Source organism: Heterocephalus glaber, unplaced genomic scaffold (genome assembly GCF_053883595.1).
Source record: "Heterocephalus glaber isolate CG9 unplaced genomic scaffold, H.glaber_assembly_v1.0 deba00001444, whole genome shotgun sequence".
Classification (NCBI taxonomy): Eukaryota; Metazoa; Chordata; class Mammalia; order Rodentia; family Bathyergidae; genus Heterocephalus; species Heterocephalus glaber.
In genome coordinates, this window is record NW_028258297.1 from 25,943,917 (window position 1) to 26,010,430 (window position 66,514).

The window sequence follows — 66,514 nt, forward strand, 5'->3', positions numbered from 1 at the left end:
CTCCAGTGTACTGAATTCCCACAATGAATAGCCACGCCTGTGTTTCACATTGTTTTCCAGAGTTCTCTACTGCCTTGTTGTTGGATGTGTCCGCCTTTGTTTCTGTGGAAGATGCTTGTAAGGCCACAGGTTCAGAGTCCTTCCTTAAAACACGTATCAGTTTTTCCATTTCTTTTCTTTTTTTCATTATATCTCCTTGCTTAGGAAAGACTTATTGTAGTGAATAATATTTGGGGAAACTGTTGCGGTTCTGTTCTTTGGGTTAAGTCAAAATTTTTGCAAAAGGAGTTTGAAAAATGAGAGAAATGTAAGCATTTCACAGAGCATTAGCAACAGTTGGAATTTGTTGACTACCTGCATGGCTCATTTCTGACATCTGTATCATCTTTCCTGGCAATCAGTCTCTGGGCTGCTGTTTGGGCAAGAACTCTTTGGTGTCTTGGTGAGGTTGTTGGGTATGGTGAGGAGATGGAGTTAATCACTTCCTTTTCTTTTCCTGATTTGTGTGTCAGCTTTTAATGTAATACTTTTGATAATTGTTAAAGTAATTAGTATTGGGACTGAACAGAAGGAAATAGGATTTAAAAGCTTTTTGAGTGGAGCATTGGTCCTATCTGATCACGCTCTGCCTCAACCCCCATAATTCTTCATTTTTCTCTGACCCTTATTGAAGGGATCCTAAGACTTAAATTTCTTTCTCTTTCACAACAAAAATCCTATAATTTGAGGGATGTTTGAGATTTTTGCTAAGGGAAGGGCCTTGGGCCATACCCTCAAAAGCAGGTTCTCAGCCATCTGATTATATCTACATGTAATAGCTAAGCTGTATATATTCTAACACTGCTGCAGATGTATTGGAGAATTGCAGGTAGCAGTTGGAGGAATCTAGAAGTTGTACTTTATTGAAGGGTGAAGGACCGGTTTAACTGGCTGGGATTGCCTGGCTTTACATTAAGTTTGAGTAAAGGAGCTGTATTTCAGGGTTCTGCCCTCTAGTGGTTGTTTATAAATAACCGCTGTCCCACACATACTCTGTCCTGGATCTTGGCATGTCAGGAATATGTCCTACTTGACTATAAGACCAAGAAGCAGCCTCACAGTGCAGATCCATGGTCATTTCTGGAGATGGCCGCCACCCGTTTCCACCTCTGCCTATCAGGAAATGATTTTTGACTATGGCGATTACCAGCAAACCTAGATGGTTCTGTTTTTAGTAGGAAGAGAAATCCAGGAGCTTTTAATGTCTTAAAGTAATGCATTTATGTCATTATTTCCAGCACATGTCATTCCTTTTGATGAGCTGAAGAGTAACAGATAAGGCTAAAGATCTTTGCTTTTTCTTCTATTCTGGGACTTTGAGGGGCTTTCTGTGGAAGCCTTACAGACAGACTAGAGACGTGGTACTTTGGTACACTGCCCATTTTACATCCTTCTCACCCCCGCACAGTGTTCAATTAACTAAATATACCCTTGGAGAGCAAGGAATCTGGTAGGAGCTCAAGAACAAATTTCAGTTCAACTGTTTCCATCCGGAACTTCTTTGTGTGAACGGAGACCAAAGCTTTCACCAAATCCCCCTGAGTGCATTTGCATTGTAGTCCCTGATAGGACTTTAGCCCTGCCACAGTACCTTAGAGGCTAGGAGCAGGAAGCATGTTGCCCCAGGTCCACTCATTGTAGTCCTATGTTTACTAAAACTACCTGAGGCTGCTGACATAATGCCGGACACACTGTAGGTGATACTTCCAGGAAGTGAGTGGAAACATTTCTTTACTTACTTGCAGTAGAGACCAGCACTGCCAGAGGGCCCAGGTTGTCCACTGCAAAGCACGATGGTAAGTTTCTCCTCTCTTACCCATGTTGTCTTTCTTGAGATTTGATACCCTTGGGATGCTGTTTTTTTTTCTTTTTTTCTTTTTCTTTTTTGAGGCATTGGTGATTGACCCTTGGCGTTTTCAGTGAACTCCGTCCACAGGTGTCACCCTTCCTCTCATTTTTAAAATTTGAGAGAAGGGGCCGGGGATTTAGCTCAGTGGTTTCGCTGCCTGCTGCGCAAGCGCAAGGACCCGAGTTCGATCTCCAGTACCAAAAAAAAAAAAAAAAAATTTGAGAGAAGATCTGGCTAAGTCACTGTATTGCCCATTTTGGGCTTAAAACTGTGATCCTCCTGCTTCAGCCTCCCAGAGTGCTGGGATGATAGGCATGTGCCCCCATTTCTCGCCTGATCCTGGCTTTAATTCCTGGAAAGTATACCGTTCCTAGGTGCTGAGATCAGCTATAAAATCTAATAGGGAGGGTAAAGCAACTCCTACCTCTCTGAGATCTTCCGTGTCCAGGGTCTGAAACATTAGCAACCAAATAGATGATAAATGAAGCCTCTCCCTGATTTTTGCAAGATTCTGTCTTTGTTTTCTTTTGAAGATGCCAGTTCCAATGTAGTCCATGGAATCGTTGGTGAAAGGCTGAAAAAAAGCCATCAGGTTTTCTGAACATGCTGTATTCTCCCACTTGGAAGGCTGAGGCAGGAGGCTGGCCTGGGGTATATGAGACCCTGACTCAAAAAACTTAACATCATTCTTGGATTTTTAAAAAACTCTTAAAGTGGTTTCTTTATGGCATAAAATGATTATCAGTGATGTGTAAATGTTTAATTTAAGGCATTAAATTAAATGCCATGCCCAGTGGGAAATGACAAAAAAACGAGCCTGGTGTTTGAGGCACTTGGTTCTCTTGGTAACTCTTGTTTTGTTTTTAATTTAGAAAAAGAAACAAAGTCTGCAGCAGCCGAGGCTACCCATCTGTCATCCTCCACTTCTGAGAAGACTCAAATGTTTACAGAAACTTATCACATACTGTGAGAGAATGCATAACTGTAGAAAAGTAGTAAAAAATTAGACGTACTCAGCTGAGGAGAAACATCAAGGGATTGATCTTGGATGAGTGTTGTATGTTGTAGATGCATAAGAGATGCATTAGCTCCATCCCATTTAAAATGGGCTTAATAAATCTCCACTGAAGTGCATTTTGAGAGTTTTCATTTTGGAAGGGAAGAGAGTGCTTAGTTGCAATCTCTTGTGTTATATCCATAATAATTTTATTCCTCTAAGATGCTTTAAACAGGATCCAACCCTTCTCAGGGTCCAGAGGAGAACAAGGAATAAACCTGTAGGAAGTACATTAATTTTCCTATTGCTGCTATTATACATTATCATGCACTTAGGAACTTAAAGCAACATGACTTCTTATCACACAGTGTTGTAGCTCAGAAGTCTGAAATGGGTCTCCCTGGGTTGAATCCATGTGTCAGGGCTGAGTCCTCTTCTGGAGGCTCTAGGGAATAATCCTGCTTTCTGCCTCTCATTGTTCCATTTTCAGAGCCAGCAGAGGCCAGTTCATTCTTCCATCCCAGCATATCACCCTGTTACACACTCCTCCGCCTCCTCTTTGCACATTTAAAGAAATTGTAATTACATTAGACCACTTGCATAATCCAGAGTGATCTCTTACTTTAATGTCACATGATTAAGATCCTTAATCCTCCTTTGCATGGAATGTATCATGGTCTCTGGTTCTGGGAAATAAGAAGTGCACATCTTTGGGAAGCCACTGTTGTCACATTACATACAGGACCAACCTCTTACTCCTTGCCACTGTGTTTGGGTCAGAGGGAGGCAGAGTCAATAGGCTGCTTTTATGACGACACAAAATTTTTGCAAAAAGATACATAGGAATTTATATAAATTTAGTACCCATTCAGCTTGTAATACTTCCTTTATGGTATTTTTTAGTGTATTTCTTTGGACAGATTTTTAAAAATTCTTTTATTGGTACATTTTAGATATACAACACATTTACATTTCTCATTGGGAACTTGTACCTTGACATGATGCATCTTGGTTCTTATTTTTTCCCCATTCCCTGTCCTCCCATCACCCCCTCCACCCTTCCCTATTTACAAGGACTTCGTTTCCATTTTTTCCATTTCTCAGCATTTTCCCTTTCCCTTCTTTCCTTTCCCCTGCCCCTCCCACTACCCCTACCCCTTTGGACCTTTTCTTCCTATTTCGCATTGTCAATTACTCATTCTAATTATTGGTACATTTTAGGTATACAATATAATGACATTCATCATTGAAAATTTGCACCTTTACATAATCTCTCTTGGTTCTTATTTTTTCCCCCTTCCCCTGCCCTCCCTTCAACCCCTCCATCCCTCCCTATTTACAAAGATTTTCTTTCCATTTTTCATTTTCTCATATTAATTCCATTCCCTTCTTTCCTTTCCCCTACCCCTCCCACTTCCCCTTCCTCTTTGCTCCTTTTCTTCCTATTTCACATTATCCATTATACCTTTTAGTCCTTATTTACACTTTCAGTTTCTCACACTAGAGAAACTATTTGGTATTTATACATGTGTGTTCTATTTATTTCACTTAAGAGTATCGCCTCAATGTGCATCCATTTAGCTATAAATGTCTCTAATTTCTCATTTTTGAAGGCTGAGTAGTACTCTGTTTTATAAAAAAAAAAAAACACCATGTTTTCTTGATCCAGTCTCCAGTTGATGGGCATTTGGGCTGTTCCCAAGTTTTAGCTATTACAAACTGTGCTGCTATGAACATGGGTGCACATATATCATTGTGGTATGATTCTTTTAATTCTTTGGGGAAGATCCCCAGCAGTGGAATAGCGGGGTCAAATGAGACTTCCAGTCCTAGTTCTTGGAGGTATCTCCATACTGATTTCCACAGTGGTTGGCCCAGTCTACACTCCCACCAGCAGTGGAACAGGGTTCCTCTTTCCCCACAGCCCTGCCAGGATTTGTTATTGGTTGATTTCATGACAGCAGCCATTCTTTTTGGAGTGAGGTGAAATCTCAGTGTTGTTTTCATTTGCATCTCTCGAATGACCAGTGATGTTGAACATATTTTCATGTATTTATTTGCTATTTCTACTTCTTTGTCTGAGAAATGTCTGTTCATTTCAGATTCCCATTTTTGGATTGGGTCTTTAAATTTGGGAGGTCTGATCTTTTTAAGTTCTTTATAGATTTGAAATAGTAGACCTTTGTCTGAGGAATAGCAGGTGAAGATTTTTTCCCATATTGTGGTTGCCTCTTCACACTGCTGGTGATTTCTCTTGCTGTGCAGAAGCTTTTTAATAAGAAGATATCCCACTTGTTGATTGTTTGTGCTAGTTCATGGGCAACTGAGGTTTTGTTCATAAAATCTTTTCCTACACCGATGTCTTCAAGGGTTCTACCTAACCTCTGTAGCAGCCAGTTCGGTGTTTCTATTTTGATATTTAGATCTTTAATCCATTTCAATTTTAGTTTAGTGTATGGTGAGAGATATAGGTCTAGTTTTAATCTTTGGCAAGTTGAAGGCCAATTTTTCCAGCACCATTTATGAAAGAGGCTATCTTTCCTCCAGTGAGGGTGTTTGGCTCCTTTATTTGATAATCTTTGGATGAGATGGTTGAGTGTGTCTGACATTGTTTCTGCATCTTCTAGTCTGTTCCACTGGTCCTCAGATCTGTTTCTTTGCCAATACCATGCTGTTTTTATCACAGTAGCTTTGTAGTATAGTTTCAAGTTGGAGGTTGCAATACCCCTTGCCGTGTCTCTGTTACCTAGAATTGCTTTTGCTATTCTGGGTTTCTTCTTGTTCCAAATGAATTTTTGGATTGTTTTCTCAAGGTCCGTGAAGTATGCTGCTGGGATCTCAATTGGAATTGCGTTGAATTTATGTAGCAGTTTTGGAAGTATGACCATTTTCACTATATTGATCCTTCCTACCCAGGAGCAGGGGGTATCTGTCCATTTTCTGATATCCTCTTCAATCTCTCTTTTCAGAGTGCTATAGTTTTCAGAGAAGAGATCTTTGATTTCTTTTGTTAGGATGATTCCTAGGTATTTCAGTTTTTTGGGTGCTATTGTGAAAGGAATTATTTGCCCTATTTCTCTCTCAGAGAGTCTGTTGTTCATGTAGAGGAAAGCTATTGATTTTGTATGTTGAACTTGTATGTTGTAATTTCACCCTTTTCATTCCTAATTGCATGGATTTGGGCCTTTTCTTTCCTTTTTCTGACAAGGTTGGCTAAAAGTTTGTCAATTTTGTTGATTCTTTCGAAGAATCAACTCTTGGCTTCATTGATTTTTTTGTATCATTCTCTTAGTTTCCATTGCATTGATTTCTCTTCTGATCTTTATAATTTCCTCCCTTATATGAGCTTTGGGGTTGTCCTGCTCTTCTTTTTCTAGAAGCTTCAGGTTCAGCATCAGGTTGTTTAATTGGGCTGGCTCTGTTTTCCTAATATGCATATTCACCGCTATGAATTTCCCTCATAAGACTGCTTTCATTGTGTCCCATAGATTCTGATATGTTGTATTGTTATTGTCATTTAATTGAAGGAACTGTCTGATTTCTTCTTTAATTTCCTCTGTGACCCATTGGTTATTCAGAAGTGTGTTGTTCAATTTCCACGTGTTTATGAAATTTTTTGAGTTTCTTTTGCTATGGATCTCCAATTTCATCGCACTATGTTCTGATACTATACAGGGGATAACTTCAATTCCTTTGCACTTACTTGAACATGTTCTATGTGTGAGTATGTGGTCTATTTTGGAGCATAAGCCTTGTGCAACTGAGAAGAATGTATATTCTGATTTTGTGGGGTGGAAAACTCTATAAACATCTGTTAAGTTCATTTGTTCAAGAGTTCGATTGAGTTCTAGTATTTCATTACTTATTTTTAGTCTAGTTGATCTATTTATTTGTGACAGTGGGGTATTGAGGTCCCCCACTACAATTGTATTAGTGCATATATGACTTTTCATGTCTGTTAGTATTTGTTTTATATAGTTGGTCACACTAGTGTTTGTGGCATAAATATTTATGATTGTCATGTCTTCCTCTTGGATTGTTCCCTTTACAAGCATGTAGTGTCCTTTTTCATCTCTCTTAATCAGTGTTGGTTTGAAATCTACTTGATCTGCAAAGAGGATAGCTACTCCTGCTTTTTTTTGGGTTCCCATTGCATTGAGTATTGTTTTCCACCCTTTAACTTTCAGTCTATGAGTTTCCTTTTGAATTAAGTGCATTTCTTGTATGCAGCATATTGTTGGATTTTGCTTCTTGACCCATTCTACCAGTCTGTTTCTTTTGATTGCTGAGTTGAGACCATTAATGTTGATGGTTATAACTGAAACCTGTTGACTTGTCATTGTCATGACTTTTTCTTTTTGATGGGTTCTCCCCCTTTACATTTAATTTCTTGTCATGCCAGATGGGTTCATTCTGCTTTGCTTCCTGGGGTTGTGATCCTCAATGTCTGTTCCTAGGATATTGTATAAAATTCTTTGGAGTGCTGGTTTGGTATTCACGAAGTTCCTAAGGTGCTCTTTGTCATGAAAGTATCTTATTTCTCCATCCATTTTGAAAGATAGTTTTGCAGGGTACATCAATCTGGGTTGAAGGCTGTTTTCTTTTAGGGCTTGGAATATGTCACTCCAAGCTCTTCTTGCCTTGATGGTTTGTGTTGAGAAGTCTGCTGTGATTTTGATGGGATTTCCTTTGTATGTGATTTGTTTTTTTTCTCTAACTTCTTGTAGAACTTTGTTCTTCTGTTGGGTTTCTGGAATGTTAACAATTATATGCCTATGTGTAGATTTTTTTTGATCAAGGCTATTTGGAGTCCTATATGCCTCACTTATCTGTATGTCAAGTTCTTTCCCCCTGCTTGGGAAGTTTTCTGCCATTACTTCTGTGAAGAGTTTTTTTAATGTCATCTGCACTCTCTCCTGTTTCTTCATTGAGCCCAATCAGTCTTATGTTATTCTTCTTTGCATCATCTAGCAGCTGCTGGATTGATTTCTCATGGTCCTTTCTAATTTTGCAGCAATTTTTCCTTTCCTGGTCACTGATTACAGTCTTATCTTTTATATCTGAAATTCTGTCCTCACATTGGCTCATTCTGCTGTGTAGACTTTCAATGGAGTTTTTGATCTCCTGGAAATCTATTTGCATCTGTTTTATGGATTCCATTTGTTTCGTATGTTGGGATTCCATCATGTTCCTCAGCTTCTCTATTTTTTTTTTATCTGTATCCTCTGTAGATTTATTAATCATGTCTCGCACTAGGATCACAATCTCTGCTGTAATCTGTGAAATTATTTCTGATTTCATTTTTTCCAGATTCTCTTTTTTTGCCAATTCAGGGAGTCCACGTGGTTGAGTATCAGAGTGTTCCTTCTCATTTCCCCTTGGGGTTGCTTTCGTTGATTTGGAAGTCTGGTTTTGAGACTTGTTTATGTGTCTTCTTATTTTTACCCGAGAGGATGCGGGTGCTGTTGACATCCACATGGGTCACCTCCTTTGAGCTGGGAGTGGTAGGACTGCGGCTCAGAAGCCCCTTCCTCTGGACCAGGAGTGGTGGGAAGGATGGTGGCCCAGAAGCCCCTACCTCTGGGCCGGGAGGGGTGGGATGGACAGTGGGCCAGAAGCCCCTTCCTCTGAGCTGGGAGCAGTGGACGGTGGCTCAGAAACCCCTTCCTCTGGGCCAGGAGGGGTGGGACGGATGGCAGTCCAGAAGCCTCTTCCTCTGGGCCAGGAGCAGAGGGACTGGACAGATTTTTTAATGGATGCTGCAGGTTTTACATTACAGATGTATAAACTTATATTTATATACCTTATAAATTATGGAACGTAACTTTAGCTTAAAGTCTAAAGCAGTTCTGTCTCAGGTGTAATCAGTGTTTAATGGTTAATGAATGTTTCCTGCATTCAGTCGTCTGGGGTATGAAAGAATGTTAGAGGATGTGAGAGGAATCATGCTTCGTGGAGAGTTAATGACAAAATAAGGTATGTAGACTACCATAATAATTATATTACCAGAATTTTTATGAAAGCATAGGCAAAGTTTAAGTGCCAAAGATAAATGTGTTTATTTGCTAATTATATCATCAGAATGCTTAGTCAATCCAGTACCATAACTCTTCCAATTTACACAATCTTCACCTTACACCAGAGGGACCCAATACAATTTACTCACTGGCAGCACAGGTTTTCCCTCCCCATCAATATTCATCTTCTCTAGAAAACCTTACTTTAGCATTTCACACAGACCAAAGCATAAAGAAGTTGAGAAGATTCCATATTTTCTCACATTCAGAGAGCTCACCACTCTTCAAGAAAAAGAGGGACAGGTGGTTTTTGGGGTACCTAGGTATGCAATTTATTTCTTATTACAGGAGCAATTAGAAAATCTTAGAGAATTTCAAGCAAAAAATGTAGTACAGTCTTTATTTTGAAATGACCACTTTGGCCATTGTGAGGAAAGTCATAAGGCCCTTGGTAGAAGGGAACGATCCCACCAGGACTGGTGGGAAGCTATTAAAGTACTCAGAGAGAGAAAATCTTACTGAACTTGAGTCTTGGAGTAGACATTAGGCAAGCAGGCACCTTTTGATATATTCTGAAAGTAGAGTCAACTGGATTTGCTAATGGATGTTGCCTGAAGTGAGTGAGAAGTCAAAACTGACCTCTTTCAATATATTTTTTTAATAGAACTGGGTGAAACAATTGGCCTTGAGTGAGAAAAAATTGGGAGGGTTTATGGGCTATTTTGTGCCTAGAATATGACTACAGATGGAGACAGGAACTTTAATAGGTAATTAAATTGAACCATGGTTGTTAGGGAAGCCAGAATCTAGTGTGACTGGTATACTTACAAAAGGATCTTTGGACACAGAAAGACAGAAGGGATTCATGTGCACAGAGGAGGAGACTCCATGTCTGGATACAGCAAGGAGGTGACATTCTGGAAGCCATGGAGCCTCTGAAGACAGTGAACCTGGTGCCACCTTAACCTTGGACTTCTCATTTGCAAATATGTGTTACAGTAAATTTGTTATTTATGCCACAGAGTCTGGGAATCTGTTCTTTTCCTTTCTTGTTTCTTCCCTTTTTGTAGCCACTGGAGACTAGTACTGGGGACAGCAGGTTTGAGGGTGTAGAGATCAAGAGAACTATTTGAGGCAGGTTAACTGTGAAATACCTATCAGAAGACAAGTGTACTGTCAGAGGTGATGCTCTCACCCAAAGGTGCTCCAGCTGCCTGCCACAGGCTTCTCATCGCTTCATCCCCATTCCCCCTAACTGATTGTCTTCTCAGCTCCTCTGTTACCCATGTTTTGATTGCATATGGGGAGTTCACAGGTGATATTTTTCTTTCATGATACATTAATCTCTTCACTCATTGCAGACATAAAGGGCTTGAGCTGAGTGACCTTAGTCAGAATCACTCACTCCATTCAAGGACTATTAAGCCAAGGACAAGGCTGAATTCCCCAGGACAGCTGCTTCTGCAGCTGCCCACACAACAAGAGCCAGTCTGCCTGGCACTTTCCTCTGGACCTTCTCTCTCAAATTCCCTTTCTACTTGAAGGTTTACCATAAGCCACCTGGTTAAGACACTCATTGGCAGGTCCCCTTCTCATGGGGTGTCTACAAAAATGATAAACAAGTACGGAAATAAATACAGTGACATGTGAAGACCAATCCATTGTTCCTGTCTTCCATAAAGCCCCAGAGCACAACCAGAACTCTTTACTGTTCAAATCACCAGAGAAGAATTGCCAGTTGCTAATGTTTTCTCCTTTCAGAATACACTGGTCAGCAAAGCATGGTGGTGCCCACCTGTAATCCCAGCACTGGGGACGCTGAGGGAGAAAGATCATGAGTATAAGGCCAGCTTGAGCTACATAGTCACACACTGCTTAAAACAAAGAAGAACACATTCTTATTTGTACCAGGGTAAAAAAAAAATGAACCTGATCATCCTGCAAGAGTTGCATTATCTGTAGCAAACCCCAGTGCTTAGGAGGCTTCCAGGAATAGATTTTGGACCCCTGTAGAAAGGCCCAGAGACACACAGCACAGAACCCAGGGGTCCACACTGGAAAAGAGACTTGGCTCTAGGGTGTCTGAGCAATGGCCCTGATGCCACACCTCCAAGCAAACTACCCTCAAGTTATCTACAGCCTGTATAAAATCAAGTTACATGAGGCTAGTGCATGGTCTGAAGTGAAAAGAGGCAGCTAGTTATACCAACTCATCTACATTGTCCATGAAAAGGATAAGCAGGTAACAACTAGCAGCTGTAGGAGAGTGAACAGCAGTTGAAAAGAGAGCTTTAAAAAATAAGTATAACGTTTAAAAAAATGTTTTAAAAATAAATATAGCATGTTATTTAAAAATAAGGCCAGCCTGGGCTACAGAGTGAGGTCAAGGCCAGTAAGACCCTGTCTCAAAATAAAATAAAATAAAATAAATAAAACAAAATAAAATAAAATAAATTAAATTAAAAAACATTCCAAAGCTTGCAGCTTAGCTGCATGGTGGATGCAAGACAGATGAAGGAGACAAACACACATCAAGGTTGTTTCAGAGATGGAGACTCAGATAACAGATTTGGCTCTCTCTGCACAGACATGCAGAGATATCAGGGGCTGAGGTGATCATTTGTGCACCACCCACTCTCGGGGTTTCAATGTGCCACGTGAGCAGAATGGGCACAATTGCATCCAAACATCTGCTCATGGCTTGCCCTCTCAAGAAGATGAGTTAAGATACAGTTTTTAATTTCTAAGGAAAGGTGAAAGAACACTAAAATGTGACACTGAAATACTCAGAACACTTAACATAAAAGAGCAGTAAAGCATGAGGAATTCTAGGAAGGACAAATTGAGTTGAAGACTGACACTCAGCACAACATCCCTGGCATCCTCATGAAGCTCTCCGGCAGCTACTAGGGAGATGTTCAACAGCATCACAGGGAAAGGCTGAGAACTTCAGTGAAGGGAATGTGCAGGCTGGAGGTGGACGTCCCCTTTCCCCATAGGACACTTGTCAACCTTGAAAAGCTGGTGGCTAACTTTGCACTTTAGTTTTTGCTTTATTTCCCAGAGGTCATCTAGGACCATTCTTCCACCATGATAGCAGGTAAGGCTATCATTCTCAGTCAACTTTCACTTCCCACTTTTCCTTGGGAATTCTTCAGTTCTCCATCATCATTACATCATTGACTTTTACTTGGAATGAGTGAATGTTAGGTTCCTGAAAGTCACAGGAAAACTTCACCAGCTTGATTCAGGGGTCACCAGCTTGACCAGCAGTGCCACCAGCTTGAATAACAGGCAAGCCTGACTTCGGCGACAAAATGAGTAGTATGTCTGCTCCCCCTTGCAGAAGCAATGTGCACAGGGGACCCACAAATTGAAAGTGTACTGATTCTGTCACCTCCATGATACTGACAGTTGCTCAAAAGCTTCATTATTACCAATTGTCTTCTCTAGAATTATAAGGCTTCAGGGTGAAATGCACCATAGTATGTGTCTCTGGCCCTTTCTTTTTCATGTTTTTGACTACTCAGCTCTGTCCCAAGAGCTGAGAAAAAGTTGTCAAATTCAGTGAATCCTGTGTGGCCATCCCTTTCTCTTTCTCTTCTCTCTCTTAGAATTTCTCTTCATGGGTCTAGGGCTCCCACCAACTAGATCTAGTTTCAACATAGGGTTTAGGAGTCCTGACTTGGCTTCGCAGGTAGCAAGATTTCATGATGTTCTGCTTTATAACTGGCAATAACACTGACATTTGCAATCCCTTTGGATTGCTTCTCTTCTGTCTTTAGAGATAGCCTAGGAAATTGTAAGGCATTCAAGACCTTCTTTTCTGGCACATTTAAGAACAGATACTTGCCCTGGATCCTAGGAATGAGACATTCCATGTAATGAGTGTATGGGTTCACAGGAGTTCTTCATGAGTAGACAGAAGACAGGAGGATGGAAAGCTGAAAAGGATCAAATGTGCGTGTACAAAATTGCTTAAATGAAAATCATGAATCTGTACAATGAATATGCATAAACCACACAAAAAAATGAGAGGAAACAGGAGGTAGAAGGGAGGTTGGCAAGTGAGAGGCAAGTTCTGGGAGAAAAGGACTGTGTGATAAGATCAGTGAGGGAAAGGGTAAGAAGAGGCTCATCAGAAAGCTAATCTGTTCTTATGACTTCCCCATGGAGATGTGGAGGAACAAAGTCAGATCAATGATCAGCAGGCTGAAAGACCACCTCCTGGAGGATTGTCACCTAGACCACCTGCTGATGATGAGGATGAAGATGAAGATGAAGACCAAGATGAACATGATGGCTCACAGGATGAACCATCACAAGGAGGCCAGCAGCAGCAGTGTCCTCACCTGCCTCATTCTGGGCACTAGCAGGGTCCACCCCAACAAGGAGGCCAGCACCAGTAGACCAATAGCCCTCCATGTCCTGGAAACCAGCAAGGTCCATCCCCACCTTCCCAAGGGGGCAGACTACAAGGACCTCCCTAAAACCAATCACTACAGTAATCTGGAATTCAATGGCAGATATGATCCAAATTTATTCTCCAGCATATATACTAATTCCTACATTTTTCCAAATTTAGTGTGAAAACAAGTCAACTGGAAACTTGTGAAAATTACACAGTTACTATGAGATTACATAGATCCCATTTCTGAAAACTTCTCAGATATTCAGGGCTAGAATGGAAGTCATTTGACTTTTAGTAAGCTCTCTGTGGTAATTCTACTTTTGAGGATCACTTCCCACAATTTCCATTTTCCAAATGATTACCTGTGTGAAGGTGGGTTGGTTTGTGGCAAGAGATAGGTGTCTTCCCTTTGGTCTTCTGTGTCCTTGCTCAGATATAATGATTTTCCATCTCAAGTCTCCCTCAACCACTCTGCCGATTTCTGCCTTCCATCAGGTCTCTCAGATCCAGTGTTCCTGTTAAAAATAACCCCTTTGTCACAGATGAACTCATCCTTACATGAAGATCTTTATGTTACTCTGCAAATAACTTATTTCTTAGAAAACTTCCACATCAGCCTATTGATATATGGATCTCTTTGAATGTTCTTGTGTGTGTGTGTATATATATATATATACACACACATATATATATGTATGTATGTATGTATTTATTTATTTATTTGGTACCAGGGATTGAACTCCGGACCTTGCGCTTGTGAGGCAGGTGGTGGAACCACTCTTGTTTTTATTTTTGTTGATTCATGTTCTGTTGGTTTCTTTTCTTCTTTACTTTTTACAATGGTATACTACTCCCCTTGTGTGGCTCTGCATAATTTCTTTTCTTTTTTTTATAGCAGCGAGAAGAGAACTATTTATTATGTATAAATCTAAGTTTACAGTATACCAAAAACTAGAAAACATTGGCTTAAGACCTAAATAAATGGAAAGATATAATATTGTTGAGACAATTCTAATTGACAAACAGACGCAACATAATCTCAAATTTCAGCATAGCCACAAAGATGAATGGAATAGAACAGAGTCCAGAAATAGAACCATAAGAACATTGTCTGTAACGGATTTTTTTTTACAAAAATGTAAAATAATGGAGAAAGGATATCCTTTGTCAACAAATAATGCTGGAGCTGTATATTCAGACAAAACAATACATTTTGAGCAATTCTTTATTCCTAATAAAAAATTAAGTCAAATGGATCACAAACCTTTATAAAGCTCTAAAATTTCTACAGAAAACATTGGAGCAAATCTTTGTGACTGAGGCAGATTTTTTTTTAAAGAATCATGTCAAATTAATATTTTTTAAGTGAACACTACAGGTACTTAATCCAGAGATTTACAAGTGATTTACTGAAAAACACATTATATTTATACTTTAGGATATCTCCACCTGGGAATGTATTTTCTGGAAAATTTGAGGAAATAATTGACAGACTTCTCATATTACTTATTTGTACTGTTCTCCACTACATGAGAAACTGTCACAGGATTTTCAAGATATGCTTACTTACATATATAGGATTTCTCCCCAGTGTGACTTCTTTCATGTATTTGATAATGACTGTGCCTTCTGAATGCTTTCCCACATTGCTAACATACAAATGGTTTCTGACCAGTGTGAGTTCTTTTATGTCTGCCAAATGAAACGTTAGAAGCAAAACCTTTCCCATACTGTTTATATACATAGGGCTTCTTCCCAGTGTGAATTCTTTCATGTATTTGACAGTAACTGTGTGTAGTGAAGGCTTTCCCACATTGCTTGCATACATAAGGTTTATCCCCAGTGTGATTTCTTTCATGTCTTTGACAATGACTCTCTCCTGAAGGCTTTCTCACATTGCTTACATATATAGGGTTTCTCCCCAGTGTGAGTTCTTTCATCCTCTTGACAACCAATGTGTGTACCAAAAGCTTTCCCAATTGCTTACATAATTGCTTACATATTGATTCCCCCCACTGTGATTTCTTTCATGGATTTGAACATCACTGGGTTTGGTGGAGGCTTTCACACTTTTCTTAAATACAATGGTCTTCTCCCCAGGGTGAGTTCTTTCACTAAAATCAGAGTAGGTTTTCCCACACTGTTCATATTGACAGGGTTTTTCTCCTGCAGTAGTCCTTACATGCTTCTGAAAGGACTGGAAATCACTGAAAGTTCTTCCATCTTCATTACATTTATGCAGCATCTCTTCAAATCTCAAATACTCATATGGCTTCAGTCTGGTGTGAGCCCTGATGGGCCCATTTAGTGATAAATGATGGAGGCAAGGAGCTTCCTTCCGGGTGCTAGGACTGGCTCACCTTCTCTGCCCTAGGAGCTTGGGATGGCGGCCTTGTCATGCTGTATTTGGAGTTGAGCCAATCTCATTCACTGCAAGACCCTGTTGCAGTGATCACTGAACATATCATAGTGGTCCTAAATTGAGTCATCCTTATCATGCTTTAACAATGATCATTGAATTTTCTTTAAAAAGGAATATGCAAAGCTTGGTTTGGAATATATGCTGAGCTCTCTGTATACACAGGAGTATTTACTGATTAAAGATTCAATGATTAGAGTGATGGAGGAAAAATTTATGGATACAAATAACAGGCAAATGTATTAATTATAACAAATTATTGGTAAATAATCAGATTCAAACTCAAGTGGGTCCTCTCTGGAGCTAGGGCAAGGGGAGTGGAGAATACTGTATCTTCATGACATGGTGGAATTCACAGCAGGATTTTTCAGAGAATGAGTTGACTGAACTTCTAAACATAACTAAGTCAAGAACTAGATTTATTTGATTTATTTTGTCTTCAGTAGCTTGGTCATATCAGAACACTTTGGTTATAAATATTGCTAATGGGCTTACAATGATTATGAACCCACATATAGATGCTAGTAGTAACCTAATTAAAATTATTAAAATTCTTGTCATCTTCATATTACTTTCAAAGATTCAAGCACTGTATCTAGTTTGCCTCATGTCTCAGTATTTCCTATTTGATTACAGTGGCACTTTTCTGCCATACTATTTTCCTTTGGTTGGAGTGGGGAATTAGTAGGGCTGTATTCATCTTCTTAGTGCTATGTGTTTCTCTACATAGTCATCATTTCAGTGACTGAAAGATCAAATTATTTCTAGATCAGCATTGATAGAAAGCATAAATGGAAGTTTAGTTGGAAGGCCAGTGTGAATGAAACTCAATTTTTTGTTGATCAGGTTCTCATTAACCTGAAATTTTTATTCATTTTCTGTTTCTTGAATCTCATATTTCTTGTGAATTATCTCTCTGTGGAGAAACATTGACAGCTATAGCTCCAAGAATCTGGGTACATAGACCCTAAACAGAGGACCACGTGAAAGTCATGAACACCATGATTACTTTCTTTTTCTTCTTACTTTATTATTTGCAACTTCCCTGTGTCTTTATGCTACATTACACCAAGAGGAAAATAACTGTGTAAGGGGGCCATCTATTTCTTAGGTCACACATTTGTCCTGATTGTAGGATGAGATTAAGACAGGCTTTTTAATGTTACCTTGACAATTTAAAATGTTTCAAAGTAGTAAAAAGAGGAAAATCATAGATCCACAGACATATGTAAAAATTTTCACTTTATTTATTTAATCTTTGAGTATCAGTGGAGTTTCAAAAATTTTTAGAACTCTATTACATGTAATCATAGGCAGATTTTAGCCTATGATCAACAAATAAAATTTGTTTCTTGTTGGTTTAAGATAACTTGCAACTAGATCATATTGGGAGTATGCTTGGGGCCATCTGGAAGTCTGGTACTGACCAACTTAAGCATAAGGAATGGTAAGTGGTAATTTATAATGTTCTCTTTAAGTTTGAATCTTACGGCAGACAGGCAGGTCTTCCCATGTCCTACAGAGGTCCCGAGTGGCATGGAACACGCCAAATCAGCCCGCTGCAGACAGGCAGGTCTGTGAACGCCCTACCGAGGTCCTGAGTCATGCAGAAGATGCTGAATCACCCTGCTGCAGACAGGCAGACACCTGGTTCCATACTACAAAGATGCAGAGGACACCAGACCACCAGACCAAGGTACTGAGTCCCACTGCTCCTGGTCCAGAGGAAAGGGCTTTTGGGTCACCATCCCTACCACTGCTCCTGGGCCCTGTCCCACCTCTCCCAGCTCAGAGGAGGTAATCCATGCAGGTGCTAACAGTCCCCCACCCAAGTCGAAATGAGAAAACATGTAAATAAGTCTCAAAACCAGACTTCCAGATCACCTATAGCAACCCTAAAGGGAAATGAGATGGAACACTGTGATACTCAACCACATGGACCCACTGAACTGGCAACAAAAGGGGATCTGGAAAAAATGAAATCAGAAATAATTTCTCAGATAACAGGAGAAATTGTGCTCCTAGTGCAAGACATGATTAATAAATCTAGAGAGGAGCTGAGGAACATGATGGAATCCCAACATAAGAAACAAATGGAATCCATAAAACAGATGCAAATAGATTTCCAGGAGATCAAAAACTCCATTGAAGTCTACACAGCAGAATGAGCCAATGTGAGGACAGAATTTCAGATATAGAAGATAAGATTGCAATTAGTGACCAGGAAAAGAAAAATTGCTTCAAAATTATAAGGGAACATGAGAAATCAATCCAGCAGCTGCTAGATGATGCAAAGAAGAATAACATAAGACTGATTGGGCTCAATGAAGAAACAGGAGAGAGTGGAGATGACATAAAAAATCTCTTCAGAGAAGTAATGGCAGAAAACTTCCCAAACAGGGGAAAAGAGCTTGACATACAGATAAGTGAAGCATATAGGACTCCAAATAGCCTTGATCAAAAAATCTACACATAGGCATATAATTGTTAAGATTCCAGAAACACAACAGAAGAACAAAGTTCTACAAGCAGTCAAAGAAAAGAAACAAATCACATACAAAGGAAAGCCCATCAGAATCACAACAGACTTTTCAACACAAACCATCAAGGCAAGAAGAGCTTGGAGTGACATATTCTAAGCCCTAAAAGAAAACAGCTTCCAACCCAGATTGATGTACCGTGCAAAACTATCTTTCAAAATGGATGGAGAAATAAGATACTTTCATGACAAAGAGCACCTTAGGAACTTCGTGAATACCAAACCAGCACTCCAAAGAATTTTATACAATATCCTAGGAACAGACATTGAGGATCACAACCCCAGGAAGCAAAGCAGAATGAACCCATCTGGCATGACAAGAAATTAAATGTAAAGGGGGAGAACCCAACAACAAAAAAAGTCATGATAATGACAAGTCAATATGTTTCAGTTATAACCATCAATGTTAATGGTCTCAATTCACCAATCAAAAGAAATAGACTGGCAGAATGGGTCAAGAAGCAAAATTCAACAATATGCTGCATACAAGAAACACACTTAATTCAAAAGGAAATTCACAGACTGAAAGTTAAAGGGTGGAAAACAATATTCCATGAGACCAGAACCTGAAAAAAAGCAGGAGTAGCTATCCTCTTTGCAGATCAAGTAGATTTCAAACCAACACTGATGAAGAGAGATGAAGAAGGACACTACATCCTTGTAAAGGGAATAATCCACGAGGAAGAGATGACAATCATAAATATCTATGCACCAAACACTAGTGCACCCAACTATATAAAACAAATACTAACGGACATGAAAAGTCATATATGCACTAATACAATTGAAGTGGGGGAACTCAACACCCCACTGTCACAAATAGCTAGATCAACTAGACTAAAAATCAGTAATGAAATACAAGAACTCAATGGAACTCTTGAACAAATGAACTTAACAGATGTTTACAGAGTCTTCCACCCCACAAAATCAGAATACACATTCTTCTCAGCTGCACATGGCTCATGCTCCAAAATAGACCACATACTCACACATAGAACATGTTTAAGTAAGTGCAAAGGAATTGAAGTTATCCCCTGTATAGTATCAGACCATAGTGTGATGAAATTGGAGATCCATAGCAAAAGAAACTCAAAAAACTTCATAAACACGTGGAAATTGAACAACACACTTCTGAATAACCAATGGGTCACAGAGGAAATTAAAGAAGAAATCAGACAGTTCCTTCAATTAAATGACAATAACAATACAACATATCGGAATCTATGGGACACAATGAAAGCAGTCTTATGAGGGAAATTCATAGCAGTGAATATGCATATTAGGAAAACAGAACGAGCCCAATTAAACAACCTGATGCTGAACCTGAAGTTTCTAGAAAAAGAAGAGCAGGACAACCCCAAAGCTCATATAAGGGAGGAAATTATAAAGATCAGGGCAGAAATCAATGCAATGGAAACTAAGAGAATGATACAAAAAATCAATGAAGCCAAGAGTTGGTTCTTCAAAAGAATCAACAAAATTGACAAACCTTTAGCCAACCTTGTCAGATAAAGGAAAGAAAAAGCCCAAATCCATGCAATTAGGAATGAAAAGGGTGAAATTATAACAGACCCAGCAGAAATCCAGAGGATCATCAATACCTACTTCCAGAACCTATATGCCAATAAGATGGACAACACAGAAGAAATGGACAGATTTCTAGACACATATGAATTACCAAAGTTGAACGAAGAAGACCTAAAAACTCTGAACAACCCAATATCAACCAATGAAATTGATAATGTCATTAAAAACTTATCAACTAAGAAAAGCCCGGGCCCTGATGGCTTCACTGCTGAATTCTATAAGACATTTAGAGAGGAACTGCTGCTGCTACTGTTTAAACTCTTCAATGAAATTGAAAAGGAAGCAATACTCCCAAATTCATTCCTGGAAGCAAGCATCACCTTGATCCCCAAAGCAGAGAAAGACCCAACTGAAAAAGAGAACTATAGGCCAATCTCACTAATGAACATAGATGCAAAAATCCTTAATAAGATAATGGCAAACAAAATGCAGAAGATCATCAGGAAGATCATATACCCTGATCAAGTGGGATTCATCCCAGGGATGCAGGGATGGTTCAATATATGAAAATCAATGAATGTAATACACTATATCAATAGAGCCAAGGACAAAAAACCATATGATTATCTCCACAGATGCAGAAAAAGCATTTGACAAAATCCAACATGCATTTATGATAAAAACCCTATAAAAATTGGAATAGATGGTCTCTACCTCAAACTGATAGAAGCCATCTATGAAAAACCAACAGCCAATATCATACTAAATGGTCAAAAACTGAAATCCTTCACACTAAAATCAGGAAGAGACAAGGATGTTCACTATCACCACTCTTGTTCAATATAGTTCTGGAAACATTAGCCACGGCAATTAGACAAGAGAAAGAAATAAAAGGAATAAAGATAGGTAATGAAGAAGTCAAATTGTCATTATTTGCAGATGACATGATACTCTATAGAGAAGACCCCAAGAACTCCACCAAAAGTCTTCTAGACTTAATAACCAAATTCAATCAAGTAGCTGGTTACAAGGTCAACACACCAAAATCAATAGCTTTCCTCTACACAAATGACAGACTCACTGAGAAAGAAAAAGGGCAAATAATTCCTTTCACAATAGCATCCAAAAAACTGAAATACCTAGGAATAATCCTAACAAAAGAAATCAAAGATCTCTTCTCTGAAAACTATGGCACTCTGAAAAGAGAGATTGAAGAGGATATCAGAAAATGGACAGACATCCCCTGCTCCTGGGTAGGAAGGATTAATATAGTGAAAATGGCCATACTTCCAAAACCACTATATAGATTTAATGCAATTCCAATTGAGATCCCAGCAGCATACTTCATGGACCTTGAGAAAACAATCCAAAAATTCATTTGGAATAAGAAGAGACGCAGAATAGCAAAAGCAATTCTAGGTAAGAGAGACATGGCAGGGGGTATCACAATCCCCAACTTGAAACTCTACTACAAAGCTACTGTGATAAAAACAGCATGGTACTGGCAAAGAAACAGACTTGAGGACCAGTGGAACAGATTAGAAGATGCAGAAACAATGCCAGACACACTCAGTCATCTCATCTTTGATAAAGGAGCCAAACACCCTCACTGGAGGAAAGATAGCCTCTTTAATCAGTGGTGCTGGAGAAATTGGGCTTCAACTTGCCAAAGGTTAAAACTAGACCTGTATCTCTCACCATGCACTAAACTAAAATCAAAATGGATTAAAGATCTAAATATTAAAATAGAAACTCTGAACCAGTTGGAACAGAGGTTAGGTAGAACCCTTGAAGACATTGGTGTAGGAAAAGATTTTATGAACAAAACCTCAGTTGCCTGTGAACTAGCACAAACAATCAACAAGTGGGATCTCTTCTCATTAAAAAGCTTCTGCACAGCAAGAGAAACCACCAGCAGTGTGAAGAGACAACCCACAATGTGGGAAAAAATCTTCACCTGCTCTTCCTCAGACAAAGGTCTACTATCTCAAATCTATAAAGAACTTAAAAAGATCAGACCTCCCAAATTTAAAGACCCAATCCAAAAGTGGGCATCTGAAATGAACAGATATTTCTCAGACAAAGAAGTAGAAGTAGCAAATAAATATATGGAAAAATGCTCAACATCACTGGTCATTCAAGACATCCAAATGAAAACATCACTGAGATTCCACTTCACTCCAGAAAGAATGGCTGCTATCATGAAATCAACCAATAACAAATGCTGGCAGGGCTGTGGGGAAAGAGGAACCCTGTTCCACTGCTGGTGGGAGTGTAGACTGGTGCAAGCACTGTGGAAATCAGTATGGAGATACCTCAAAGAACTAGGACTGGAAGTCCCACTTGACCCTGCTATTCCCCTGCTGGGGATCTTCCCCAAAGAATTAAAAGAATCATACCACAGTGATACATGTGTGTCCACATTCATAGCAGCACAGTTTGTAATAGCTAAAACTTGGAAACAGCCCAAATGCCCATCAACTGGAGACTGGATAAAGAAAATGTGGTTTTTTTATAAAATGGAGTACTACTCAGCCATAAAGAATGAGAAATTAGAGTCATTTATAGCTAAGTGGATGCACATTGAGGCAATACTCTTAAGTGAAATAAATAGGACACACATGTGTAAATACCGAATAGTTTCTCTGGTGTGAGAAACTGAAAGTGTAAATAAGGACTAAATGTATAATAGGTCATGTGAAATAGGAAGAAAAGGGGCAAAGGGGAAGGAAGTGGGAGGGCTAGGGGAAAGGATAGAAGGGAATGGGAGTAATATGACAAAATGGAAAAATAGGACCAAAATATTTGTAAATAGGGAGAAATGGAAGGTTTGAAGGGAGGGCTGGGCAAGGGTGAAAAATAAGAACCAAGAGAGACTATGTAAAGGTGCAAATTTCCAATGATGAATGTCATTATATTGTATACCTAAAACCTACCAATGATTAGAATGAGTAATTGACAATGTGAAATAGGAAGAAAAGGTCCAAAGGGGTAGGAGTAGTGAGATGGGCAGGGGAAAGGAAAGAAGGGAAAGGAAAAATGCTGAGAAATGGAAAAAATGGAAATAAATTCTTTGTAAATAGGGAAGGGTGGAGGGAGTGAAGGGAGGGCTAGGAATGGGGAAACAATAAGAACCAAGATGCATTATGTAAAGGTACAATTCCCAATGAGAAATGTAATTGTGTTGTATACCTACAATGTACCAATAAAAGAATTAAAAAAAAAAAAAGTTTGAATCTTACTTCCTGGCGTTCTGTACCAGGTCATATACGTTGTCTAGTAGGAGTGTAGAATTTGATGATTTTCATCTACATTAACTCCTTAAACAGCCTGGCTTTAAGCTATATGATTGTGAAGTATAAAAGATCCTTCAATAAACTTGCTCCTGAGCTTCCTGATACTAAACTACCTTGCAAATATCTTGGTGGTTCATGATTTGAAGAAGAAGTGTGCCCTAGTTCCTGAAGATCCTGGTGGGCTGACTTGCAAAGTTTTGGATTCATCTCTCATTGCTTACACTTCTTTTCTACACTCTAATAATCTTTAGCTTTGTTAAAGCTTTTGGTGCATATAATCTGTGGAGTGTTGTGAGTCTTTTTTACTTATATGACCTCTTTAATCAATTCATAATTGAGAAAAAAATGAATAAAAGAGAATTACAAAAGTTAAAAAATAGTCAACCATTCTGGTTGTTTAATACTGTAAAAGTATATTGTTATCGTCCCATTATAGTCACTGGACAAGGACCTGAAAAGAATTTTGAAAATCTGCATTAAAATTGAATTGCAAGTCCTTTGGTTTCAAGACAATGGACTGATTATATCTGTTGTCTCCTCTCTTTCACATATACTGCTGAAGTGATCCAGGAAATAATTGAGAAAAACCGAGTATGCAAAAGAGTAGCTCAACAAACAGCCTCTGATAAAATGCAGTGAAGGAAGGAAATAGGAAAGAAGAAACTCAGAATACTCGATATCCTCAGGGTGGTGTGTATATTGTGTTGAAAAGACAAGAAGAATATTAAACTAAAAAATACAACTTCTGAAAATTTAAAAATGTAACAGCTTAGAGATAACACAATGCCTCAGAGGAACTTAGATTACTCGAAGTTTCTGAGAATACAGAGAAAAATATTATACACAAGCAAGTGAAAATTATGAGCAAAAAGATATAAAGTGGAGAGGAAAGAGCTAGGTTATCCTATAATCACATGAAAGAAATGATGAAGTAAATCTTCTATAAATAGAGGACAAATAATCAAAGAAATAGAAAGAATGTTCTAAATGGAACAAAAAGTGAATTTCTACTCAAAATGACCATTGAGCACTGGACAGGATTAGTGAAAACAGACATACATTTCTATGTACCTTAATAAACTTAGCATGTTCCAAAGACAAAAAGAAAATCATACATATTTCTAGACAAAAACATATGTTTCATGTCTCCAGCTAGAAGACAATAAGGTAGTATTTACAGATGTCTGAAGAGAAATGGATGAGAATCTTATATGGTCAGCCATTCTATCATTTGAGTGTGAGGTAAAGTTAAGCTCTTTATAAACATTCTAGGAATGAGAAACGCCACATCTTTCTTGAAAAAAAACTAGTACGAAGACAAAAAAAAAAAGAGAAAAAGAAGAGACAACTTATATAATAAACAGCAGTCATGAACACTCAAGTCAATGAAAATCTATTTAAACAATTATTTTTGTACACTTTTAAAACTTTATTTAATCATATAAGCAAATAAATTTAATGACTAATAATATAAAGAACAATGAGCACTGGTCTGAAACTAAATTCGAGGTGTTTTTTTACAAAATCTGAGAGCTAGGAAGACTTCTGGAAGAAAATGAATGATAAAAAAAGAGTTCATCTTGAGACAGGAGCAAATTTGTTCTAAAATTGAATTAATTTATTATATATATAGAGAGATTTAGGGATTTAACTATCTTTATGAATATTTTATATTAATTAGCAGATTAGAAATGTAGATGTGAAATTTTGGGGGAGTAAAATGAAAAGTCAGTATAAAGTACTGGTCAACCCAACAAAAATCAGGAAAGAAAACTAACAAAGTAAAATAAATAAGAAGAGACAAAAATAAGATCAGTCATAAGATCAAATACACTAGTAACTACTAGAAATTGTTTCAATGCCCTTAGATGTTTGCTATAATAGCTTATTACTATATCTGTATGACAAAGTCAAATTCAACTATAACACTGATGAAAAAGGTGACATTAAAATATTAAAATATCTGTAGTAATTTATATCAGATATATTGTGCACAAAACAACACATGGCTAGAATATTAATATCAAACCAACTAAAAAGCAGAGGGTTTTAGTCATGCAATTGACAATTATATGTGTTTGTAAAATATGTCTACATATTGACAAATCATCGCAAATATGATCTCTACATTTGACAAAAATCCATCTGGACTATTAATGTGTTAATAAAATCAGAAATGTGTGCATGGTGTTTGTATCCTTATGTGTATTTCCTTTGATTTATGCCATCGTTAGTTTCTGAAAATGGGGATTCATTCTAAAATGTATTAATTTAAATATAAATGTATTTTCTAATAAGACATAAAGAAAATAATAGGATATATAATTTAGTGTCTTAAAATCAGAATGTGGTCTTTTTGGCAATTTTATGTTAATGTACTCAGTAAATTAAATCATAGAGGGGTAATAGTATACAAGAATATTAAGATAAATTACTGACAGAGTCTAATTTCATTTCCAATGACAACAATATACACTGGCTTCATTCTACATTATTATCTATTAAATTCTTGTCATGTCCAATCATAGGTTTATAAGACTAAAAACCTATGAAATTTCTCCATCTTTACCTGTCATTTTTTATTAAAGTTATCATCAACTTTTACCTGGAATGCTGCAACAGCCTTTTGATCAATTCCTGCTTTCAGGGATCCTATGATTCATTCTCAGCCTTTAAACTACAGTCATATTCTAAAAATGCAATTCTTATTATTTCACTTCTTTCCCTAAGCTTATCAAAGTCTTTTTATTAGTTCTTACCATAAAGGTTAATTATTTATATACTCTTCCATGGTCTGACCATGGACAAAGAATATCATGCTTCTCTCACACAGCATTCACTTCCTTACTCTATAATGGCCTCTCTTAAAAGCAGAAAAGAGGGCCAGGGATTTAGCTCAGTGGTTTTGCTGCCTGCTGCCCAAGTGCAAGGACCCGAATTCAATCCCTGGTACCAAAAGAAAAAAAAAGCAGAGAAGAACCCATCTTATTTTGGCTTTGAAGATTGGGATCATCTCCTCTACTTAGAACACCCTTTCATCTTATCTTTACCTACTCAACTACTATCCCTTCATCAAATCTCTGTTCAAATGTCACCTCCTCAGGAAACCTAGTGATAGACAATCATTCACTTTCTTCAAAGTAGTCACTTTATATTTGCATCCAAGTATAATGTCTTTCTTCCTCCCTACACTGTGGGCTTCAAGAAAGCAAAGTCAGGTCTTTCATGTATCTTCAGACCTATCATGGTCTAGCACTTTGTTGACCTTCAATAGTGGCTGATTTGATGAATAGATTTTTGACACTAGTGATTTTTGTGGGGCTTGGTAATGAGTTGATAAAAATATTTAAAATGTGTGATGTACATGTAGCAACTCTCCATGATGAATGTAGACATTATGTACTATAAACATGCACTAATGAAAATAACCAATTAAAAAATAAATGGATCAATACTGGCTTTAAAAATTTGTATGTTTCAAAAATTTTTTGTATGTTTCTTTGTTCACTAGAATAACCTGAGAATAGAAATATAAGGAGGAATATTTGACATAATAATGTAAAGTTTGCTCTCAGACATAGCTGGGGTGATTTTGGTGGTTAGAGATTATCTGAAAAATGGTTTTCTTTCTTGGGATAAATTTATGAAATTGATGTTTCTAGCCTGGGTTTCCAGTACAATGTTTTTCTTTCTTTCTTTCTTTTTTTTGGCACCACAGATCGAACTCGGGACCTTGTGCTTGCAAGGCAGGCACTGGAACCACTGAGCTAAATCAGCCCAGTACAATGTTTTTCTGATTCTTTAAAAAACTGAAGTCTTTGTGTATCATACTTCTTTTTGGCACAGTCTGCACCATTGCCAATTGTATCATTCTTCACATTATTAATGTTTATCAATTTCACAGTCTGTGGAGATGTCTGAGTTTGGGAACACTGATCAGTTTGCAAGGCCTCTGAGTATGAATGGTGGAGATGGGCATCAAATTACTTCATGGGCTGCCCGATAATGACAATGCTGCCATTCCTGGGATTTTAGTGGGAATTGACATTAACAGGTTCAGAGCAAGCTGTGGGAAGCTGACTCTCTAGTGTTAATGTTCCTGGTTGTGATGTTTGGCTGTGTATTGGACACAAAACTGGGTGTCTTTCTAGGAGCATGTGTGGGGTCCCATTTCATTTCCGTTTATGAATGTGTGGCGGGAGGCTGAGGCATGCTGGCCTCTTCTCTTTACTCCTAATGTAAGGCAATCCAAAACACAACACACGAAAATTCAGAGGTGTTCATCAAAAGAAAACAATGAAACAACTTCACTTTAGAATATGAAAAAAATTTAAAAATTCTCAAATAATAAATTTAACTGTTGTGAAAGTCTTTAAAGGATAGTACTATAATTAAGTAGAAAATTTTCTATATGGAATGCTTCAACATTAGGAATTTATTAATTCAATTAATCTCTTTATTACATTAAACATAAAAGCCATATTTATAATTTCTTGATATAACACAGATGTATTTGACATAATACAGTGTATATTTCTTTGAGATGCTAAGTTTAATAAGGGGTACTTTTAAAATAATAAGACTTCATGTTTATCATTGAAACTTTATCATTATTAAATTCAGACCTTATCTATTATTCAAAAATTGTCTAAAAATGCTGATAGTAGATAAGATAGGAAAACTGAGTTTTAAGAATTATAACAAAAAAGAATATCATTACTTAAAAATATAACTGTCCACTTTTAACACACAATAGGATGTAAAGAAACACATTTTATATCCAAACAAAATAATATAGCTCGGATATAAGATAAATATTTAAAAAATCAGTAATCTCTTTTAAAAAAGACAATAATTATAAAACATGGGGAAATTTATTCATAAGAGAAACCAAATTACAAAACCATAAAAGAATTACTGATGAGTGTAGTCAGAAATATTCACTACCACATTTCCACAAAAATGGGACCTAACCGGAAAATAAGCTCTAGCCTGAGTTTTCAGGATGATAATAGTATAAGCCTCCTCCAAACATAAGCCTCAATTAAGATCATCAGCTAGATAGACATATTGTATTGCATCAGTGTGGCGGACCAAATAGGAAGAATGAAGCCTAACTGGCCCCCTCGGCGAGCACTGAGAAGACAGAGGGCAAGAAAGCTGCTGACACGCTGCAGGGAGAGGTCAAAGCACCCGAGGTTGAGTTGTTTCCTCAGACAAGTAGCATGGAGGGGGTTGTGTGACTCTAATTGCTCGTGCCCGTGTCTGAATGAATAAAGCCGAGGTGCGCCAGTCATTTGGGGCTCTATGTCGAAGGGAGACATGAGCCCCGTGGTCCTCCAATTTTTTTTTTTTTGTACCGGGGATCGAACTTGGAACTTTGAGCTTGCAAGGCAGATACTGGAACCACTGAGCTAAATCCCCGGCCCCTGTCCTCCAAATTTTAACCTGTTCCTGTGTCTGTTCATTTTTCATCCTCGTCACCCTTGGTCAGATTCAAGCTCATAGACTGGTTCCTATACATCTGTTGCAATGCACAACAGAGTAGTGACAGAAAATAATATTAACATATAATTAAAATAAATAATATTATTGACATTAATACTTAAAATAAATAATAATATAAATTATGATTAAGTATTTATAAGTACCAAGTGGGCACCTTTAAATGAGAGATAAATGCTCATTTAAGGAGAGTTCTATTACTGGATATGAGAAGTTGGGGCCAATGGTTCCACAAGAAAGAAGTGGAGACACATGAAATTCAGGCCAGAATTTGGGGTTTGGAGAGTTAGGATGATGCTCAGAAAAAGATAACATGCCTGTATTTGAATAACTGTAGCTTTTTGTTCTTTCCAATATTTTTCTCGCATACTTGCATGAAAAGATATTTAGGTTGACTTTTAAAATTTATTACTGATATATTTTCCCCTAGGTCATCTACAACTGAAGACAGAGATGTAAATTTTTTCAGCAAAGAAATGCAAAAAGGATGATGGAATAAAAGCCTGCATTTGCATATTAGAGATATCTTGTCATTTAATTTCTTGCATTGAAAAGTATAGCTTTTAGCTATGGTAGAAAGGAAAAATATAAAGTGACTGGACTGGTTGATTTGTACCAAAAACCTTGTTAACTGCTTATATTATAATAATATATTGAAGGATACTTCTGAATTTTCTATGTAATCTCAGTCATAATCTGTGAATAATGAAGGTTTGTATTTTACAACCTTTTATTTTTGTACCTTTTTGTTGTCTTTCTGTGATTGATGAAAACCTCTAGTAAAATAGACATGGAAAAATGATTATCACTGAGTTGGACCCAAACTCAAGGGGAATGATTTCAATGCATCATGGATAGGTATAATACTAACTCTAGGGTTTTGTAGAGGTATTTTTTTTTTATAAATCAGGAAAAGAATATTACATTCTATTCCTTTATTTCATTCTATTTTTACTTGCTAAGAATATTTATTATGAACAGATGTAGACTTGATCAAACTTTTTTCTTTTTTTTACCTTTAATCTATTAATATATGAATTAATTTAACTTTTTTCCTAATGCTTTTTTGTGGGGATATCACCAACCCTGTAATCTGTGGCAATTAGCCTTTACTCAGTTAAACTGTTATTCCTAAAGTAATTAAGGACATCTTGTTATTCAATCTGATTGGTAAGTAACCTTTCATTGATATTACAAAGTATTGTTCACTTTCCTGGTATTACTCCTTGCTCTTGGTTACTTTGAAACACTGGTGTTCGGTTGCTCTCTTTTATCTCTTTCAGTCTCTTCATTCCCTGGTATTCCTCAGGGATCTTGGAGATTATCATCTCTAATGGAATCAACTGTGTGCTGATGATTCCCAGATTCTGCTTGTTGTTCCAATTCCTTTTCTGGGAGCCAGTCAAAAACATCCAACTGCCCACTTTAACTTTCCACTTGCAAACAAGAACTTATCATCATCATCTTCTTCTTTTTTTTTACTTATCATCTTCTAAATGTTCTACTTTTCCCCTTCTTCCATCTTCCCCAAACACTTCACCCATCCTTATTCATTGTTCTTTAAATGCTTTTCATAGTCACAAATTTCTCTCCATCTCAACATGAATCTGGCCAAAACTACCATCTCCTTTCCAAAGTACTACCAAATGTCTTTATTTTCATTTAGCTTTGCTCTAATAAATTCATTTTTCTCTATCTCTTACTCTCTCTCTTTTTAAAAATTATTTTATTTTGGTCCCAAGATCCTAGGGCAGAGAAGATGAGCTGGTCCCAGAACCCAGAAGGAAGCTCCCCTGCCTCCATCCCATGCTCCTAGGGCAGAGAAGGTGAGCCACATGGGTGCCAGAAGCACCCCCCCCCCCCGTGGAAATGAGAAGACATGTAAAGAAGCCTCAAAAACAGGCTTCTGGATCACCTGCAGTAACCCCAAAGGGAAACGAGATGGAACAGTCTGATACTCAACCACCTGGACTCTCTGAACTGACAACAAAAGAGGATCTGGGAAAAATGAAATCAGAAATAATTACTTAGATAACAGCAAATATTGTGCTCATAGTGCAAGACATGATTAATAAATTTAGAGAGGACACAGATAAAAAAATAGAGGATCTGAGGAACATGATGGAATTCCAACATAGGAAACAAATGGAATCCATAAAACAGATGCAAATAGATTTCCAGGAGATTAAAAACTCCATCAAAAGTCTGCTCAGCAGAATGAACCAATGTGAGGATAGAATTTCAGATATAGAAGAAAAGATTACAATTAGTGACCAGGAAAAGAAAAATTGCTTTAAAATTGTAAAGGAACATGAGAAATCAATCCAGCAGCTGGTAAATGATGTAAAGAAGAATAACATAAGACTGATTGGAGTCAATGAAGAAACAGGAGAGAGTGCAGATGACATAAAAAAATTGTTCACAGAAGTAATGGCAGGAAACTTCCCAAGCAGGGGAAAAGAACTGGACATACAGATAAGTGAGGCATATAGGATTCCAAATAGCCTTGATCAAAAAAAATCTACACATAGGCATATAATAGTTAGGATTCCAGAAATCCAACAGAAGAATAAAATTCTACAAGCAGTGAGAGAAAAGAAACAAATCACATACAAAGGAAAGCCCATCAGAATCACAGCAGACTTCTCAATGCAAACCCTCAAGGCAAGAAGAGCTTGGAGTGATGTATTTCAAGCCCTAAAGGAAAACAGCCTCCAACCCAGATTGATGTACCCTGCAAAACTATCTTTCAAAATGGATGGAGAAATTAAATACTTTCATCATAAAGAGCACCTCAGGAACTTCATGAATATCAAATCAGCACTCCAAAAAATTTTAGTCATTACCCTAGGAAAAGGCAATGAGGATCACAACCCCAGGAAACCCAGCAGAATGAATCCATTGGGCGTGACCAATTAAACGCAAAGGGGGAGAATCCAACAAAAAGAAGAAGTCATGACAAGGCTTTTAAAACTTTTAACTTCATCTCCCTAATGAGTGTATAATTCAATCTTGTTATTGTACTGATTAGTATTTTTCTGATTCTAGAGTTGCACACCTGTCCTTGTGCTATACTGGCTATTTATCATCTTCCATGTCTACTTTTTAATTGGGTTGTCTATTAATGAGCTCTAAGACTTCTTTATATATTCTGGTCATAGGTTATATGCATTGTAAATATGGTCTGTTTAAGGACTACTTTCCATTTTAATGATGTCATTTAAAGTTCTAAATTTTGATGGAATCTCATTTATCAATTTTTTTCTTTTATACATCATGTTTACTGTATCCTAGGTAGTTCTTGCCTACCCTAAATTCATAAATATTTTCCCTTATAATTTCTTCTTAAAGTTTTATACTTTTAGGCTTTCATATTTAGGTTTGTAGATCCCTTCAAGTTATTTTCATGTGTGGAAAAAAAGGGTTGAGGTTAATTTTTTATATACGGATACCAGGTGTTCTAGTGCCATTTGCTGAAAACACTATCTCTTCCTTGGCCCTTGAATTGAGTTTATATTCTACAAAATGCTAATATTAAATAATCTTTCAAAATTCAGTGGACCATATATGTGTGGTTCTATTTCTAGATTCTCTGTTTTATTCCATTGATCTATATGTCTTTCCTTACTCCAACACTGCCTTGATTATTGTAGCTTTAGAAGAAGTCTTAAAATTAGGTACTAAATGACTTCCAACACTGTTTTTTTTTTTTTTTTAACTTTTCTAGGTCCTTTGTACTCCTACATTTTAAATTTCAATATCCAATTCTTCATTTATAGCAAGTATACACAGACATGAATTTTTATATATACCTTGTGTTTTCTAATCCTTCTAAATTCAAATACAAGTTCTAGGGGCTCCTAGAGATTTCTTAGTATTTTCTCTGCAGATGATCATTTCATCTACATATAAAGACTTTGGTTCTACCTTGCCAATCCTATCCTAATTGTGTCATTTTATTGCCAGACTATTTTGGTGGGGCCTAGGTTTTAAAGTTTAATGGACAGATAAAGAGTAAGCATATGGGCCTTTGTTCCCCACCTTAAGGAGAAATCATTGTATCTTCTCCATTCATATAAGGCATTCTCACTGGAAATATGTAGCACGTCTTTAATCTGTTGAGAAGTTTCTGTTCTACTTCTAGTCTCCTGATAGCTTTTACCATGAACAATACTTTTTCTCCAACTAGGGACAAGATCATATGGTTTTTCCTTTCCTCTGTTAAAATGATGACTTTTGGGGGTGGATCTTCTAATGTTGAACCAACACTGCCATCCCTATAACAAAACCACTTTCTACATCCTGCCAGATCTGACTTCTAATAGTTTGTTTTGTTAAACAAATTTCTATCTCTGTTCATACTTTTTTCTTCTATTATCTTTATCCAGTTTTAGGATTAGCACAATGTTGAGTTCCTAAAATGAGGGGAGAAGTGTTCCTTCTTTTTTCTGCTTTAATTGTTTGATATAATTTATCAGTTAAAATGTATATGATCCTGCTGTTGTCATATAGGTAGGTTTTCAAGCTAGGAATATACGTTCTTTAATAGGTGCTATTTAAATTTTATATTTCCTCCAGAGTTAGTTTCATTAATTTGTCTTCCAAGGTACTTCTTAGACATTGTCAAATTTATTTCCAAAAAGATTTTTGTAATATGCTTTCTATATCCTTTTAAATTCTGTAAAATCTGTGGTAATGTCTCCTAGATCTTGATATTATAATTTTAAAAATGTATAAGTGATATTGTGTAACAGGAAGAAAAGGTCTAAAGGAGCAGGGGAAGTGGGAGGAGTATGGGAAAGGGAAAAAGGGAAAAGTAAAAATATGAGAAAAGGAAAAAAAAGGAAACAGAGTCTTTGTAAACAGGGAAGGGTGGAGGGGGTGAAGGGAGGGCAGGGGGAGGGGGAAAAAATAAGAACCAAGATATATCATGTTAAAGTACAAGATCCCAATGATGAATGTAACTGTATTTTATACCTAAAATGTACCAATAAACTTAATGGGGAAAAAAACTATTTTATTTTATCTGAAACATTTTTATACCTGTCTAGTAAGGCTAAATTGATATTAACATGTCTCTGGTCAAAACAAATTCAACATGAACAAAAGTAAAGAGCAAAACTTAGGAGTATGTTTAATTGTAAACATGTTACTTGGAGATACTTTTGGACTGAGATTATGGTAAATTATTACTTACAAGGCTTTAATTTCAGAAATGTAGTTTGAGTTTTGGTTTCTTTTGTATTTTATTTATTTAGCCTAAAATATGACTTGTCAGTTTCCTCAAAAATTCTAAATATCTTCAAGATCCAAGTGAAATGTCAGTTCACCTTTAACCCCTAGAATAATGTTTGTAGATAATTTTTCTGTCTTCACATTTCATTTTATTCTTAGTTCTGTCTCACTTTTTTTCTGTTTTCACTCTTTATAGATTTCTTAATGGTTTCTTGGTTTTGGTGGTAATATATATTGCATTTGCAAAAGGTGAGATACATAGCAGACACAAAATCTGTTCACTGAATCTTAACTAAATTATTTAGATGATTTCTAGAGCTTTCCACGAAGATAAAACAAAGATATCTGAATCCAAATAATATAGGATTTCAGGGGAGGAGGAAAGTACAAATCAGTGAAAAAGAATCTGACCTGAATTTGCATGCAACATTTTAACCCTTACTACAGAGGAAAACTTAAGCCCATGTCACAGAGACTAATTGGCTTGAAATTTAACAGTTCCTTCAAAGAAATAGAAATGTTTGCATGAAGGTATGTGAGACTATATTCCCTGGAAGATCTTTCCGGATTAAGATCAGGATTACAACAAAAGCTCAGAAAAAAATTTCCTTAAGCATAGATGAGATTGTATCCAACAGCAGGAGGTTCTGGTCAAGATTGAAATTGTAATAGAAGTAGTGAATACAATAATCAAGAACAAATGCTGTTCTTCAAAAGTTTGATGGCAAATTCATCATTGTGACAAAGTACTAAAAGTCTGGATATTTTTAAGGTAAATATTCACTGGATTGGATAAAATGTATCTGAAACTGACAGTAGCAGAATTCATCATGGAAAATGCTGGGGAATGTGTTCATTGCACTGGTAAACTGCTCCAAATGGATAAAGAACCAAAAGTTCCCCTTAGCTGACTTCATCCTTATCTGTTTGGCTGTGTCCAGAATCAGTTATCTGTTGGTGATACTGTTTGATGCATGTATGATAGAAGTATCTCCATATGCATATAGGTTTATAAACTAACAAAATCCATTATTGATCTTTTTCAGTGTCTGATCACTTCACCAATTGCCTTTGCACCTGCCTACGCACTTTCTCCTTCCCCAAGAAAGCCCATTTCTCCCATCCCTTTTTCTTTTAGGTGAAGTAGAGGATGAACAGAGTGATTCTTGTGCTTCTTACATTTTCTTTGTTCTTACTGATTTTTGATTTTCTATTGCCTGAATCACTTACTGCTATCACATATAATATCTTTTTGATAGATAAAAGTAATCTGACTTTATATTAAAGTGATGTTAAAAATCTATCTCTTAATTTGACCCAGGGATACCCTTTAAAAAATGTGATTATTAACTTGGACTTTGAGTTCCACTCATAGTATCTGTTAGATGAGGTCCTTTAAAAAATGGACCTGTTATGAATTATATTTTTAGAGATAACTAGAAACTCAGTTGTTTGGTTGTCATGACTTTGGGAAGTTAACCTAACTCCTAGCTCTTTTATCTGAAAAGTGATAATAAATTTTCCCTCATAGGGTATATATGGAAATTATGAAGATAATGTATGTAAATAACTTTCTGTAATTCTTGGTATTAAACACTTAATAAACTTAAAAAGTATGCTGATAGGGATTATGTGCTGCTTTTTCCCCCTCCAGGCATCACAGCTTTACCTTGAAAAAACAAAACAAAGCAAAACACTTCTCTATCCCTTAAGTTATATATATTGCTATGTTATTTTTTATGGTTAAATAACTCATAGCACAGTTACTATTCTGCAGGATTTTAGAATCAGTTATATTCTTAAATAACTTTTTTGTTTATTCATAATAATTGTATTACCTCTTTGCTTTCTCATGCTTGAGCAATCTCTGAACTAACATTTATGATGCCCTAAAAAACTCAATTTATGGACAATAACTACCGGTGGCAAAGGTATCTTTGTTTCCTTTACTGACTGATGATTATATATAGAATAACCAATTAAATTGGCAATGACTTATTCATTCAACAATATTTATTATCCACTTTCATCTGGCAATGTGCTTTGCTTGGGAATAAAGCAAGAAACCTATAAATCATTGCCGTTATGGATGCGATCTAGAAGTATGCTAACAGGAACAAAATGGCTTATGAGTTAGAAAACTAAGTGGTTTAGTCAGGGAAAAAATGTATTTTTTTCCCCAGGAAACTTTATTGAAATGCAGCGAGTGGGAGGAAAAATATACATCAAGGTTTGGGAGCAATTGTGCAGAATAAATGGTAAATCACTGTGTATTTGCTGATACTACAGGGTGTGAAACTGGATAGGACACAGTACCTTCCTCCTCAGAGCTTCCAATCTGGTTGGAGGATATGATAAAATGATGTTTGGTATAAAGTGGCTTAAATTCTTCTGTGCAGCAAATGATTGATATGAGGAAAAAAAGCTGGAGGAAGCACATATTCATGTAGCCACCAAAATGAAGTAACCCACTGTGTCACCATTTCAGTGCTAATGCCAGGCACACTTTTTTTTTTTTGGTACTCGGGATTGAACTCAGGTCCTTGCGCTTGCGCAGTAGGCAGCGAAACCACTGAGGTAAATCCCCGGACCCCAGGCACACTTTTCAGTGTAACAAATTATGACATTAATGTCTCTGGGAAATAGTAAAGCCTACCATTCTAAGTTCATTGATATTTGTTTTATTGACTGAATTATATTTTTGATATTTTAAAGTAAAATGTGTTGGTTTCTGCTGTTAACTGTCCAGAAAATGTCTCCTTAGCTATATAAAACAAAACTAGAAAATTAATGCACAATTAGGGGAAAATAAGGCAGCCTATGAAAATGGCATTCATTGCTATTAACATAGCTTTTACCTGGTCAGGGGAATTTAGGAAAAATTCATGTAAAAACATGCCATCTAAGCTTAGCCTTAAAACACGGAAGAATATAGGCAGAAAAATGGTTGAGGAAGCAGATGGAAGAGGAACATTTTCTAGAAAAAGTTTGGCTAGAGACAAGGAATAAATAGGGGGAAGAACAATTACACAAAGCCAAACATGGTGCTGAACGGGTCAAGACTTTTCTTATTTTAAAACCATAAAGTATTGTTTGGACACAATGAGTGGAACAAAGAATGGCATTAATTTAAATCTGTCAGGAAATAAGGGTTCTTTCCTGCTCAGATGTCTCACCTAGAATCACGGTAGAAGTTCATTCCAATCCCTTTAGGGTCCATACCCTAACTGTAACCATGGGACTGAAAACTACCTCTGAAAAAGCAGGCTTTCCATATTTCATTTTACACTTTGTTCATACTTTAATGTGACATTCTGTCACAGCATATAATACATACACACACACACACACATATATACCCATGTATCTATTATTGTAGTTTTAAAAAAAAAGTGTTTATACAGGGCACAGAGGTGTTCATCTGTAGTCTGAGTACCCTGGGAGGCTGAGGCAGAAAGATGCAATAGTTTGGCGTTAGATATGTTTGTCTCTGGAGAAAGAAAATCGGGTAGGGAAAGAAAAGGCAAAGGTTTGCTGTTTTGCATTGTCAGCCTAACAGTACTATTTAACTATGTATGTGCTTTTATTTGACTAAAAACTAATTTAAATACATTTTGCTTTTAACAGTTCTCTAGGTAATTGAAATATACACCACTGGTTCAATGTAAGGTCTTTTAATCCCAGTACTGCAAAAAAAGACAAAAAACAAAAAACAAACAGCCCAACCCCAACAAAAACAAGTATCTTATACTGCTTTTTCTGAATTTTCCTATATTAGATTATTACTATTTTTAGGGCTGAAGATTAAACCCAGGGCCTCCTGCATGCTGGGCAAGCGTGCCCTGCCCTCTATATTAGATTTTGACCAAACTTCCACCATTATACATACATCTCTCTCCAACTCCACCTTCTCAAAGTTGCATAATCATTTTTTGTTAAATCAGTGGCCAATATTTAAATGACTGAGTGACTTTATATGACTAGTATCACAGTTGAGAGACACATTGTAGTTTTTGAACCTTTTATTTTTCCTGTTTATTACCAGTTTGGTTTTCTTAAATTTGAAAAATCTGTAATTATTAATTCACTCACAGACTTTGAACAACAAAAAATCTCTAATATATTCAAATATACCGGGTGCTTTAACAGTTTTTTTTAGAAATCTCACTTGAATTTACCATCTTCCAGCATTTCCGGTTGACTTCATACTCTTCTCCCTACCAACTTTCCCCTTTAATACTTACATTACTGTTTTAGAAACTTTAAGGCTAATAAGATCTTCTTTCTCCTCCAGAACAGATTGCACTCTCTCAACTTCACAATTTTTAAGGACACCAGAACCATTTTATTTACCTCCCTCTCCCTCTTCCAACATTGCCACTTGTCCATGTATTTGTACATCAAGGCTAACAATTTACATTCTACTCTGCAGCCATGATTAAGTATTCCTTTAAAGATGAAAATCATACACAACATTTCCATTATAATTATTTAAATGTTATTCACAAAATAGCCAAGTTTTATGCTATGACTGGATTTCCTTTTCTTTAGCTCCAAGGTCCTAATCCAAGCGCTGTTCACAGGGACACTGAGGTAGAGTCCATTTTCTCCCGCTTCCACCATTTGTTCAAAATTCTGCAGCGTTTCAGGTCCAGTATTTGGAGGATGTTTTTCTTGTATAGTTTGTTTTTCACTGAGAATTTTGGTATCGTTTTCTTCTGGGGTGAAGAAATATAGGCCTTCCACTTCATATCCGCAATACCATGGTTATTCGCTTACAATCCGGTCCAGTATTTCCGAAGTCCACTGATAGCTTCATTTTAAGTTACACAGTAAGTCTGTTTTCATTTAACAGTTTTTCTGAAAAATTTGGCCTTCCTTTTTTCATAACGCATTCTGTGCCCTTTCTCATATCCCGAAATCTGTCTGGAGTTCATTTTAAGGATACACAGCTTCTTAACCATTTTCCTGGGTCTTAGCCGAAGGTCTCCCTTCCCGGAACAGCGTCTCTCCGCTGCCTAAAGCCCACGGGATTTCCCCCACAGTTCCGGGACGGCTCGGCGCGGAGAGTTCACTCGCGGACGGCGCCCTCGAAATCTCGCGAGATTGCGGGGCTCGTCCCCAGCAGCTTCGCTGCGCCCGGGGGCCTCCTGGGAGTCCGCCATCCTGCCGGCCTCCGGAGGCCAGCAGCTTGCTACCGGCTTTATATGTGTACCTGCAAGCGGATGTTCAATATCACAGAGCCTGCGACGTAGAAATAGGGGAAGTTGATGCGCAGCTGCCAGGCCAGCTCGAAGAAGGCGAGCAGGGTGCGGGAGAGCCCCTTGCAAAAGACCCCGTATGAAGTGGGGGCCACTGGCGGGTTTGAAGCCCTGATGGCCAAGGAAGACAGAGTCGCCGCCGGGGCCATGGACCAGCTGTCACCGCCCGCCCAGCGCCTGAAGGCAAGGTCCCCGCAGCCTCCGCAGACCCCTGTGCCACAGCCAGGAACAGAGGGTAAAGCGGCCCCCCAGCTCACACCTGCGTGTCCCGCAGCCGCTGCTTGCTCCAGTGTGGCGCTTGGCTGCCACCGGCGCTCCGCCCCTTCCTGTCAGCTTCTAGTGGTTGTTCAGAGTTTAACCAGTGGTAGGGCTGTGTTATATAACTTGTACGCACAGCCGCACCGGTATTTCCACTTTAAAATGAAAAAGCTAAGTGAAATTATGTAATTTTCTCAAGGGCATACAGTTTATAAGGCCCAGATGGGGTTAAAATTCCTGTTTGTCTGCTATGTGATGAGAGATCTTAGCTACCCTTTTGATATATTTAGTTGTACTGTTAGGGTAAGATGATCTTACCTAAGCCAGTGCAGACAGAGTCTGTCTTCGTTATTCACCATAAGTGGAATGAAAGGTCGCAGTCATAGGGTATGGATTTTCCTATGTACAGATTAGTATTATTTAGCTTGCAAGTGGCAACTCATTAAAGCAAAACAAACCTTCCCCCACCAACCTTTTTTTTTTTTTTTGTACTGCGTATATACAAAGACATTCCCACTCGAAGGAGATCCGATTAAGTGTGGGATTTCCAGTTATTTCAACATGCAGACGCACTTGAGAAACCTGGGCTAGGCTGCAAGGCTTGAAATACTACTGACATTTCCTGTACTTTCATACCATCAAAAGCCTTAAGCTTACATAATAGGTCTCCCATAGCCACATTGCTTTCCTGATGTTTAAATGATGCACATTTCATTACCTTCACTAAGCTCCCCCCTTTTTTTCCCCATTGAGTTTATTGGTACATTTTAGGTATAAAATACAGTTACATTCCTCATTGGGATCTTGTACCATTACATGATTATCTTGGTTCCTATTTTTTTTCCCCTTCCCCTGCCCTCCCTTCACCCCCTCCACCCTTCCCTATTTGCAAAGACTTTGTTTCTATTTTTTTCCTTTTCTCATGTTTTTTTCTCTCCTTTCCCCTATCCCTCCCACTTCCCCTGCTCCTTTAGACCTTTTCTTCCTGTTACACAATATCACTTATACATTTTTAAAATTACAATATCAAGATCTAGAAGACATTACCACAGATTTACAGAATTTAAAAGGATATAGAAAGCATATTACAAAAATCTTTTTTGAAATAAATTTGACAACTTCTAAGCAGTACCTTGGAAGACAAATTAATGAAACTAACTCTGGAGGAAATACAAAGTTTGAATAGCACCTATTAAAGAAAGTATATTCCTAGCTTGAAAACCTACCTATATGACAACAACAGGCTCATATACATTTTAACTGATAAATTATAGCAAACATTTAAAGCAGGATCACTTTCTCCCCACATTTTAGGAAATCAATATTGTGCTAATACTAAAACTGGATGAAGATAATAGGAGAAAAAAGTATGAACAGAGATAGAAATTTGTTTAACAAAACAAGCTATTAGAAGTCAGATCTGGAAGTATGTAAAAAGTGGTTTTATTATGGGGATGGGAGTGTTGATTCAGCATTGGAAGATCCACCCCTAAAAGTCATCATTTTAACAGAGGAAAGGAAAAAGCCATATGAACTAAGCTCCTATTTTAACTAGAGAGTACTGTATTTGTCATCATACATAACCTACCTTCATGGATTATTGCAGATGCATGGTTTGTGATCATAACCATAATGAAAATTTTTGTTCAAACATTCCGTATCTCACCCCATATTGATTATCAGTGGCAGCTATTCAAATTATAATTACTGTAGCCTTGTGTGCTTGTTTCTATATATTCTAATGACATGACTGATAGAAATAACAGGCCATTTTGAAATTTGTAAAACTTAATTGTGTGTCCTCAGCTACAATTTCTTCTTTTCGTACTTTATGGTACCCCAGCAACTAGAGGAATTGATTACTTATGACAGCCTCGAAAATACTGGTATAGAGACTGAAGAGCAAAATGATTGACCAAGAGAATATCTATAGTTTCAATACACACTTAAAATTTATTCTCTCTTAAAACTGAAACAATTCAGGGCTGGGGATTTAGCTTAGTGGTTCCTCCGCCTGCCTCATAAGCTCAAGGTCCTGAGTTCCATCCCTGGTACCAAAAACAAAACAACAACAAGAAAACTGAAACAATTCACAGAGCTAGTAGTCAGCATTCACAGTTATAGAAGTCATTAAGTCCCTGGATCTTTTACTATAACTATGTAAGATTATGTGTCCTTATTCTGTCTTCCATTTCTCCCTTGTGCCAATCCCCTTTCAGGCCTGGCCCTGATTAGCATAGAAATAAATCTGGAAAATCCTGTCTTTCACTCTGACTCTTTGAGGAATATAAGTAGCTATCCACTGATGCGATAGCTTTGTTGAGGGCCTATTCTAATGGGAAAGGATATGTAAAGATCAGTCACAAAGTCCCAGTCTCTATAATGCTCTAGAGCCAATGAAGGATTTCCATCAGGTGAACCTGACAGTGGAGGGTGGGATAGGATCAGTATTTTAGATGGTTGTGGTTTTTATTCTGTCCCTTAAACTTTAGACTTGAAGGACTAATTTCTTGCCAATAGGAACATAGCAAGCAATCACCAATAATATGTCTTAAACCATTCATCTGTATGGTACTTTATTGACTTCACTTGGCCTTCCCCAACCTTTTTTTAATATCCCTGGTTTTGATTCTGTATCCTGGCTTCAATACTTTTTAAAGGCTTATTTAGCTCAATGATCCTTCAGAAAGGTTATAAGGTAAGCTGCAGCGGGTTTGCAAACTACCATATTGCTGAATTCTCAGTTCTTAAATTTACCAATGTAAGTACTCTGTTATGTAAAAAAATAAGTTCAGAATGTAAGGATTGGATCCAGACGATCCAAGGCTGAAGGTAAGAAAAATTGCAAATTGGTAACAGGATGTTTCATATTTGCTTCCTAACAGATTGGGTTCAGTTTCAATCATTACCATACATGGAAAATGCCTGAAGTTTAGTGAAAACTTTTGCATAAGTTTAGTAAAACTCTGAAAGGAAAATAAGTTGTATGTATCAGCTAGATACCAGTAATTGGGTTACATAGCAACTTTGGGCAATTTTTGCATGCAGACTGTAAAATCAAGCATAGATAGGTCATACTGAAGTAGAGTATCAGTTGCAACATTGAAAATTAAGATTTTTTTCTGTGCTAATTTTAAGAGAATATTTTGCTGATGGTGGTATTAATTCATGTTTAGAATGTTTGAAAATGATTATCCTGGGTGCCTTGATGCACTGTATTTGGAAGGTGTCTTTAATAGTCTTCATCAGTGTAGCCATTTCTAGAATTTGTCAGCTATGTTTATACCACACTACTGAGTTTTGTTAACACCAAACTTAACATTCTTTCCTTTAGGGATTGGTGAGTTACTTAAAACCTTCTATTTTGCTTTCTACCTAATAATTTTTTTTAACTCAAGATACCTATTTTTTCTCAACCATTTTTCTCTGGATAAAGTATAAAAGTAATCATATAATTGTGATTCTGATGGAGTCTTTGTTCTATTAACATTTCATTTGGAAACAAATTCAGTGTTTTGTGATGGCATATCACTAAAATATGAAAAAACGCTAAGACCTTGAAAGCTATAGTCTCTTATTTTTGTCTTTAACAAATAGTATTGAAAACTTTTATAGCAAATCTGATTCATTTCTATAGAATATTACCATAGCTAAATGTATACTCTTATTTCTAGAAAGACTTTTTTCTCTGTTCTCCCCCTCTTTTACCTCTTTTAGATAATGGAACATACATAGTAATTGTCAGATTATTAAGATCTATTCTATTTTTGGTTACAAAGGCCAGAGGTGTTCCATGAGAAATCATCTATTTATTGATCTTTCACTAAAAATTAAAAAATAGATTGACAAGCTTGTAAACCATGCATATGGAAGAGTATGAGATATATATATATATATATGTATATATGTATATATTCATACATATATTTTGGGAAATAATTTGAGAATTCTGCTTTTTTTTTAGAGGGTAGGAAACAATGAGAAATTGTTGTGTTTACTCTTAACAAGGAGAATAAACTACTGGGCAACAAATTCATAGTTTATTTTGAACTTATTAGAGCTGAGATTGCAAGGTAAGCAGGTAAACTGAATTCCAAAAAATGATGAGTCCTTCCAGGTAAAATATACAAACTCTTTTATCTTTGGTAGTACTGAGACAGAAGAAGTATCTACTGTAAATGTATGTCAGAAAAATGGCTGCAACTTCAACCAATTATTATATTAGTTAATAGGGTATGGATTCTGCTTAAGATTCCTGGAAAACTCAGACACAGAGTGATATGCAATTGCCACTTCTTTTCTCTGGTGCCTCTAGCAAGGATTTGCTAGAAAGACTGGAGACAGGTCAGGAGATCTAAAAAAGATCCTTTTTCATACATGACATGGTAGGCAGAATAATGACCCTCTAAAGGTGTTTATATTCTAATCCTGGGACTTACATGGTGTGAGAACTTTGCAGATGCAATCAAGGATATGCACCTGGATTATTTCAGTGGCTGTAATTAATAAGCCCTTAAATGTAGAGCCTTTGTCTTAGCTAGAGAGAGACACATAGGGAGAGGAGAGGAGAAAAGCCAAAAGCCATGTATTACAGATGGTTTCTAGGAGCTGGAAATAACAAGAAAATTGATTCTCTCTTTCTGCTTCCAGAAAGAAATGCAGCCCTGCTGACAACTTGATTCTTAGCTGAGTGAATCCTATGTCAGAATTCTGATGTATAAAACTATAAAATCGTGATGTTTAAGTCACTGAATTTGTAATAATTTGTTATAGCAGAAATAGAAATCTAAAGTACATGTGAACATGGTCTGCTTAATTTTGAAGGTGGAACTAAGCACTAGAGAAGTCCACCTGTATTTTAGACCCCATATAAGTGAAAGGTGGTCATGGGCTACTGCTGAGGGACAAGCAAGAGAACTCATGTTCTGAATCCTTCATTGAGCAAAATCTGCCACTGCCAAGTGAAGAGCAGGCAATCCACTGTAGTTTGGACTCTACTCTGACACCAAGCAAAAAGCCCTGGAACTGGAGGAATAAGAAAACTCTACCCCTGGACCTGCAATGACACGTGTTGGAGGTCTGCTGCTACAGAAAGACAGGAAATCCACTCTGGTTCCCACACTGACACTAGGCAGAAGCCATCTGCCACTGAGAAAAGGCACAAAATTTCCCATAATGGACCGTGCGTGGGCACCAGGCAAATGGCATTTGCTGCTACAAGGGAGCCGGTTAACTTCACGATAGTAAGACCTTCCACTGATAAGACATTGATTGGCTGGTCCTTGGGGAGGCCAGGAAGGCCGCCTGCCTTGGATTCCATTACAGACACTAGGTATAAACCATATGTTGCCACTGGGGTGGGAGGAAAGCCACCTTCAACCAGAACTCTACACAGATTAGTGGTATTTTGTTATTGTGGGAGTAGTGAGAACACTTAAGAAAGTCCCCATTTGAGGGAAAAGTACATAGCTGTTGATAGAGGCAGTTGCTGGAGGAGAAAAACACCATGAACTGCACTGAGAAACAAGAACATGGTAAGAAAACCTTCTCTATGGTATGTGGATGGACTCCTGAAGCTGAGCATGAATACCAAAAACTCCTTTGCACTTCAGCCCTTAGTGAACACTGGGGAGTGACATTCTATCTGGAGTACTTTGAATCCAAATGCAAATAACACATGAAATTGCTTCAGTTTCACATATGAATGGCCTGACAGAATAGGAGGCATGTCCATTTCTGCATGATAATATTTACCTCAGAATTTATTGTATATATGTAAACATGCAAATCACTAGCCATTGTTAAGAGAAAACAATGGCTAAGAGGTTAGAATTATCAGTTTTTAAATATACTCAGCAGAGCATGGTGGTACATGCCTGTAATTCTAGTATTGGGGGGTCAGCGCTGAGGCAGGAGGATCTCAATGTTGAGCCTAGCCTGGGCAACTTAGGGGTCCCTATTTAAAAATAAAAACTAAAAAGGTGTGGGATTGTAGCTTAGTGTGAAGGCCCTAGGTTCAACCCTTCATGTACGTGTGCACGTGCATGCACACACATGCATGCACACACATGCATGCACACACAGAGTCATGACTATTGCTAAAAATACAGTGGAAAAAAATTTTGGAGAGATGGGAATTATATGGAAGATTCAAATGAAACACTGGACAGGAAAAACTTGATGTTGGAGATGAATGATCCATTTGCTAGCTTATTAATAGATTGGGCACAGTAGAGACCGAGAATTAATGGTCAGTGAAGGTAAGTTAATAGAAATTACCTGAGCTGAAAACAGGAAAAATGAAAGAAAAGGGAGAGATGGTGAAGGCAGGTTGGAAACACTGACAATACTAATTGTTTTCATGCATTACTGACAGTGATAAAAATGACATAGACTCTTTGGATAACAGTTTTACTTTTTTAAAAATGAAGTTAAGTATACTCCTATGCCTTGCAGTAAAGCCTTGAAACATGGGGATGATAGAGAGCATCTGAAAAATATTTAATACATGCATTATGTCTAGATGCTTAGCTTTAATTTTGCTTCTTTACACTGTATGATGACTTTGATACCTTTTAATAAGTGTCTTTTTTGCTTAAGCCACCAGAATAACTTCTTTTAAAAATTTTTAATGAGTTTATACTGATACTTCCAATTCAGATTTTAATGTCTATTTCTTTTTTTCTCATGCTGGAAATTTTGTTCTCTTAACAGTACATTCATATATTTTTGTGTGTATCTCTGTGTATAGCAGTTTCAAGTTAACAATACTTGGGTTACGTTCTAGTAATATATTTTTACAACAGTTTTAAGATTTCTATTATGATATGTCCTAATGGAGATAAAAGTCAAATTGTGTCTTAAGATCATTTGAAACAATTTCACTCTTTAAACTGTCCATCAAATAGGTTCCTTGTTTTTGATTTTTGCAAGTTAATATTTCATTTTGTAATTTTATTTGTGATTGTTTAATGAATTTTCATGGTACTAGAATAAAAATTTCAAAACAATATATTCAGAGAAACCTAATGTCTTTTCTTTTCATCGGTTTCTTTTCCTATGGATTATAGCTTTTACCTTCTCTTAGATAATATATAGCATTCTACGTTTATTGGTCTGCATTTTGCTTTTTAAAAGTGTAATTGAGAATGACTCCATCACAATACATAGCAGTCCTCTCCATTCCTCTTTACAGTTGAATAGTACTTCATTCATCCCTTCTCTGCAGTTATTCGTTGATTCAGGTAGTAGATGGCTTAGCAAACTTTAACACATTTCATAGTTGCCCATAGTAACACATTTCATAGTTGTGTTATTTGTTTTGTGTGTGTGTGTGTGTCTGTGTGTGTGTGTGTGTGTGTGTGTGGTGGTGATGGTAGGGAAGCTGAGAAGTACTTAAGAGGGACAGTTTTTTTTTTTTTTTGAGAAACAGTAAATTATTTTTCACTGTAGAAGGGGAAGAGATAAACTATAATTTTTTAATAGCACAGTCTCTGTAGGGAATGGGGAATGGGATGTTACCAGGACCTCTGCCTTGGGTCCTGGCCTCCTGTGAGCCACCATGGCACAAGGCAAATTCAAGACAGAAAGGAGACTTAAGAGTGGAGAAGCTGAGTCTTGGATCCTGGTCAGTGCTGCTGATGGCAGCAAAGACAAAGGCCCCCAACGACATCCAGTTTTTATTGAACACAATCGTCGGAAGGAATAGGGAGCCCGGTGTGCTTTGAAGGCATCTGTGAAACACTGCCGAACACCTGGCATGATGGCGCCAGGCAAGGCTGTAAGGGAGGAAGCACTGTTTATCTTGCTTGGATAGAATAAACAGGTACTGGGACCAGGTGAAATTAGCATGCAACCCATCGGGTCAGTGAGAAGTGATAATTCAGGGGAAGAGGTTTTAATTGGGGTCACACAGACCTCAGCTTCATGTAACTCAGCAGAGCCCTGCCACTTAGACCAGGGCCTAGGTTTCCACAGCAGCCATTAAGGGAAGGTCTATACTTGCCCAGTCCACCATCTGACACACCCATGTGAGTCACGTAGAGCTTTGGTCTGACTCCTGACATAAAACAATATAGCCAAATTATGGAAGGCAAGAAGCATGTTCCACTCATAGCCCACTAGTACTGCCCAGGGATGTCTCCTACAAATCTCCAGTAATTTTTTTCTCTGAAATGCTTTAGAATTCTACTTTTTTTGGGGGACACAATTTTAACACATCAATTCTCATATTCTATTGACTAGAACTCAGTCACTTGAACATGCCTAAGTGCACAAGAGGCTAGGAGATGCAGTGTCATGTGTGCTCAGGCAGAGGAGAAGAATTTTGGTGAACTCCATAATATCTGCCACATATTTTATGCCTAATCTTAAATCACTACATCTCCCCTTCACCCCACAGAGAACACACCTGTACTTCCTTGTGAGTAGAAGCCATGGTCCTACATTTAAGGTGTATCAGCTTCAAGTCCAGAGTTTTTGGGTGATAAGCAGTTCTCACTTTTGAATGTAGTTCCTCATGATCTGGAGATAAACTCAGGATGAATGCCCCCCGCTTCATCATCCCCCATCTCCAAGTATAAAAGGGATAATTAGGATCAGAGTAATTGGAAAGAATACCCTCACTCCCATTTTTTTTTTTTTGAATGACAAGCATCTCTTTATTTGCTGACTGCCATTATAAAAACTGCAGCCATGAAAATGAAGCCAGAAGTATATACTTTGTTAGGTTGAAGAAGATGTGGAAAATGCTTTTTCTGTAATGCAAAAAGTTCCCTAAGCCCCATAATAAAATTCTTTTTTTTTTTTTTTTTTTTTTGTACCAGGGATCAAACTCAGGTCCTTGCGCTTGCTAGGCAGGCCCTGAAACCACTGAGCTAAATCCCCGGTCCCCCATAATAAAATTCTTTTGTCAACTTAAAAAAAAAACCTGATTACATTAGCAACAAAACCCACTTCCATTGAGAAGAGAATGGGAGAAAGAACAGTGTGAGCCATAGCAATGATAAAAGCTAAGTAGGCTCTGTGGAACCACTTGGACTGACTTAACATGAAAATTCCTGGTTAGTCTGTGTCTGATCTCAAGGGGGAGCTCCCTTACCCAGCATTCTCTGTGGTTTTGTGCTCTACCCTCTTCATGTTCATTATTATCCTCCTTGCCTATAGCCGAATTGGATTATGGGTAAGATATACTCCTGGAGAAGTTATGTATTTTAAGACTTATCCCCAGTAATACAAATTTGGGAGCCAGAAATCCATTTTGATATTACAGATTTCATTAAGTCATGCACAATACTTGTCATCAAATAAAATATCATCCAAAATTTAGGAAGCTTTAAAAAATATTTGCTTCTAGTTCATTCCATGTTTTTCATATAAACATTTCCACAAAGATTTTCATCACACAAAAGTTTCATGTCCCAATATGCAACCAAAATATATTTTTCTTTACACATTCCATGTCTCTCCCACTTTAGTGGCAGCTATCTTTTTTTTTTTTTTTTTGGTAACTGGGATATATATATACATATATATATATGTATATATATACACATACATATTTTGGTACCAGGGATTGAACTCGGGTCCTTGCGCTTGCATAGCAGGGGGCGAAACCACTGAGCTAAATCCCCGGCCCTATCTGTATATTTTTGCTTTTTTTTTTTTTTTTTTTTGGTACCGGGGATCGAACTCAGGTCCTTGCGCTTGCAAGGCAGGCGATGGAACCATTGAGCTAAATCCCCGATATCTGTATATTTTTATTACCTAAATATCTCTAAACAAGTCTGCCCACTTTCAGTTACAATTTTTGGATTTGTTTGTGTAACCTGCTATCGAAAATAGGACCCCAAAATTAAAATGGCTCAAATACAATATAATGTAGTTTTTTTTTAAAGGCTAAAAAATAAATTTATTTTCTCCCACTTTAGATCATCCTTTTAGTGATACAGGGGGAAGAGATGTAACTCCCTAACCTGCTACATATCCTAAACAGGAGTTTGTGTCCTCTAAAATGGAAGAATAAATTCTAGGACAACTGAAGTTAAGAGTAGGACAAATTTGTTGAGAGAAAGAAAGCTTCTGTCTAAGAGAGACAGAAGTGGGACCAGAAAGTGGGTTGCCTGCTCACCCTGCTTCTCAAAGGTGTTTCATGGGACAAAGCCATGAGGTGAGGTGGGTTCAAAGTGGGACAAAACTATAGTCAACTAGTTAAATTATACGTACAGTCACTTAGGTAATATTGATCCAATGAGAAATCACGAAAGTGGACAGAACTGTGAACAACAAATAAGACTATGACAAGTATAGTTGCTTATGTAATATTGATTAAATGGGGATCCAATGAGGAGGCAAGTCACATAACAAGCATACAAGTAATGAGGAAGGATTTTCGGTAAGGGGTGGGTCAGGGATCTTTCTTGGAAGATCTTGGTCCCCCACCCAGGTGATTGATACCTATTTAGAATATCAGCTACTGCTATTTATCCTACATGGGTGTGGTAGCTTCTCTCCTACAATGCTGGACTTCAATGAATGTGTCTTGATAGTCCTCCATGTTGGTTCCTTGACTGTCTTCCCTGTTGGATCAACTGTCCTCCATGTTGGTTCCTTGAAGGCCAGCCCTGTCTAACTGCCTACAAGATATCTAATTAACTTACTTATGGACAATATCCCCCACCCTGAAGAAGTACCCCTAACTGCTGGGAGGGGGCAAAGAGCAAAGACTGTTCTGGCTACTTCTGGCTGAAGAGGGTCCTAGTTGTGATCAGCAGTCAGAGTTACTCTACAGAGGGTCTATCTAAAGGCCCTCAATAGACACCAGGCATTGTCATCTTGGGTAGTCATGTAGCTTTGAGTCTGGAGGTGACAAAGCCAAAGAAACAGTTAAGAATACATGGGCCAAGTAATAAGGTCATCAGGACTGCTATGAAAATAGCCAACAAGTGTTTCCACCAGGAGGAACCAGTAATAGCCTCCCACAAAGAAGAGAAGGTCCAAGGGACTTCAGAATCTGACATAGAAGTTGTCTTGTAATTTAGCAGTTATGAGCTGTTGGATCCTGGTAAAAGAAGTCTAGCACATTTGTCACTGGTTCCATTTATATGACTGCTTGGAGTTTGTAAGCCTCTAGGCAAGAATAAACAACATTTTAAAGAAATTAGAACATGTATAATCTGAACATGAGCATTAGAATGGAGAGGCAGGTCAGGGAAAGAGTCACACTTAGAAACTGAAATAGTGATTGTCTTAGACTCTTTTATTGATGGAGGTTATGTATAAGTCTGGTATTTTGTCATAAGTCTTTCCAATCTTAGCTGTACGAAGAGAGAGATAATTTGAAGGACAAATTTAGCTAAGAAATTTTAAACTCTAGCTGAACTCTTATAGATTTTACTATAGCTTTCTCTAATGATCCATAACTGTGGTCAGCTACTGGTATAGCTGAAAACCACCAGAAGGGGTCCATGATTGGAGCCCTTTTTTATATGTAGCTTTATTACTCTGTGTTATTTTTATACTTCTTTTGGTCATTCTTTTCTGCTGGGTGTTTAAGACCAAGTTAAAGTGAGAGCTGTGTCAATCAAAATCAACATCTTGCTGTCTATCAAGGTCAGATAAGTCTCCTCAGTCATTACTTTGGAATCATGCATAGAACCTCCCACCTCCTCTGTCAGTGTCAGCCATTAGGATGGGTCATGGCCTTGCTTGGCCATATTGCTTTTGGTGAAAGCATGGGAGGCTTTTCCCTCTTGGTGACCCTCCTTTGGGACATGATACATTTGTCCTCTGGTGTCCAGCAATCTCCTTGCTCAGGAGGTTGTGTGACTTACCAAGGATGTAGGCTCCTGTAGGAAAGGTTCCCTCATGTCTTGGATTCTTTGTTGACCTTGGAGGGCCAGGGCCAAAATATTGGCTGTCCTCTTAGCCCAGTCACCTTTCTAGTTTTGGTCTCCAAACTTTAGTTGTTGAACACCCAGAAGAGAAGATCAGTGATATAAGTATTTCAGTAGGAGCAGTGTGCTTAACTATTATAATTTCATCTGGACATTAAGCACTTTTGAAATATATAGCACAATTAGAGGGCTGTTATTTCTTACCAACCATGGTTGTTTTAGTAATTGAATCCCAGCAGAATGTTAACAGACAACAGTTATACTTTATACAGAGAAACTTAAGATCAACAGCCACATATAGTATTTTAGCATGACTGTCATGATGACATTATCTTTGTGACATGTGTCCATATTAGTGTGGAATAGTCTTTTAGTCAAACACCTCCATCTGATCACAAGACATTAAATGACATAAAGAAAATTCTTATTTAACATACATATTGGCTTATAAATGTACCTTAGAAGTTCATAATGTCTAGCCTCTAATTTTAGTGTGTGACATTGTTTGGCATCTGAGCATCCCTAAGTGTAGTGAAACATATAACATATACATCACATAAATTTTTAAGAAGACTATTATTTGACTGGTTATCTCATACTGGCTTTACATGTACATCTTATCACAAGTAGCTGAAATACAAGAGAAAGACAGATACATGAGTCAAAAAAGATCATTACCATAAAAAATATTTTAGAAGACTTGTACACTGGAAAGGCATAAATGTATATACCATGATATAACAATGAGTATCATAGTTATATGAAATCCTTTTAAAAAAAAAAGAAATCCTTTGTCCCTTAGTTTTGTACTGAGAGCATTTTTTTTTTTTATACTGGAGATTGATCTTGGGACCTTGCACTTGTGAGGCAGGCAGCAGAACCACTGAGATAAGTCCCCATCCCCTGAGAGCATTTTTAATAAAACCTTATTGTTTTCTCACAAAAACTTAGCCATTTGACCCTGACCAATGTGTACATATCACAATAATATGATTAGCAATGTATTTCCCACAAGGCTAAGGAAATTATTGAGGTCCCCTTTGTGGACAAAGGCTAGAATAAATTTTTTTTTCAGGCATCCATTCCTTTATTTACCAAGGGGAGTCCTATCCAGTAGTTTTCTTAAACCCAAGGGTCTTTATTTAATTATCTTAACAAATTTTTGGATGACCTATGAGAGCCAGATCATAACAATTAACAGCAGAGTAGCACTTTACAGATGGCTGTGCTAGGCATCCCAGGGCCACCAGCTGTTCTCACTCTGGTCAGGCCCCTCTTGCAAGATGAGCCCACTAGCTGGACCGTGTCTGGAGAGACCCCTGGAGGGCATCTGTCCCTCGGTCTCCGCTGAAATCATGCTCGACAAAGCCCCCAGATGATCATTGGTTCCAAGCCTGTGCCAATGAAAGTTTTTTGACCAATGAAAGTTTTTCAAGTTATTATACATAGACAACAATATCAACTGTATTTGTAAAACCAGTTTTGACATCATTTGGATCATATGGATCCATTTGGATCATATTTGGATCATCATTGGATCATACCTAGGGAAAGCATGTCTTTAGTGACATTTATCTATAAGCCAACTTGAGTTACAGGCAAACATCTTAAAAATATCCAAAAGGCCAAAAAGAATAAAAAAATCACGAAGCTCAAACAAAACATCGGTATATGTTGTAACAAATTGAACACACACACACATACACACACACAATATGACTTGTTTATAAACCAGAGTGTATTCAGATGTATTTGACCAAGTTGAATTATATAATGCATCATAAAAGAGAATGGAAATTTGCAAAAATTTTAAAACATACAACTTAAAATTAAGACACTTTTGACACAAAAGCCAAAAGAAAGGCCAGAATTTATGAAACAAAAACAAGAACCTATGAAACAAATATCCAGAGCCTATGAAGCAAAAAGACCAAAGTTAGAACTTATGAAAGAAAACTCTTGCCAGTAATCTTGGTGGAAGACCTCCAAAATGATATTGGGGGAAGAGATGTAATTCCCAAATTTGCTAGGTAACCGAAATGTAAGTTTGTGTTCTCTAAAATAAAAAAATGTATTATAGGGACAATGGAGGTTAAGAGTAGGAAAAATTTATTGAGAGAAAGAAAGCTTCTGTCTAAGAGAGATAGAAGGGGGACCAGAAAGTGGTTTGCCCCTGTAGTTTTGATTTTTAGTAATAGTGATGTGTGTCAGTAATCTTTACACAGTTATTCATTGAATTACACTGATCAAAAGTTGGCTGTCTTTACCATGTGGCTTCCAAGATTTGTTTGGTGTCATTTCCATTTTTGGCAACCCAAAGCAGAAAGGCATATGTATATGTTTACAATAAAACCTGTATAACAAAGAAACTGAACAAATTTGAACTTTGTAGATAATGATGAACATAGAAAATTAAGAGGATTTATCCAGATACTATAAAAATTCAGCAGTCTGAGTTATACAAAGTTCAAAAATTGGTAAAATTTAGTTTTAAAGTTCATTACCTTAGTTTTAAATTTTATTTCAGAAGTTTAAATATTGGATGATTTCATTATTATGAGAAGCCCAAGCTATAAATAATTTAAAGAGCAAAATCAAAAGAGAGACAGAAACAGAGAGATAGACTCTGGAGATGGAAAGGGAATGAGAAGGAGGGAGGGAGAGAGTATGGTGTGGAGTGTGGGATGAGGTGAAGGAGAAAAAGTGAGCAAGAGTTGATATTTATATGACCACTTATCCAAAAGGAATATAATTATTATGTATCACAAACATATGCTAATAAAAAATTAAAAATTTATTATGTTGATGGCGTAACTGTAAAGTGAAAAATATTAGTACTTAATGTAGCAATTGGGATAGTAAAGAGGGAGGAGAGGAAGGGAATTAGTACCAATAGGAAGGAATATATGGCAGAATGTCTGAGTAGCTGGCAAATTCTATTTTTTGACAAGATGTGATAACATGGTATAATTTTTTATTTTATGGTGCATTTAGGTTCTATATCCAGGTCATATTTAAACATAAAATAGTTTCAAAATCAGAAAAAATAATTTAGTGGAATATAAAATTAAGCTTAAGGATATTCTTATAGATACCATTGTAGTTTAATTCCTGCTGAATAAAAAGGAAAAGGGAATTATGGTACTAGGAAATCCAAGTTAAAATCTAAAAAAGCCCTTTCAAAAAACTATTTGAAAAAAGGAATAGATTGTGAATCCATACTTTTAGTGCTAATCTTGGTGCAAACCCCTGAATATTTCCTAGACACTTAAAAAACTTTCCAATTTAATTATTTATAACACACCTTTCAAAGAGGCAGAAATTAGTGATTTTCCATGGAATTTCAGTATAGATATCAAATAAGTTGGATAATAATTATATTCATATTGTTACCCCCATAGACAAAATCACAAGCACATATTAAAAATGTGTGTATTGGGCTGGGGATTTAGCTCAGTGGTTTTGCCACCTGCTATGCAGGCACAAAGACCCGAGTTCAATCCCCGGTACCAAAACACACACACACACACACACACACACACAAAAATGTGTGTGTGTGTTTGTGTGACTATGCATATGTACACTTATGACTTGGGCAAAATTTGCTTTGTTCCTTGTTGGAGAACAAAAAACAGAGAGCAAACTAATTTTGTTAAAGTATAATACATATTTAGTGTAATTTTTGTATATATTTGTATATAGGTAGTGCTAATTTTATTACTGTAAAAAAACTCCAGAATTCAATATTTGGGCATGTAAATAAGCAGCTGAGGGAATTTTACTTTCTAATGATGGTATTAAAATATGAAATAAAGATTTTTCCTTTTAAAATTTTTCAAAGATTTAAATTCATTTTAATTATTCATAAAAATATAAAAACTGTACATTAATAGGGTTCTATGTGACATTTGAATGCATTCATACATTGTGAAATGTTTAAATCAGCTTATATATTCTAAAGTAGTTTTCATTTCTTCTTAATGAAAACAAACTTTCTATCTTTTTGAGTGAAATAAAGATAATGTACTGTAGTACTGTATAGATAATATGCACATATCCATATAAAATCTCCCACATGCAAACTAAAAATCCAGAGCTTTGATTTTTGAGATTATTTTTGCCATGATTCTTAGAATGTAGCAAAGGAAAAAAAATAGCAAGAAGATTCATCAAAAGTGTGTTGGTTTTAGCTTAGTCTTGAAGCATGAGGTGAAGGTATTCTTAGAAGCCATGGTAAAGGATATTAGTGTTCTTCTGCCATGGTGAACTCTGCCACTCAGAAAGCTGGACTATGATCATATCTATCATTTAAGTTTCTCTCATTGAGGTGCCATCATTGTCATCATTGTGTATTTCAGTGCTTTATTTTGGAATGATTACATATGTAATTGGAACAATGTTTAAGTAATTTTCTGAAGACTGTTATTGTGACTAGTAAGATACATTAGCAAACAACAAAGGTCAAGTCAACCTTAATTCATTTAGACTTAGAAATTCTGCACATCTTAAATTTAAGGTGCATTGTTTGAACAAATGATTCATAAATGATCTTAAAACTTCTCAGAGGATAACTGTGAGATTTATTTTTTAGTGTAGGTAAAATTCTTCTCATAAGAAAGTTAAAATAAATGAAATATTTTATAAACAAGCACTTATTTCTAAAGAGAGGGTTTTAGGAATCAACGGACAAATAGAAATAAGCCATACATCTATATCACACTTGGGTGATGATGGAGTTTTTAGGCAAGAAGTCTCATTTATAAAATTAAATGGAGAATAAAAGGATTTACTTAAAAATTAAGATATCTTATAGGATAGTGTCACTGTGGTTTATATTTTATTTATTGAAATGCCATTTTGAGATCAAATTCTTGTTACATTTTCCCCTAGTAAGAGTCTGTGGTGAAGATTCAGCAACAGATAAGTTGTTATTTAAGAATAGTCACTCACATCAAATCCTTTTTCAGTTTTTTTCAACTTGGTATATAATTGGTCTACTTGTGATAGAGGGTTATTAAGGTCCCCCATTATAATTGTATTGATGTTTATCTTTTATGTCTATTAGTGTTTGTTTTATGAAGTTGAGTGCACCATTGTTCAGTGCATATATGTTTGTAATTGTTATCTCTTTAACTTAAATAATTCTGTTAGCCACTATGTAATGTCCTTCTATGCCTCACTTGAAGAGATTTGGCTTGAAGTAAACTATCTGAAAATAAGACAGCTATTCCTGCTTGTTTTCAGGTACCTGATGTATGGAATATTGTTCTCCATCCTTTGATTTTTAGTCTATGAATTTCTTTTTAATGTTAAATGTGATTCTTGTATACAACACACTGTTGGATTTTGTTTCTTGTTCCATTCTGCTGCTTTGTGTATTTTGTTTGATTAATTGTTACTCTACAATCTTGAAATCGGGGAAAACTTTTAAATATTGCAATCAATGTTATTAATTTTTAAATTTATGTGCCATGGTTTTGATGTATCTAAGAGATTTGCCTAACGAAAGTTTAAAATCAACTTTTCTCCCATGGTTTCTTCTAAATGTTTTATTGTGTTAGTTCTTACATTTAGGTCAAAGATTAATTTTGATGTAATTTTTGTGTATTTCTTTATATGAAGCCAAAGAGGGTATTATTTCTCTCTTTGTTTTACTGGTGATTGTCCTGAAGCTGAGAGAAATTTTAAAGCAGAGTCTAAGATCAGAGCTAAGCAGAGAATCTGATTTTCTGTGGCAATGTGACTCCAAAATCCTCTCATAAAAACAGTTAACTGTAAACACTTGGAAGGAATAAAATTTGTAACTTGAGACTAATTTAACATCTATCAATCTTAAAAATTTAAGTCATCAAAAATGAATTAACTAGAGAAAGATAAAACTGAACACTTATGAATGAAGTCTTGATTCTGCAATGAAGAACATATGTTAAATAAGAACTAAGAAAATTGCTGATTATTTCAAATATATAATTAATATTTAAATATTAACTAAATATGAGAACAACTTTACCAAAGGTCTAGGCATGAGAGATTTATTTGCAAAATATTAGTGTGCTAAAAAGTGTGAAGGGGAAAGAGCATTATTTAACCTTATACAACTTCCTTGAAGCACATTTTCACTTTGAAGATTACAGGACAATAATTCTCTCCATCCATAAGAGATATGTGCATACATGATTGTGTGTGTGCTTACTTGTGTGCATGCACAGGTATGCTTTTCAGGTTCTAAAAAATAAAGTAATACATAGGTATTACTTATCAGTTACTAGATTTTAAGGAGAATCGGTCTTGGTTTCACAAGTAAGACTTAGCTGCTTTTGTTTACAAAATTTTGGAATTTTTTCTACATGAATCTGACACTAAAAAAGAATCAATAGTGTCAATGATTCTAAATCTAATCAAGCTTAATCAAATGATTTAGATATTCACTGTATTGTCCCTGTTTTTTTTTTTATGGTCCCTGTTTTGAGATCTAAAAATTTACTTTTAGGAAACTAGAGATGACTTACACAAATTATAGAGTGGTAAAACAAGGAAAAACTACATAATACTGAAAGATCATATCTCTTTATTTGCATTCTAGCAAAGTAGAATGCAACTTTTACTCTAACATCAGTTATGAGATATGCTGACCTGTGGCAGGGTATATGAATAAGAGCTAATTTTGGCTCTTTGAAAAAAAACCTGTTTTCTATGAAGGCAGGATTGAATTCAACCATGAGCATACTCTGTTGCTTTCCTACCTAATAGTGGTCACAGGATTTAAAAGAAACAACAGAACTGCCCACCCAGAAGTCAAGGGCACGCGGAGTTCAAAGTCATAATGTTGGAGAAATCAAGACCAGTAACATTAGCACTGGATTTTCTGATTTTTCAGATATGATAAGTGTACTGTGGAGCATTTTGATCTTAGTCTTGGCAGAATTTGCTGTTGGAAATTTTGCCAATGTTTTCATAATACTGGTGAACTATATCGACTGGGTCAGAAAAGAAAAGATCTCCTCAGCTGATTGAATTCTCACTGCTTGGGCTGTCTCCAGGATTGGTTTACTTTGGGTAATAGTAATACATTTGTTTGTAAGTGTGCTTAATCCAGCTTTACAGAGTTATCAAAAAAGTATTATTGAAATTGCCTGGGCAATAACCAACCATTTTAGCACTTGGCTTGGTGCTGGCCTGAGTATATTTTATTTGCTCAAAATAGCCAATTTCTCCAACCTTGTTTTTCTTCAGTTAAAGAGAAGAGTTAAGAGTGTCATTTTAGGGATACTGCTGGGGACTTTGGTGTTATTGCTTCTTCACATTGCAACTATAAATGTAAATAAGACAAGGAGGGTGAAAGAATGTGAAGAAAACATTACTTGGAAGACTGAATTGAGGGATGCTGTAAACATTTCAAATATAACTTTATTTCATCTAGTAATCTTCATACTCTTTTTTACATCCCTGATCTGTTTTCTGCTGTTAATCTACTCCCTTTGGAAACATATCAGGAAGATGCAAGTCTACGGCAATGGATCCCACGACACCAGAACCAAGATGCATGTGAAGGCTTTGAAAACTGTGATCTCCTTTCTCTTGTTATTTGCTGTATACTCTGTGTGTATAATCATGTCCACTTGGCTTCCTGATACATTGCAGAATGAAGCCTTTTTTTCCCAGGTTATTGGGACTTTATATCCTTCATGCCATTCGTGTGTCCTGATTTGGGGAAACAGGAAGCTGAAGCAGGCATTTCTGTCAATTCTTTGGCAGGCAAGGTGCTGGCTGAGAGAATGGAAAAATTCAAATCCATGTCAATAACAGGGACGTGGTGTGACTTGTAGCAGAAACCAAAGTGATGGAATCTGTGACATTTTGTACTTCATACCGATTACTTATCCATAGTGTTTTGAGTGCTTTCTAGAGACATGCCTAGAAAGTTTTTTAGCTAAACGTATTAAAGAAAAGTATGTATGTGTTTGTGTGTTAGTGTGCACATATGGAAAACATAAGAAAAACAGTCAGAATATGCTATGATCATTTTTTTGCAAACCACTTATTTATACAAAAAGATGTACATTTGAGGTATAATTTATGTTTTCCAAAATTATTTCACTTTTGATTACAAATAAACATAAATTGTATTGTAAAACATGCACATAAACATTCAATAAAAACATATTTAGAGTAAATTTAGTACTACCATAAGCAGTACAGAAGAATATTAGATTTAATACAAGTACATGAAAAGCTTAGAGCACGATTATATCTGTAACAGGGATGAAGAAGGGAGATCCATGTTCATGACTTGATTTTAGTGCAGTTTCCATATGCAGTTGCAAAACTCATCTTGCAGCTTTTTTTCTTTCATTTTCCTTTTGTTTTTAGACAGTCTTGGTACACAGTCCAGGCTGGCCTTGAACTCATGATCCTCTCGCTTCTTTCTTCCTCACAGCAGCAGGGTCCTTGGCATGCACCACCATCTCTGGCTCATTTCGTATTCTTTTATTCTTCTTGAAATAAGGACAATGTTTTTTGAAATAGAGATCTGAATTTAAATATTTCATTTTTTCCCCTAAGCCACATTTGGGCCTCTGAATCAACAATCATTTTGTTCATTTCCCACTCTTAAATTTTTTTTTCAACTTAACACATGAAGTCTCTAACCTTTCTGATACCATAAATATGCTCACTGTAAAAATAGTATAGAAATGGTTATACATAATTTCATGAAATTTCTTCAGCCATTAAGTGGTAAACATTAAATGTGCTTCACAGTTACAGGGAATTGTTAAAGATCTAGTTTAGTATAATCTTGTGTAAAATGTGGAAATGAGAGAAAATGTATTGACACAATCATTAGTGGCAGGAGGAAGGAAATGTATAACCCTGTACAATAACTGAATTCTACATAACTAAATTAGCACTTAGAATTATAAAATGTTAGCATTATTATCTAAGACTTAATGTATATCTTCTTGGTAACCAATTTACTTATTTGTGTGTTTATCATACCACTTCTCTGGTACATTATGCACACCACTGAAGCTAAGATAACATGCATCTTGTTTACTCTTTATTCCTAGCACCTAAATACTGGCAATAGACTAGTTATAAAAATGATATTTTATTGAATAAATAAATGGATAAATGAATGAACTATATGAGGACTGGTAAATCAACAAAAATAAAACCTTTGTCAAAATCTTTGGATTGCAAATTGATAATTTGAAATAGGAAGGAAAGGTTCAAAGGAGTAGGGGAAGTTGGAGGGAAAGGGGAAAGGAAAGAAGGGAAAGGAAAAATTATGAGAAAAGAAAAAAAATGGAAGCAAAGTCTATGTAAATAGGGAAGGGTGGAGGGGGTGAAGGGTGCATAGGTAATGGGGAAAAATAAGAACCAAGATACATCATGTACAGGTACAAGCACCCAATGATAAATGTAAATGTATTGTATACCTAAAATGTACCAATAAAAGAAATTAAGCAAAAAAAATCTTCAGATTGCATGGATTTCTTGGGTCTGTTTTCTTGCTGAGTTATAAGCTTATCCATATAGGATCATTTGTCAGAACAAATGACTAGCTATTCCACAATTCCTCAGAGAATGGAGTTGTTACATGTTATTCATTGTCTGACAGGCAGGGAGAATTTTAGATGCTTCCCCTTTGTCCTACTTGCAATAATGACCTACATTTTAGGATGCAATGTGAGAATTTTGCTGGCTGCCAATCTGTGCATTTAACTTTTACATTCAGGAATAGTTAAGTAATGATGAACTCATTAGCTCTATCTAGGGAGCATTTGAGATTCAGTGACTCCCAATCGATGCAGTGGATCATCAGATCTCTTAGGGTCCCCAGACATTAGAGACACTTCCTGAAAGTCTTAGGAAATGTGAGTATGTACCTTCTTGCTTGGGTACTGTTATCTGATAAACAGGCCTTTGGGAGACACTGCGTGAACACATCATGAATATTCCTGAAAAGGGAGAAAATTCCTGAAAGGGAGAAAATATTCCTGAAAGGGAGAGTTTCTCATGGGTTAGCATAACTCTTGCCTATAATCCCGGATCTCTTGTCTGTAAAAGCCCATGAACTTCCTGTACTAGCTCCCACTCCACACAACCCAAAGTTTGTATTTCTCTTTGTCTTTCCAGAATACATCTTTGTTAGTTGAAAAGAGACAAGCCCAAGGGATCACCTCTATGCTGATGACATGCATTTCTTTAATTCTTAGTTCTCTTGCCTTATAATTTACCCATTCTGATTTATTTTGCCTCATTGATATGTTTCTTAGTAAATGTTGGGCATTTGTGAAAATTTTAAACATATATTGGATTAATTTATTGCTTAGAACTGCTTCAGGGGTGTGAGTATAGGGTCAATCCTTTAGAGTGAATACTCTATGCCTTTCTCTACCATCTCTGTTAATCTGGTGTTGCTGAGTTTGTTCATTTGGTCTGCTGATTATTCTTTAGCTATTTGTGAATGATTGTGCCATGCTTTTTACTATTAGCCAGTGTATCATCTTTCGTCTATTTTGGAGCCTCTTGTGAGTCTCATGGAGCAGATGTTGGTGGAAGATGCTAGAAGGAGAATGAAATCTGAGACTGTTTGGTGCTGATAGAGGAATATGCCCTCCTGGGCAAGGGAGAGGCAGACAAAGAGGAGAACTCTTTTTTTGTTGTTTTTTTTTTGTTTTTTTTGGTACTGGGGATCGAACTCGGGTCCTTGTGCTTGCGCAGCAGGCAGTGAAACAACTGAGCTAAATCCCCAGCCCAAAAGAGGAGAATTTTTGATGTGTGGATGAACTCATTCACCTCAGTGACTGTTTCATGGAACAACAGGTGTGTACATCTTTTAAAATGCAAATAAAAGTCCTACATTTTCCTGAATATTTACATTAATATTGAATAATAAAGACATAAAACTATTCTTTAAACAATCTCTTAACAACTATTACAATAATAGATATAAGTAATATGCCCAATAAATGTTGAGTAAATGAAAACTTTGACTTACTGAACCTGGAATAAAGGGGAATTGGATCCAAATTGTGTGTGTGTGTGTGTGTGTGTGTGTGTGTATGTGTGTGTGTGTATGATCTTGTAAAAAGGTGGTTGATAAAATGTATTTGCTGGGGACTGCAATATTGATTGTGCCCAAAGCAGGCTGTAAGCAGTGCAGGTTGTAAAGAGTTAACCCCTCAAATGGCTTGTTTATAGAAGTCTGGCCAAAACCTACATGCTGAGATCAGAGTAACTTGCACCTAAATTCTGTTCCCACAACTAAAACCTTCTTAACTAGAAGGGCAATGTTCTAATTACCATCATATATTTTGTCTATTCTGTTCCTAATTCAAGAGTGCTTTGTCTTGTCCTTTAGGAACCTTGCCTCTGTTAGTTTCCATAGATACTGCATGATTGCACATCCTCACACATAACTTGCCTTTGCCCTAATTATTTACTAATAAAAATCAGTGGCTTGGATGGATCAGGGCTTTGCTGAATGAGCAGCACTGGTTGTCTTATCTCCCAAATTTCTGTCTCTTTTAGTTCTTTCTTTTGGTTTTTTTCTCAGCCTTACGTTATACACTAAGCAGGAGACTGGAGCCACTACAGAGGTTTCCAGTAACATTTCAGGGATTCAGTAATACTTAATATTGAATGTTTGAGGAATAATGTCTATGAAATAATTAGACAACTCTGGTACTGTGTAGGAAGCATTTTGCACAATGTTTGAATAAGTTTCTGTAGAGGCCAAATTTCGAAGTGTTGAAAAATTATATGGTAGTTGAGATTTTTGTTGCCTTCTCTCTGTTAGAATTTATAATGTTATTTGTTCAGGATTCAAGAAGCCCGATTAAAATATGTAAGGTAGAACCAGCAGAATAATGCAAAGAAATATATCTTTATTTCATGTTAGCACATGGATTTCATCATCAACTACAAAAGACTCTAGGCTCTTGTGTATAAGGCACCTGTGTTCTGGATGAAACTCAGCTGGGCTGTATGGGAAAATGCAACATTTTCTTGAAGAAAGCCATGCCATTTGGAAGTCTTGGTGTTTGCTTTTTTGTGATTGTATGTGGGATTTTTACAAAGTACTTGGTTATGAGTATTCAAGAATAAGATAAACATAACATTTCAAATGAATATATTAACAAACCTTCACAGTGACACTAGAAATTGGGACATTCTTTTATCAACAATGAGTGGTATCATAAAGAGTACATCTTCAAACGTTTTATATGTGGAATTTATAATGGCACATTTTGGAAACTGATTCATAGCTTTGGTGAGTTGCATGGACTCTGTCAAGAGAAGAAAGATCTTTTCAGTTGATGGAACTCACACTCCTTTGGTGGTCTCCAGAATTGATCTGCCATGATCAGTGCAACTTCCTCCTATGAAATGGCTCCTTTTCTTCCCCCTGACTCTTGTGCAAGTTGGGAGCTCTCAGTTTCTGGAGGACAGTCTTTTCATTTTGTTTTACCAGACTGCTGGAATTCCTTTTCCTTCAGGACCCTCATATGTTCCGATTCTAGTAGCCTAAGCTGAGACAGGCCTCTCATTTGGTGCTTCATAGCTGAGGTGCAAATTCAAAGATATGGAACCTTTGGGTCCTTAAAATATTTAGGGATTGTTTTGCATATTTTAGAGAAAGATTAGTTAATTAGAAATCGTATATTATCAAGATATACTTTAGGGCCAGGGATTTAGCTCAGTGGTTCTGTTGCCTTCCTCACAAGCGCAAGGACGTGAGTCTGATCCCTGGTACCAAAAAAAAAAAAAAAAAAGATATACTTTATCAATATTTTTTGTTCTCAGTTACTTTATGAATTTTTCAAGTTATGTTTAAGTATTATGCATCATATTACAATTTTAGCAAAACAACTACAAGATGTATATTCACATACTTTTACAGAGATGGATATGTATATGTAACACTTACACATGAGAAGCTCCTTATAGTAATACAATTTTCATGTTGATCACTAATTTTTTTGAGGTTTAAAAACGATTAAGTATAATATACCAGTTATATGGTCCCAATGTGTATGTATGGATGTAGGATATAGTACAAATAGAAATATGCAATCGAACACACAAAAAATTTCCTGATCTACAATAAGTGCCTAAAATTTCAGAGAAGAAATGAAGAATTTCATATAGACTTGGTAATCAATCAATTGCATTAAAACCATTGTGTCAAATATAACATTCAACCTAAAATTGTTTTTGAGAATTTCCTCAGAGTCATGAGGCTAATTTCTTCTAATTACCCTATTTATATCATTAATTTCTAAATGAAGAATTCTTAGAATATGTTTATCTTTATTAGGAATTATAGTTTCCATTTAGAATTACACTTTTAAATGTAGTTTTCAGGTGTGTACTGCAATTCATTATAATTTTCAAGAATATCAGATCCATGATTTTAATAGTCTTTTAATCGAATATCACATAGGGAAGGAAATTGGTATTTTTGTTATGCTTTTTGTCATCATATACTTATATGGATAATGTCTAGGTTGTCATAGGAACACAAATTTGTAGTAATGTATGAGTCTCTAACATAATTAAAATGACCTTAAATATATATGTTGTTATATTGAGTATATAGCAGAAGTGATACATAAATAAGATTATACAATTCAGTGAAATAGTTGAAAAATTTAAAATAAATGAAGTTCAAGAGATGAGATAAAGAAAAGGAAAGGTGAGCCAGGGGTTTATCTCAGTGGTTTCACCGCCTGCTGCGCAAGCGCAAGGACCTGAGTTTGATCCCCGGTACCAAAAAAAAAAAAAAAAAAGAAAAGGAAAGGTCATGTTCTCTGTGTTCAGTGTTATTAAATGTTCAGTAATAGAGAATCTTATAAATTATACAAAATAAAATGAACAAAAATGTTTACCTAATACCCACTGGAAAAGGTTACTAGTGCCAAGGGATGTCAAAGCCTTTGTTTGAACTGAAAGGAGACTGATTTAATTCAGAATTATTAGAAAGAGAAGTATTATATATTAAGTGTGTATTAGTTAATAAATAAATAAAAATAAATATACTTTTTTTTTCTCCATCAACTTTTTTTGGTATATCCTTTTATTGGTACATTTTAGGTGTACAATATAATGACGTTCATCATTGCAGATACACACCTTTACATACTTTCTTGGTTCTTATTTTTTCCCCCTTCTCCTGCCCTCCCTTTAACCCCTCCATCCCTCCCTATTTACAAAGACTTTGTTTCCATTTTTTCATTTTCTCATATTAATTCCATTCCCTTCTTTCCTTTCCCCTACCCCTCCCACTTCCCCTTCCCCTTTGCCGTTTTCTTCCTATTTCACATTATCTATTATACCTTTTAGTCCTAATTTACACTTTCAGTTTCTCACACTAGAGAAACTATTCAGTATTCACACATGTGTGTCCTATTTATTTCACTTAAGAGTTTCACCTCAATGTGCATCCACTTAGCTATAAATGTCTCTAATTTCTTGTTTTTGATGGCTGAGTAGTACTCCATTTTATAAAAAACCCACATTTTCTTGATCCAGTCTCCAGTTGATGGGCACTTGGGCTGTTTCCAAGTTTTAGCTATTACAAACTGTGCTGCTATGAACATGGGTGCACATATATCACTGTGGTATGATTCTTTTAATTCTTTTGGGAAGATACCCAGCAGGGGAATAGCTGGGTCAAATGGGACCTCTAGCCCTAGTTCTTTGAGGTATCGCCATACTGATTTCCACAGTGGTTGCACCAGTCTACACTCCCACCAACAATGGAGAAGGGTTCCTCTTTCCCCACAGCCCTGCCAGCATTTGTTATTGGTTGATTTCATGATAGCAGCCATTCTTTCTGGATTGAAGTGGAATCTCAGTGTTGTTTTCATTTGCATCTCTCGAATGACCAGTGATGTTGAACATTTTTTCATGTATTTATTTGCTATTTCTACTTCTTTGTCTGAGAAATGTCTGTTCATTTCAGACGCCCATTTTTGGATTGGGTCTTTAAATTTGGGAGGTCTGATCTTTTCAAGTTCTTTATAGATTCGAGATAGTAGACCCTTGTCTGAGCGACCGCTGGTGAAAATTTTTTCCCACATTGTGGGTTGTCTCTTCACAGTGCTGGTGGTTTCTCTTGCTGTGCAGAAGCGTTTTAGTAAGAAGAGATCCCACTTGTTGATTTTTGCACTAGTTCACAGGCAACTGAGGTTTTGTTCATAAAGTCTTTTCCTATCCTAATGTCTTCAGGAGTTCTACCTAACCTCTGTTCCAACT

General features: G+C 36.7%; 3 protein-coding genes across 10 annotated transcripts in view; 2 read left to right on the forward strand and 1 right to left on the reverse strand.

Moving 5' to 3' along the window:
- Positions 1–3,023, forward strand: part of LOC110349316 (uncharacterized) — a 14,310-nt gene extending 11,287 nt beyond the window's left edge. For 3 of the 8 annotated variants that reach the window (XM_087214094.1, XM_087214096.1, XM_087214100.1), the window contains 3 exons: positions 61–117; positions 1,785–1,835; positions 2,761–3,020. In XM_087214094.1, the coding sequence (XP_087070220.1) occupies positions 61–117; positions 1,785–1,835; positions 2,761–2,858 (206 nt within the window). In that variant the 3' untranslated portion in view covers positions 2,859–3,020. Of the gene's footprint in view, positions 1–60; positions 118–1,784; positions 1,836–2,760 lie in introns of all 8 variants that reach the window. The other 5 variants (XM_087214098.1, XM_087214099.1, XM_087214095.1 and 2 more) reach the window with 5 other exon arrangements.
- A 34,815-nt stretch (positions 3,024–37,838) lies between these two features.
- On the reverse strand, positions 37,839–39,429 carry Smim10l1 (small integral membrane protein 10 like 1). Its single transcript, XM_004845876.3, has one exon. The coding sequence runs from the start codon at positions 39,242–39,244 to the stop codon at positions 39,038–39,040; it is 207 nt and encodes a 68-aa protein (XP_004845933.1). The 5' UTR covers positions 39,245–39,429; the 3' UTR covers positions 37,839–39,037.
- Positions 39,430–55,966: 16,537 nt separating this feature from the next.
- LOC147827511 (taste receptor type 2 member 50-like) lies at positions 55,967–60,712 on the forward strand. The gene is given in 1 exon segment (XM_087214102.1): positions 55,967–60,712. A coding segment is annotated over 1 exon segment (924 nt). The 5' UTR covers positions 55,967–58,126; the 3' UTR covers positions 59,051–60,712.
- Positions 60,713–66,514: the final 5,802 nt, after the last annotated feature.

Bases quoted from the DNA above. Each gene is read 5' to 3' on its own strand.
- Smim10l1 (XM_004845876.3), bottom strand. From the start codon at position 39,244: ATGGCCCCGGCGGCGACTCTGTCTTCCTTGGCCATCAGGGCTTCAAAC.